Here is a 72,089-nt window from a genome sequence, read left to right on the forward strand (position 1 = left end):
ACCATAGTGACAATATGATAGCGTTATTTCTATGCTTCACTATCCTCGTCACAATTTTAATACTGTCATGCTGTGTCGTCTTGATTATTGCAGCTCACGCTTTGCTATCTAAGATGCAGTAATTTTATTAAAATCATTGTTGAAACATATACTGCCTCTGTTTGTCATTTATATATGAGACTAAGGTAACTGAGAGAAAAGGATGAGACCTGAGTGACCACGGCTTCGTGAGAAACCAATTATATCATGCGCTCGACTGCCCAGTCATCCCTGCCCTTGGGTAGGGATGAGGCACTGCTAGTTGGCCAGAGCAAAACCCGGAATGGAGCGACAGGTGTCACTTGCAGTGGGTCAGACTCAGTCTCCCCCACACCACGGGCGATTCTGCCACCCAAAATCCAGTAGTCTCATTAGAATAATGAGAGCCTACGAGATAGTCTAGCTGAGCTCACCCACTGGTGTGGCTAAAAATCCTTAACACACCCTTCTTCTTCCCTCTCCTACTCCAATCAAGAGGGCACCTGGTTGTCTGCATTTGCAGGAAATGGGGGAGGTCCTGAGCTGTTTCAAATGTTTTTCCCTCCTTTGAAGACCTGTTTGGCTGCTCTCCTCCCATCCTGTTTCACCATCTGTTGAGGCAGATCTCTCACACCTCATCAAGGCAGCCTGGCCAGGCAGCCAGAGGCTGGCCAATCAGAGAAGGGCACCACAGAGCTGAAATTGGCAACTTTCAGGCAGAGTTTTAAAACTCTGCACCTTAACTAGTTATATTAAATCCAACAATGGTACGTTGTGGGATTTATTATAACAATTAATTTGACACCAAACCCAAGATATCTGGGTCTTATGGGGAATGTATTAATTAAAATAAAGTCTCCCCATTTCAGCCTATGGAGGCCATTCACTGCAATGATGGAAACTCATATTTGGCTATTACCTCACCAGGGCTTATTAAAAAAATTCTATACGGTCCCTGCTCATGGTTACATGGCACCCAACACCAGGGACTCTTAGGGCACATCTTAGGGATGACTTATATATACAAATATTTGCATTTAGCTTTAGTTTAAAAGCATCCAGCAAGGCATGCCTGTCTTTTAAATGGCACTGGGTACCTCAGCAGTGCACCCATGGGTGCACTACCTATGCTAGGGTCCCTAAACCAACATGCCCTACCATATACTAGAGACTTATAGGTAGGTTGATATAGCCAATTATAATTAGCCTAATTTGCATACTCATTTTAATCAGATCACAGGGTTAGCAGTACCAAGGACACCATCAGAGTCAGGAAAACACCAGCAAAAAGTGAAAAATGGGGGCAAAAAGTTAGGGGGCCTCTGCAATCGGCCCTGTTTTCTCACAGCCATTATGAAACATCTCGTTGATGTTACCGTGGCAGAAGATGTACGCTTTATGTGCACTTTCTGGAAATTTTCCAAGGACATTGATGAACATTCCATGATGGTCAACTATCACCTGTGCACTTATCGAGTAGTTGTGCTTGTGGTTTCTATAGAGGTGCAATGTCGCTGCAGGGAGCACAAATTGGACATGTGTGCAATCTATGGCACCAAGCACATACAGAAATCCAGCAATGGAGTAGAATCCTGGCTTGGTGTCTGCTTCTTGTTGGATAGTTTGGGGGAAGCTAAGGGACTGGGTGTGAGTTTTATGATGACATCCAAAACAGATGGGAAAAAGGCAGAAAATGCTCCCTGTTAAATGCCACCCAACCTGACTGATGTGATTTGGAAGTATCCTCATGCTAATATGATGAGCACAGCCATCAATTTTACGTGTTCTGGGATGGCATAGGTCTGTGTAGTTGTTGGCATAACACTTGACGTTATCTTCTCCAGCAATTTCATGATGGACTTCCCCTTCAGTCTGTAGAACTGTATGATGGGGCAGACCCCTAGCTTGACAGGGGCCGCAGACAGCAGGCACCAGTATCCCATGAGGCAGGGGAGGCCACCCTTGTCACACTTTCACACCAGAATGTGTTTTAAAATCACTGCACCTACTCCTGCAGCATGGCACAGAACTCTGGCTCGTCAGGGGTCGTGGACAGCAGGCACCAATACTCCTTGTGTGAGGGGGGTCATCCATGTCATGCTTTCGCACTGCAAGGTGCTTTAAAATCCCTGCAACTACTCCTGCAGCATGGGATGTGCCCGGGCAAAGACCAAGCCTACAGAGGGCCTGTATGCGCCTGTCAGAACCCAGAGGAGGCTGGCCTGGGGCACCCTCGTTGGCTCCCGGCTGTTTGATCCAGACCTACTAGAAGTATTGAAAGGTACCATTCTCTGCTGGAATTATAAACCAGGACTCTGCTAATTGTATACAATCTGTGTATGTAGCTGTTAAGACTGTTGATTGATGCTGAACCGGCCAACCTATTAACTAATTTACGGAGGTATTGTGCTGGCCCCCTTCATTCACTATTCTCTTCTTACCTTTCTCTCTTACTTTTTGACTTTTAAATTACTTATTTTTAAGTTTTCTGTCTTGTGATTTTGTGCTTGTTTGGGCCCTGATTCCGCTTATTATGTGAAGTAAACTGTGCCCCCTCCTTCACAGTGAAATTTATAGTCTTAATTTTGCCTTAAATCAAGCATTTTCCCCTGTAATTACGAGGGCGACCTAGCTTTAATGGTCTATAGCTAATCCCACTATGTTTCTTTTAGTTTATTTTATCCTGGTGTCATTGTGTGTGAAGCTTTATATATTTTTTTCTTTGTTCTTTGATTAATGTCAATATAGGTTGATACTGAAGCTGTGCTCTGTAACTGCACCCGTCGCACCCTTTCCACTCCGCCGGCTCCATTCGGAGCCGGCATCCTCGTGGAAGGGGGTTTCCCGCTGGGCGGGCGGCCTTCTGTCGGTCGCCCGCCCGCCCAGCGGGAAACACAGAATTACTGCGGCGGTCTTTTGACCGCGCGGCGGTATTCTGACGGCGGGACTTTGGCGGGCGGAAAGTCAGAATGACCCCCTAAGAGTCTTACTTCAGGGAAAACAATAGAAACTGTGATTTTACACAAAGTACCTGGTTTGCGCAAGAAATAAAGCTGCATGGGTAATCATGCATCAGAAAAGTCAGTGATAGGTTGATTCCTTACTCGCAAGTGAGGCCATGCGTCATGTCTTCTCTAGTTGGGTAGGCAATGCGCTGTTTTTCTCCCTCGTGAGAGAGCGATGCATCGATTTCCGGACAAGGCATCTCAGATCTGTGCTGAGAAATCCGGTTGCATGGTGTTACAAAACCACGCTGCATGGGGGTTGCGTCATTATCATCAGCCATAAGCAGGTGTTGTGCTGTTTCTTCAGCCACGATTTATCGATCTCCCAGCCATGGTGTAGGAGGAGCGTCGATTTTAGCCATTAAGCGGGTGGCGCGTCGTTTATCAAGCACATTGCAGATGGTGCGTCAAAAATTTCCCTGTATGGCGTTCTATGCATGGATTTCAGCTCTTGTTCTGCCAACTTCACCTTTCAAGGGTCCAGGGAGTGAATAGGGCACCACTTGGCAGTGCAAGAGTCTCAGCAGCGAGTCCAGGTGCTGGCAGAGGAAGTCTTTGATGGCCCTGAGACTTCAAAACAGGAGGCAAGCTCAGTTCAAGCCATTGGAGATTCTTCTTTAGGCAGGAATGCACAACAAAGTCCAGTCTTTGTCCCCTTTCACAGGCAGAAGCAGCAACTGCAGGATAGCCCAACAAGGCACAGTCACAAGTAGGGGCAGCACTTCTCCTCAGCTCTTTAGCTCTTCTCTTTGGCGAAGGTTCCTCTTGGATCCACAATTGATCGAAAGTGTAGGTTGGGTCCTCTACTTATACTCCTTTATGCCTTTGATGTAGGCAAACTTCAAAAGAAAGTCTGTGTTGTTCACAAGATCCTGCCTCGCTCAGGCCAGGGCCCAGACACACACCAGTGGGTTGGAGACTGCATTGTGTGATGGCAGGCACAGCCCATTCAGGTGTAAGTGACCATTCTTCCCTCTACTCTTTCTCAGATGGCTCATCAGAATATGCAGGCTACACCCCAGCTCCCTTTGTGTCACTGTCTAGAGGAGATTCACAAACAGCCCAACTGTCAGTCTGACCCAGACAGGGAATCCACAAGCAGGCAGAGTCAAAGAATGGCTTAAGCGAGAAAAACGCCTACTTCCTAAAAGGGGCATTTTCAAACCAAGAATCTAATAACCAACTTCACTAAAAGATGTACTTTTAACTTGTGAGTTCAGAGACACCAAACTCCTAATTTCTATCTGCTCTCAAAGGGAATATACACTTTAAGAGTTTTTAATGGCAGCCCCCATGTTAATCTATGAAAGAGATAGGCCTAGCAGCAGTGAAAACAAATTTGGCAGTATTTCACTCTTAGGACATGTAAAACACATACATAAATGTCCCACCTTTAACATACACTGCACGCTGCCCATAGGGCTACCTGGGGCCTACCTAAGGGGTGCCTTACAAGTATAAAAAGGGAAGGTTTAGGCCTGGCAAAAGGGTACCCTTGCCAGGTCAAATTGACAGTTTAAAACTGCACACACAGACACTGCTGTAGCAGGTCCGAGCCATGTTTACAGGGCTACTAATATGGGTGTCACAACCAGTGCTGCAGGCCCAATAGTAGTATTTGATTTACAGGACCTGGGTACCTCTAGTGCACTTTACTAGGACTTACTAGTAAATCAAACATGCCAATTATGGAGAAGCCAATTACACATACACTTTATACAGGAGCACTTGCACTTTAGCACTGGTCAGCAATGGTGAAGTGCCCAGAGTACCAAACTCAGGGAAATGGACAAAGCCAATCAAGTGCCAATGCTCTTGATTGGCTGACTCATAATTGTGTCTGGGTACAGGGCACTCAATTGCTATTTTAAAGATATCTAAAACGCTTCAGTACATAACATTTCAACATTCAATTTGTCTTAAAACAAACTCCCTGTAATTGTACAAGAGCAGCTCCTTCACACGCTCAGAAATGAAAGGCCCAAACTAGCAGCAGTTATCTAAGTTGGTATCAGGCAGTTAAATTAGGTTCTTTATAGTGTTGACACCGATGCAGCCTCCTATCTGGGCCCCTCAAAATCTGCCTGGAATGATATTGTATGTGGCTCATGAGATTATTTGTGGCTTATACTGGGGCTGGTTCTCACCTCTAATATTGTTGGTGAGCTTCATGACATCAAGGCAGGTGCATATGTGATTGTGGCATGCCCTTGGACGGGCAGAGTCACCACCAACACTACCTGAGAGTGTTGTGGTGACTGCAGGAAATGCTGCAGCCTCCAGAAGACAGTTCTGGAGGGTACCCTTTTGCCAGGCCTAAACCTTCCCTTTTTATACTTGTAAGGCACCCCTTAGGTAGGCCCCAGGTAGCCCTATGGGCAGCGTGCAGTGTATGTTAAAGGTGGGACATTTATGTATGTGTTTTACATGTCCTAAGAGTGAAATACTGCCAAATTTGTTTTCACTGCTGCTAGGCCTTTCTCTTTCATAGATTAACATGGGGGCTGCCATTAAAAACTCTTAAAGTGTATATTCCCTTTGAGAGCAGATAGAAATTAGGAGTTTGGTGTCTCTGAACTCACAAGTTAAAAGTACATCTTTTAGTGAAGTTGGTTATTAGATTCTTGGTTTGAAAATGCCCCTTTTAGGAAGTAGGCGTTTTTCTCGCTTAAGCCATTCTTTGACTCTGCCTGCTTGTGGATTCCCTGTCTGGGTCAGACTGACAGTTGGGCTGTTTGTGAATCTCCTCTAGACAGTGACACAAAGGGAGCTGGGGTGTAGCCTGCATATTCTGATGAGCCATCTGAGAAAGAGTAGAGGGAAGAATGGTCACTTACACCTGAATGGGCTGTGCCTGCCATCACACAATGCAGTCTCCAACCCACTGGTGTGTGTCTGGGCCCTGGCCTGAGCGAGGCAGGATCTTGTGAACAACACAGACTTTCTTTTGAAGTTTGCCTACATCAAAGGCATAAAGGAGTATAAGTAGAGGACCCAACCTACACTTTCGATCAATTGTGGATCCAAGAGGAACCTTCGCCAAAGAGAAGAGCTAAAGAGCTGAGGAGAAGTGCTGCCCCTACTTGTGACTGTGCCTTGTTGGGCTATCCTGCAGTTGCTGCTTCTGCCTGTGAAAGGGGACAAAGACTGGACTTTGTTGTGCATTCCTGCCTAAAGAAGAATCTCCAATGGCTTGAACTGAGCTTGCCTCCTGTTTTGAAGTCTCAGGGCCATCAAAGACTTCCTCTGCCAGCACCTGGACTCGCTGCTGAGACTCTTGCACTGCCAAGTGGTGCCCTATTCACTCCCTGGACCCTTGAAAGGTGAAGTTGGCAGAACAAGAGCTGAAATCCATGCATAGAACGCCATACAGGGAAATTTTTGACGCACCATCTGCAATGTGCTTGATAAACGACGCGCCACCCGCTTAATGGCTAAAATCGACGCTCCTCCTACACCATGGCTGGGAGATTGATAAATCGTGGCTGAAGAAACAGCACAACACCTGCTTATGGCTGATGATAATGACGCAACCCCCATGCAGCGTGGTTTTGTAACACCATGCAACCGGATTTCTCAGCACAGATCTGAGATGCCTTGTCCGGAAATCGATGCATCGCTCTCTCACGAGGGAGAAAAACAGCGCATTGCCTACCCAACTAGAGAAGACATGACGCATGGCCTCACTTGCGAGTAAGGAATCAACCTATCACTGACTTTTCTGATGCATGATTACCCATGCAGCTTTATTTCTTGCGCAAACCAGGTACTTTGTGTAAAATCACAGTTTCTATTGTTTTCCCTGAAGTAAGACTCTTAGGGGGTCATTCTGACTTTCCGCCCGCCAAAGTCCCGCCGTCAGAATACCGCCGCGCGGTCAAAAGACCGCCGCAGTAATTCTGTGTTTCCCGCTGGGCGGGCGGGCGACCGACAGAAGGCCGCCCGCCCAGCGGGAAACCCCCTTCCACGAGGATGCCGGCTCCGAATGGAGCCGGCGGAGTGGAAAGGGTGCGACGGGTGCAGTTGCACCCGTCGAGATTTTCAGTGTCTGCTATGCAGGCACTGAAAATCTTTGTGGGGCCCCCAGGGGCCCCAAGACACCCGTTCCCGCCAGCCAGGTTCTGACGGTCAAAACCGCCAGAACCAGGCTGGCGGGAAGGGGGTCGGAATCCCCATGGCGGCGCTGCCTGAAGCGCCGCCATGGAGGATTCCTCAGGCCAGGGGAAAACCGGCGGGAAACCGCCGGTTTCCCTTTTCTGAACGCGGCTTTACCGCCGCGGTCAGAATTGGCCTGGATGCACCGCCAGCCTGTTGGCAGTGCATCCGCGGTCCCCGGCCCTGGCGGTCCATGACCGCCAGGGTCGGAATGACCCCCTTACTCTTTTGAAAATTCATATCTTGACTTGTGTATGTTGGATTTTTGGTGTTTTGGTATTGTTTGATTTAGATAAATATTACCAATTTTTCTAAACTAGTGTGGTGTTAATTTTGGAGTGTTTTCACGGTACTACTGTGTGTATTGGTACAAATACTTTACACATTGCTGCTGAGATAAGCCTGACTGCTTGTGCCAAGCTGCGAAGGGGGTGAGTGGGAGTTATCTAAGTGTGTTTGTCCATTTCCCTGACTAGAGTGAAGGTCCCTGCTTATATAGAGTGCAAACTGACTGCCAACCCGAGACCCCATTTTTAACAGGAACTAGCCTCAAAATGTTGCCACCTTGTAAATTTGGTGAGGCGATTTTGGCCTCAGTGGGTCACATCAGCATCAATGTTGCACAAGGAGGCACTAGGGGCCCTTAAATCAGCCTCTAAGGGTAAAACGAGCTATGAGGGTATGTTAGACCTGTCAGCCTTTTGACTTCTCACCTAATTGTTTTGTTGTAATTCATTTTTATTGGCTTTACTCATTAAATGCGTGTATAACTCTCTAATAAAGTGGTACTCTATGTACCTAGGACCTGTGAATTAAATGCTACTCATCGAATGGCTGACTGAAGTCTCGCATTCACTACCGCTAAGAAAGACCTCTTTCATGCCATTGAAGCATTTGTACAAGAAGGGAAGCTCCCACACCTCATGGATGTAACTATCTCCCAGCTTTTCATATCTGCCTACCGGAATGTGCTTTAAACAAGAGGTGAATTGTAGTGTGGAAATAGGCAGATTAATAACCCCATTTATTAACCACTCAGCTAATGGTATTTCGGCCACAGTAAAAGGCAACTTTTCTAATTTCTCAATGTTAAGCATGACATAAGTCGCTTCTTTCTTAGCCATTAGTTGTTGTTGTCGAGTTAGATTAAAGGAAGAAAATATCTCCCTTGCACTGACGTGCTGCCATGGAACGCGACCTGCCTTCAATATTTGAAGCGTCCAACCCAACTGCATAATGGACCTGATCTGACTCTGTCCATGATATAAGGAAAACATATCAGATTGTATAATGTCTATAGCAGAAGAGACAATGTTGTTAATTGTATATATTCGGACGGACAAGGTGTTAATCCCATTATAAACAACAGCTAATGCCTTTTTTACATTTTCCTGGTCTATTTGCCTTAACCGGGCAGCAGCATCTTGTTGGGAAAGTTTCCAAATCTCATTATATACTGCCTATAAAAAACGCTTCTTACGAGGTGTTCTAGGGCCTGACAAGAAATCTTGTAAGTCAGTAGAGTTAGACAGGAGATTGAGGTGTTCTCTAACCGCATTCAGTGAGGATGATTTTATCCACGGTTGGCATAATTTTCCTACCCTATATGTTGTAATGATATCTGCATGTTCTGGGGACATATAGCGAGGGTCTGGCCTACTCGTCCTTAAACCCCCAGAGGAGTTAATAAAACGTTGATGACACCCATTAGTATCCATTGCCCACAATAACCACCCACCTGGACGTGTCAGTGAAGCATTAAACGTGCCATTCTGGACCCACTCATTGAGCTCATCTTCAGTTGCATTCGTATATTTTTGCCATTTGTAAAACTTTGCGGAGGCAGCTATACTGGGCATGTTTAATTCCATGAATGTTGCTAAGCCTAAACAACTTGTTTGTTGCACTGTTTCATTTAAAAAGATCATTTGAACAGGAATAAGACATGCTCTAAACAATGTTTCTTTTCCCTTAATTTGCCAATTGTTTGTTCCCCAGACACTTTTCAGATCAATTGATTTGGACCAATAATCATAGCCTTCTATTGATAGCCGGGAAACAAAGTATTCTGAATATATAAATTTCGTATTGGTCAATAACATGTGTATTTTCTTAGTAGGTGGTACCTTAAAATAATATGACTCAGCATTCTTTTGATTATGTCCAGAAAAATATGCAAACTTTTCAGAACATGTTTTAGAACTCCCTTGCGGTGGAGTTGAACAATGTTCCCATTGCGTGTAATTAAATACAGTTTTGGGACTGCTCGCTCTATGTATGAAATGGTGCCCATAGTAATTATAGCAAAACTTATCACCATAATTTTCTTTAAATTGGTAAACATCATCGTTTTCAAAGACAGTATAATATTGCAATTCAGTCATCATAGAATCAACTGTTTTCACATCCCAGTCATCAGATACAATGCCTGGTATCACTATAACATTCATTGATAATTTGAACACATACGGTACATGAATAATTTCCGTGGGACCATATATATCAAACATTACTTTGTCCCAAACAATCCCATCAGGAATTGGTACTGCGGAAATGTTCACAAAGGATAAGTCTCTGCGGACTTTGTGATGAAAAATGTGGTTTCAAAACCTCCTCCACCAGTTCAACTGTTGATCACTCAGGAAGAAAATGACCATGTATTAATAAGAAAAAGGTAATGACAAAACCAATCCAAAGGAGAAAGGCTAGGGCAGTCAAAGAGAGCCATAGATAATTTCATGGAAAAATAAAATATGTTTCTTTAAGCCAGTTTGTTAGCTTACGTGCACTTGACAAATCATCTGTCGAAGAGGTGAATGAGTCTGAGAAATCATTGTTGAAGTCGTCAAAATAACCAGAGGCAGTTTGTGAAAATGGCGGAGCCGTTGTCAGTGGTGGAGTCGGTGTTTCCTGTGGTGGCACACTATAGACAGCACCATCCGTTTGGCTTGAAGTCGAGTTGACTTGGTCAAATGATTCTAAGTTAGTTGAAGTTAGTGGAACTAATGCAAGATCATCTTCCACCCTCCCAAAGCTCGAATAGGCGTCGGTGATGGTGTAAACAACTTGTAGAGGACCTTCTTCGCCAGTAGTGAGAGGGATTTAGGAACTACTGGATGTTCCTCTTTGTCAGCTGTGTAGGAACGGCCACATGGTGTAGTTTGACATTGTCAATAGAGACAAAACAATTTTCTTTGGCACCTGCCAACGGTGGTAGAATAACAGTTCTGGTACTGTGTGTCCCTAGTACAGGGACTGGTGCTCGATAAGAAGGGCCAAATACCGTTTTCACTGCGACTTTTTCACGTACAAGATCCCCAACTCTGGGAATCCAGCCGGTAGATGTTACAGGCACATCCTTAATTCCTGTGGAGGTGGCACTTTTAGAAGAATTATCGTCACAGAACTGTTGCAATTCCTGTAAGACAGTGAAACCTTAATTTATGACAAAAGGTGTTTCTGCTGCCTCCACGCCAGGACCATCAAGATCCAAAACATACATTCGAGTTCCGAACAGGCACTCATATGAAGTATGACCCCCCAGGGACCTTCTAGGCAGGTTATTTAGTGCTCTCTGGACTCCATACAGGTGATTAAGCCAACTACGACCTGTACCTAAGACTCTGGCTGTTAAGGATTGCTTTAAATCGTGGTTTAATCGCTCCATGACACTATTTCCCTCAGGATGAAAAGGAGACGAGTACTGGAGTGGGACCCCCAACGAAGCCATGGTGTCCCTGAATGCCCTTGAGGCGAATAGAGGGCCCTGGTCCGAATGGAAGGCCGCAACTGCATTTGTACCGAGAAAGACTCACAAATCTTTAATAACAGTCCGAGCGTCAGCCGAGCATTGTTTCCACACCCATACAAATCCGGAGCATGGATCAACAGCAACTAATATATATTTGTATGCACTATTAGGTGATAGGGGACCACAGTCGCCCAAATACACACATTGTAATGGTTTGTTTGAAATTAAAAGGGGTGTTTGTGATGGGCGCTTGGCAGTGGAAACTTTGATTTGTTGACAGATGTCACAACAAAGGACATACTGCTTAGTCTCTTTGTAGAGACCTGGCCACCAATAATGGGCCTGCAAGATCGAAATGGTAGCCGCCACACCAGCATGTGCAGATGCCACCCCTTCATGCGCTGCTTTAATCAATTGGGGTCTTATGTCTTTGTTAGGGATGTCTCGTACACCTACAACTGGTATCTTAACTTCAGCGTTCAGCATACTTCCCATATGATAATGATATTTGTTAGGAAATCCTTTAGTATTTTTAATCATATTCAGTGGTTGTAACTGTGCGCACTTTTCTAAGAATTGTGGCGCTAGGCTCTTCCCTTCACTTGACAGCTCATATCCTAGAAAAGGGGACGCTGAGGAAGGCTATTTTTATTTTTCTGAAGTTAAATTTGTAGCCAAATTCGGCAAACCCTACAAAAATGCGGACTACCCGTTTTAAATTTAGTAGTTCATCATCCATGAGATATATATCATCTACATAGGACAATGCTTCGGGGTCGATCTCGTGCAAAATAGCAGTGACACAAGCCGCAAACAGTCCTGGGCTGTTCTTATACCCCTGAGGTCAACAACAGATTTTTTTCTGGGAGCCTAGTGCGCTAAAACTTCTTAAGTCTCTACTCTCAGGTGCTATATTCTGGCAGAAAAACCCATTGGAAATGTCTAGTGTTGTTTTGTATTTTTTACGCACTAAGTTGCTCATTAGTGCTGTGCCATGTGAGTTTTGGATAGCATAGGTACGTGTATGACTATTCAAATGTCTGTAGTCAAAGGCTATTCTGTACGAATGGTCTGGTTTAGCTACGGGGAATAAAGGGTTATTCATTGGTGAGACACAGGGTTCAATCACACCCTGGTACTCTAATTGCGTGAGTATTTCTCTCACTGGTGCTTTTGCTTCATGTTTTATAGGATACTGCGGTTGTGGCTGAGGTTCACTTTTAATGGGAATTACATGGTAAGGGGATTCCTTATCCCATCCTACGTGATTTCTGTATAATGCAGGTGTGCTAGAGCCCATTCAATAGAATAGGATTCAGCTAGTTCCTCTGGAACAAGGGGCGAGAAGGAAGGCTCAATGACATGTTCTCCATATGGGCAGGTACAGACAAAGTCAGGCGGCCAATCTTGTTCGGCCTACAAGACATCATATACTTTTACTATGCAATCCCAAAAGATTGCGTCTCTTGTGCGTTCAATGTCTCCTTCTAACTGTAGCGTTACTTTGTATACCCTATCAGGCTTGAAGACACGCAAGTTTGCTGTTTCTACTTCTATAAAGTCATCAGTTGCTTTCACCTCCAGATGCGTAGAAGATTCCGGTGAAATATTGTGACCTCTGCTGCGCTGTCTAGCAAGGATAGAGCCCAATTCTTGTTCTTCAAGAGGACCCTCTTCCTGTGTAGCATGTCGGACTGCGACCGCTGCCACTTTTTTCTTTTTAAATTGTTGTTTTTGTTGGGCGGGTTTCTCTTCCATTTTAACAGAAACCTCTGAAGTGCGTTGTGATTCCTGTCTCGGTTAAACGTACTCTGTTCTTTGCTCTGATCGCCCACCTCTCTCATTTCTCTTTTCCAATGAGTCCTGAAAGGAACGAGATTGTTGTGTATCAGTATATTGATTAGGCGTTTTGATATTATCTCTATTTCTGAGATTATACCTATTCTGTGGAGTCTCCATACGCGGAGATTCTCCCCTTTCTTTCTTAGGCGTTTGTTGCTTTTTATCCCACCGTTTCTTAATAACATCAGGTGCTTGCTTGGGGGTATCATAATTTGATTTACCCTGAAATTGAGGTTTGTGTGGTATGGCACCTAGGCTATCTCGACCGATACTTGAATAGATCTCCGCTATTATTTTAGGCTGCTCTCGTTCTCGATCTCGTTGTGGAACATCACGAAGCCGCATGTGCACTGCAAGTGCGACTGCTTCCCCTTTAAGGTTACTTAAAATGATTGAGGACACTGTGGCAAAATTGCCCATCAATTGCATCCCCAAATATAGGGCCGGGGCAGCCCCATATTCATCTTGAATTTGTTTCAGCACTTACGGTATATTTGCTAGTGTCGGTGTGCCATGTGCGGTTGTGTAAAGCGCGGCAAATACCGTGCCACATGTATTACAGTTTTCTATTGTAGGGACCATCCCGAAGGGCAAACACATTGTTAATATTCTATGTTTATCCTGAGGTCCCGTATGGGGAAGCCTCCAGCGTATTAATTTTCTGCTCTAACCAAAACGGAGTTTCCTCTCGTTTGGCGGGTACTTTACCCACAATGGAATGTACAGTTGCAGGATTTATACCTGGCGTTACTGCATGTGGATGAGCTGGAGCAGCACGAGCTGGGTTTGTATTTAATGTTTGCATCACGAATTGTACTAATCGTCTATATATTGCTATTAATTCAATATATAAGCAACGAACCTCTGCTACTTCTAAATTTCCAACCGCAGGATGTGGTGTATAGGTGGCAAATAAAGGCCAGGTAGGACCGTCATTACTTAGTTGACCTAAATTTACTGGTAATATTGTATGGGGTAGCGAGCCATCAAGCCAATTATTATGTTCTTGATAAGATAGAGGTATCTCTAAATATGCGTGCGCTCTGTATTGTCCAGGCGCGTTCGCAGGTTTATATTGATGAAATGTATTTGTGTTCCCATCAACTGCTGGAAATATGACCCAAGAGTAAAAACGTTCTGTTCTATAAGCTGCATGGGCGTCCACCACAAATGTGACGCGACCTCCCTGGGCCGTTAGGCCATTTGCTAGTAAGTGTGCTGTGAGAGGTTGTCTCATGTTAACAGCTATTTGTACACGTTGGGGATTCGCCATGATAGTAACACTATGAGTTCATAGAAGGCACACCGAAATGGGGTTCCCTTTTAAAGTTCAAGCTTGAACAACCACCAGTTGTAGTAGGATTACCTACACAGCTGTGGTGGAAATCCTCAGCACCACGGACGTCTCCGCATATGGCATTGAGGTGTCATCATATATAATGAGACTGAGATACTCCGGAGGAGCCGAAAATTAGAGCCTGACCAAACGTTGGCGGCACCATGTCGCATAGGCTCTCATTATTCTAATGAGACTATTGGATTTTGAGCAGCAAGATCGTCCACGGTGTGAGAGACTGAGTCTAACCCACTATGGGTGACACTTGTTGCTCTAAATCCGGGTTTTGCTCCCGCAACTAGCAGTGCCTCATCTCTCCCAAGAGGTAGTTATGATTGGGCAGCCGAGCGCATGACATATTGTACTTCTCAGGGAAGTCGTGGTCACTCAGGTCGCATCCGGTTCTCTCATTCACAATTCGGTCTCATATATAAATGACAATAAAAAGCAGTATACGTTTTAAAGACTGGTTTAATAAAACAACTGCATCATATATATATAGCAAAGCGTGAGCTGCAATAACCAGGACGACACAACATGACAATATTAAAATGGTGACGATGAGAGTGAAGCATAAGAATAACGCAATCATATTGTCACTAGAACCTATGGACTATTTCCTGTCTAAGTCATAATCTGAGCTCAGCATGTTAAGCTCTAGTTCTGCCTTTCAGGTTCCCCCGGGAGGACATCAACCCTCATACCTGAGCAAAGGCCTGAAGCCTGCGTTAGTATCTGCAGCAAAGCATTCAGCGATCAGCATACAGTCGTGGTTCCCTGGCTGGAATCTCCCTCTTAACGTGTAATGGGACTAGGAAGTGTTTTTATAATAACACAGCTGATGTCCCTATGTAAGGATGTGTATTTTCTACCACGTTCAATGGCAATGTACCAAACTGTGACCTTGACTGAAGCATAAAGTGATCAAGAATGTCTTGTTTGAGAACACAGTGCTGGGCTAAGCAAAACAGTTAGATAGATGAAAATAAAACAAGACCGTAAAACTGGTTATTGTAAAAATGACAATGCGAAGCCGAATAAAATATATCAAGGTCAAAGTGCACAGCGGCCTAGTGTGTTAAACTAACGTGCATGGAGCTATAACTAAAATGGCTACACAACAATGTGACCCTCAAACTAGCTCTTCATTACACTCCTGGACCTGCGGAGGACTCCCAGAAGGACTGCCTTGTGTTTCTGAGGACTGCCCTGCTGCCGGAGCCCTGCTTTGTACCTCAGAGAACAGCCTTGCTGCTTGAACCCTGTCTTTTACCTTCAGAGGACTGATTTGCTGCTTGAGGCTTGCCTTGCTGCTTGGTCTCAGGGCTATCAGAGTGACTCCAAGGGCTAGTTGCCTGGCCTCCTGTTCTGAGCTGCAGTGTTACAAAAAGCTCCAACAACGTGAACCCTGCATCTGGAGACTGCCTGAAGTCACACCACCCAGTGGAGTGATGCTAAAAGTGCCCAATCAGCACAAACAGCAAAACTTGGTACTCAGAATATTTTCCACTAAAAAGTGGTGTGATAACTGGCCTGTGATCAGGACCTACCTGCTCGTGGATTCAGAAGGATTGCATCAATAGTAAACCTGACTTTCCGGGAATTCCTGCTATGTTCTTTTCTGCAGCAACAAATCCTGTTCAGTGGTTCCTCTTGGGATGGGTATTCAGTTTCATGGAGTCCTCATCAGCGATAGCCTTAAGCTTAGTCTCACTAGAGATTTTCAACTTCCAAAAAAATGACTTGGCACAGCAGTTTGCCGACGACGCAGCCTCCTCCTCAGACACCGCCACTACCTTGCCAGCTGATTGTTAATTTACTGGAAATTTGTCTTTGGAAATTCTTGTAAGTTCGAACGTAAGCCCAGACTAGGTCCATTCCACCTCATGTGTCTGAACTGCGCTCAATCACGGTCAGCCTTAACTTTTGACTTTGCCCAAGTCTTGTGTGAACTGATACATGTGGTTGGCACTATGTTCTTTTTGGCTCTATTTCTAACTTAAAACTTTAAAAACGCAAAGCTCTGCTTCTACTGATTCAATTTAGTCTTTTTTGGCTTTATTTAATTTATTAATTTTTTTTTATATTTTTCTAAATTGGCTTTTTGATCCGTGTTTTCACTTTGTTACTGGTTGTGTCCTGCATAAATATTTAACACAGTGCCTCTAAGGAAACCCTGACTGATTTTGTGCCAAGCTGCCAGAGGGTTAAGCATAGGTTAATTTACTGACTTTTGTGGTTCCCCCTCACAAAGATTGTGGTTGCTGCTTGAGATCTACCTTTCACTAAACATTTCAGTTACCTGCATTCTTTCTACCTCCTCCCCCTTCCATGGAAGAGGAGACATTGTGCAGTCTTGTTCTTAGATGAAACACAAGTCTTCATGTTAATATGAACTCTAAATTTAGTATCAGTGACAATTTATTTTATTTGATGACCCACATCAGTAGAAAGCAGTGCAAAGGCAGTATGTTCCTAAGCCTCATGTTCAATCTATTTGCTACCTGAGCTACACAGCACTACTTTGCACTGCACTATTATGACATTGAGTATGACAGAGCACAGTCTCAATTCTGCAAAATTATTTTTCATGCTTGCAATAATAAAGCTGGTTTCCTCACCACCCCGCCTTTAGAAGTGCTTTTGAGCATGGTTCAAGCAAAGAATCAACAGTAAAGAATATCCTTTAGTACAACAAGTTATTTTCTTTCGGTAATATTTTCCTTGATTTTCTTGCAGGACCCATAATATATTTGCATCCTTCTTCATGAGGATGTTATTTCTATTTTGTAACATCTCATGGCATGAGCCAGTGTTTTTAGCCTCTGTGGAACACCAGGAAAACATGGTGGTTGTTTATATCACCACCTACAGTAATAACATAAATAGAAGGCTCCAACCAGTCCAAACAGAGAATGACCTATGTATTTTATCACAAACTTGATTATAACAAAACCCACACAAATGCTATGTGTTTCATGCATTTACTCTACAACAGTTCTTGTCAGTTAAAGACCTTGGCCCAGATTTACAAGAAGGTGGCGCATCCGTCCGGATGTGCCACTTTTCTTGAGTCATCCCCGCCCCACCTATGACACCATGGCTGTGCCGTATTTACAATATGGCACACCATGACAGTTGTTTCCTCAATACCATCATAATTCATGACGCTATTGTGGTGCTTTCCTCTATTAGCACCATAAGTTATGGAGCTAGTGCATCAAAGCAAAGATTACTATGGGACCATCACTTTAACGCTTGCCACAAGCAGAAGTTAAAAATGACGGAAAAAAGGTTGCATTATGATCTTGTAGATTTCACTGCACCATTTTTTTAGGCCCTCCCTGTGTGGGAACGCCCTCTTGCATACATTATGCCTGGCACAGACATAAAGTGGCACAAGGGGTTACAAAGTGGTGCAATGCATGCTTTGCACCACTTTGTAAATATGGCACATGGAAAAGGCCTTTTTAACATTAGCGGAAAATTCTAAACAACATATATATATATATATATATATATATATATATATATATATATAAACAACTAATAAACCATTAAAAAAAAGAAAAACTTACCTTAAAATTCGGTGGTCAGGCAATCGTTATTCAGGCAAAATCGTTGTTAAGACAATAGTTGTTTATTACTTCATTGAAGAGACTTTTAGTTGTTTAGCAGTAGTGGTTCAGGCAAGTAGTGGTTTACACCTCGTTGTTCAGGATGTTCCCCATCTATTAAATGTCCTTGCGCCATTTTTTCCGCCCCCCTAACCGGGGAATGCCCCCTTTACATACATTATACCTGGAGCAGGGATAATGTAGCATAAAAGGTTACGAAGTGGCGCAATGCATTCATTGCACCACTTTGCAAATATGGCACGGCGTTTTTGGCCTTCTAACGCCACATTAGCATAAAACAATTACGCTAATGTGGCGTTAGAATGGAGCTAGGGGCACTTAAATATGCTCTTATGTGCGAGTCATCGTCCTGGTGTGACGGTTTATATCTTTGGATTGGTTTTACAGAAACAAAAAATGAAAGAGTTACATAGTATGAATATAAATTTCTGTACAGGGTTGGAATCTACCAGATCTGTCACGTTCCTCTAAAGAAATGTCCCTGAAGTTAAGTGCTTTGTTTTTTTATCAATTTCTTTTTTCATTAGACCCCAAAATAACTTTAACCTAGACTCCTTCCAGTCAGAACTGTGCTACTCTACACTTGGACCATCTGTTGTCTGTGAAACAGTTCAACTTATGGAGCCTTTACAGCAGGTGTCCTCTCAGCCTCACAACACCTCTAAGTCTCCCACAGGGATGGTCAGATTGGATGCAACAATTCAGGAAACAGAAATTACAATTCTTGAAGTACAGTGAAGGAAAATGGAGAATGTCAATGAAAAGAACCAGCAAATACAAAAAGTATTTGAACACATCACCTATAAATCTAAAATATCTAATTAAACTCACAATATCTCAGAAGCAACATGCCATTTCTAACGGTTTCTTGGGATTTCCTCTTGGCATGCCACATGTATACAGTAGATGAGGGTAATCTTGGGAACATCCTAACATTCAGGAATGGAAAAACAGGGATACTGCCAGAATAAACTGGAGGGTCTCAGAGCCACCACACCATCATCTTCCCTCACTGGCTGGACATTCCATAATCAGGCAACATGCACACTAGCTTATTTTTGTGTGATCAGTGTGTGATTTGCTAGTAGTGGGGGTGGAGTTACCACATCTCAACCTCCACTGTAAACTACAAGCCATATGCACTGCAGGATCATAATATTCTGTTTTAGATTAAGCCAGGTCCTAAATGTATGGACAGTGGGAATCAAACATTTTGATAGTGACCTAACAAAATAGTTTGAAAGTACATTAAAGAATTTGAAATGAATTTTGCAGGACTCTTTCAAAACATATCAATTGTTTAACTTATGGGGCTCGTAACATTCAGTCTGTATATAAACTCATACATTGTTGTACATAGTATTTTAAAGAGCTAAGAACACTTCTTTGAAACTATGTTTCTGGCTATACATTGCTCCTATCCACTAGAGATTCTTGTTTTTAAATTGGGCCTGAGCAGAATGATGTAGCACTTGGGAATGAATATACAGCCAAGCAAACCAGCACCAGAAGCCAACATAGCAAAGATCTCCACGGCCACCATATTCCTGCCTCTGGTGCTGAGGTAGGCTGGGATGAAGAACACCCAGACAGCGCAGAACACTAGCATGCTGAATGTGATGAGTTTGGCCTCGTTGAATCTATCAGGCAGGTTCCTGGCTAGGAAGGCAACAGTGAAGCTTATAAAGGCCAACAGGGCCATGTAACCAATCATACTGTAGAAGGCAGCGGTAGAACCCTGGGCACACAGCAGGATCACCTTGCCAGTTTCAGACTGTGTGTCAGTGTCTGGATAAGGTGGAGAGGTGAGCAGCCAAGTGGCACAAATTAGTACTTCACCCATTGTGCACAAGATGACCACAGAGGCAGATACCCGAGTACCCAGCCATCTGCCTAACCTGCTTCCTGGCTTTGTGGCATTGAAGGCAATGACAACAGTGATGGTTTTTGCCAGTATACAAGAGACAGCAACAGTAAAAATAATCCCAAATGCACCTTGTTGGGTCAAACAGTTCAATGGCGTAGGGCGTCCAGTGAAAAGGAGGGAGCAGAGAAAGGCTAACATTAGAGATACAAGGAGGGTGTAGCTGAGATCTCGGTTATTAGCTTTGACTATTGGCGTGTCCCGGTATCTTCGAAAGATTCCCAACACTCCAGCTGTGATTATGGAACAACAAATTGATATGGAGACTAAACTCACACCAAGGCTATCATTATAGGAAAGATAAACCACTTCCTTCTGGATGCAGCCGTCCTTCCTCTTATTGGGCTGCTGGTCATCTGAGCATTTCAGGCAGTTTTCCATGTCTAAAAGAAAAAACATTTGTCTCATTTATGATTGAAATGGTAATAGTATCATAACATTGTCACTGCCTGCTCTATAACAATAGTTTCTTATTAAAGGACAAAGTGATATATAATGGTAAATAATTGTAATATCTCCAGGAACTCCCAGGCGTGGAAAAGTCTTTGAGTGTGCACATGATATTCACATAAACTAAAGTTACTTTTGCCACTGTTAATGGAATCAATAAAAAAATAAGGTGTGACTGAGGGTGCGTGGAAAAAATAACATGCATTAAGCAAAAGCTGCACATCCTCTGGCACAAGTGCCATTTGAGTTTGCATAAAACGTTTACAGAAACATTTACTTTTTAGGATCAGGCTCACAACAGGTGTTTGCTCACTTAACTGTTCAAAAATACTGTTAGTGATAAATAAGTCTACATCCTAATGATAAGATCTACATTAGCTGTGTGCACGTACACATGTCAATTGTCGTGAAGAAGCTTGCAGAGGTGTTTCCATGCAGAAAGACCGCAAACAAGGCTTGCTAGCTGCAAGGGTCACAGTTAGGGTTTTTGGATGCTGCTGTGGCCCAGAAGGGACCAGGATATCGCCAATTGCGTGAGGAGACAGAGGGGGTGCCCAGCAAGACAAGGAGCCCACTCACAAGCAAGCAGCACCCGCAGAAGTGCCGGAACAGGCACTACGAAGAAGAGTGAACCGGAGCTCACACGAAGTCACAAAAGAAGGTCCCACGACGCCGGAGGACAACTCAGGAGGTCGTGCACTGCAGGTTAGAGTGTGGAGGACCCAGGCTTGGCTGTGCACAAAGGAAATCCTGGAAGAGTGCACAGGAGGCGGAGCAGCTGCAAATCACGCGGTACCCAGCAATGCAGTCTAGCATGGGGAGGCAAGGAATTACCTCCACCAAACTTGGACTGAAGAGTCACTGGACTGTGGAAGTCACTTGGACAGAGTTGCTGAGTTCAAGGGACCACGCTCGTTGTGCTGAGAGGGGACCCAGAGGACCGGTGATGCAGTCTTTTGGTGCCTGCGGTTGCAGGGGGAAGATTCCGTCGAGCCACGGGAGATTTCTTCGGAGCTTCTAGTGCAGAGAGGAGGCAGACTACTCCCACAGCATGCACCACCAGGAAAACAGTCGAGAAGGCCGCAGGATCAGCGATACAAGGTTGCAGTAGTCGTCTTTGCTACTTTGTTGCGGTTTTGCAGGCGTCCAGAGCAGTCAGCGGTCGATTCCTTGGCAGAAGGTGAAGAGAGAGATGCAGAGGAACTCTGATGAGCTCTTGCATTCCTTATCTAAAGAATTCCTCAAAGCAGAGACCCTAAATAGCCAGAAAAGGAGGTTTGGCTACTTAGGAAGTGTGAGAAAGTAGGATGGCAAGAAGAAAGATGGTGAAAAATCTCAAGATAAGCATGGGGATAGGGGTAAAACCAAAGATCCTTCTTCAAATCTTAAACACTCTTCAGGGGGTGGGGATAAAACAAATTCTTCCTCTTCTTCACAACCTACACAATTTAAAAAGCCTTGGTGCTTTGTGTGTAAAAACAGAGGCCATAGGCCAGGGGATAAGTCCTGTCCAGGTAAACCCCCTGAGCCTACCACCACTAATACATCAAGCTCTAATGCCCCTAGCAGTAGTGGTACTAGTGGTGGGACTGCTGGCAACAGTCAAGCAAAGGGTGTAGTTGGGTTCACTTATGGGTCCATCATAGAAACTGGGGTAATCAGTCCCAAGACAGTTTCTGTCACACCTAGTGGCATTGGCATTGCCACACTGGCTGCTTGTCCCCTTACAATGGATAAGTACAGGCAGACAGTTTCAATAAATGGTGTTGAGGCCTTGGCCTACAGGGACACAGGTGCCAGTATCACTTTGGTGACTGAAAACCTAGTGCCTCCTGAACAACACATCATTGGACAACAGTATAAAATTATTGATGTCCATAACTCCACTAAGTTTCTTCCCTTAGCTATAATTCAGTTTAGTTGGGGTGGAGTTACTGGCCCTAAGCAGGTGGTAGTATCACCTAGCTTACCGGTAGACTGTCTCTTAGGTAATGACCTAGAGGCCTCAGGTTGGGCTGATGTAGAGTTTTATGCCCATGCAGCCATGCTGGGCATCCCAGAGGAATTGTTCCCTCTCATTTCTACTGAAATGAAAAAGCAAAGGAGAGAAGGCCTGAAAACTCAGAATCCCTCTCCAACAACAGGTAAAAAGGGAATCACAGTATCCCCTAACCACTCTGCCATTCAGGATACCATTCCTGTGGTGGGAGAAACCTCTCATAGGGTGGCACCTGTTCCAAGGGAATCATCAGCTGGCATAGCTGTACTCCCTGAGGTGGAAGTACCAATAACATTGGTGAGAAAAAGAGCACCATTTTAGTTAACATGGAGCATCCCTCCAACCCTCCCAAAGAAACTTTAGTGCAGAAACTCTGCACTGCCTCACAACACTTAGGACAGCATCCCTGCCCTAGTGTGGAGCTCATAGGACAGCATCCCTGCCCTGCTCCAACTCAAGAGAAACAGCATCCCTGTTCTCTCTTCCAGCCATATGGACAAAGTTTTTGCCCAGCTATGGCTTTTCTGAGACAGCATCCCTGTCTGGCATTCTCAACACTAGAAATAGGTTCAGTAGATAATTCCCACTGCTCTAAACTAAAACCTACTGATAGAAACTTTGAAAAATACATCTTCACATTGTTGCTTAGCTAAAAAACTTCAAACAGGGTGGTTTACATCCCCACAGGGAGGTAACCATATAGTGGATGATAAAGGGAGTAACCAGTCTATTGCAGAGCTACTCTATACTTATCACCACTTAGACAATAAAGTCTCAACTGGCCAAGGTTAGCCTTATTGTCCTTCGTTTGAGGGGGGGGGTTGTGTGAGAAAGTAGCCTCTTTCTAGCCTTGTTACCCCCACTTTTGGCCTGTTTGTGAGTGTATGTCAGGGTGTTTTCACTGTCTCACTGGGATCCTGCCAGCCAGGGCCCAGTGCTCATAGTGAAAACCCTATGTTTTCAGTATGTTTGTTATGTGTCACTGGGACCCTGCTAGCCAGGACCACAGTGCTCATAAGTTTGTGACCTATAGGTATGTGTTCCCTGTGTGATGCCTAACTGTCTCACTGAGGGTCTGCTAACCAGAACCTCAGTGGTTATGCTCTCTCTTTACAAATTGTCACTAACAGGCTAGTGACCAATTTCACCAATTCAGATTGGCATACTGGAACACCCTTATAATTCCCTAGTATATGGTACTGAGGTACCCAGGGTATTGGGGTTCCAGGAGATCCCTATGGGCTGCAGTATTTCTTGTGCCACCCATAGGGAGATCTGACAATTCTTACACAGGCCTGACAGTGCAGCCTGAGTAAAATAACGTCCACGTTATTTCACAGCCATTTACCACTGCACTTAAGTAACTTATAAATCACCTATATGTCTAACCTTTACCTGGTAAAGGTAGTGTGCTAAGTTACTTAGTGTGTGGACACCCTGGCACTAGCCAAGGTCCTCCCACATTGTTCAGGGAAAATTCCCCGGACTTTGTGAGTTCGGGGACACCATTACACGCGTGCACTATACATATGTCACGACATATGTATAGCGTCACAATGGTAACTCCGAACATGGCCATGTAACATGTCTAGGATCATGGAATTGTCACCCCAATGCCATTCTGGCATTGGGGAGACAATTCCATGATCCCCCGAGTCTCTAGCTCAGACCCGGGTACTGCCAAACTACCTTTCCCGGGGTTTCACTGCAGCTGCTGCTGCTGCCAACCCCTCAGACAGGTTTCTGCCCTCCTGGGGTCCAGCCAGGCATGGCCCAGGAAGGCAGAACAAAGGACTTCCTCAGAGAGAGGGTGTTACACCCTCTCCCTTTGGAAAAAGGTGTCAGGGCTGGAGAGGAGTAGCCTCCCCCACCCTCTGGAAATGCTTTGATGCGCACAGATGGTGCCCATCTCTGCATAAGCCAGTCTGCATCGGTTCAGGGATCCCTCAGCCCTGCTCTGTTGTGAAACTGGACAAAGGAAAGGGGAGTGACCACTCCCCTGACCTGCACCTCCCCTGGGAGCAGGCCACCTAGCAGGGCTGGTACTGATGTGAGTTCTCATCACAGTAGTGAGATTACTCCTTTAGGCCAGGATGTTAGAGTGCCATCTGTGAGAAAGTAGCCTCTTTCTAGCCTTGTTACCCCCACTTTTGGCCTGTTTGTGAGTGTATGTCAGGGTGTTTTCACTGTCTCACTGGGATCCTGCTAGCCAGGGCCCAGTGCTCATAGTGAAAACCCTATGTTTTCAGTATGTTTGTTATGTGTCACTGGGACCCTGCTAGTCAGGACCCCAGTACTCATACGTTTGTGGCCTATAGGTATGTGTTCCCTGTGTGGTGCCTAACTGTCTCACTGAGGCTCTGCTAACCAGAACCTCAGTGGTTATGCTCTCTCTGTACAAATTGTCACTAACAGGCTAGTGACCAATTTCACCAATTTAAATTGGCATACTGGAACACCCTTATAATTCCCTAGTATATGGTACTGAGGTACCCAGGGTATTGGGGTTCCAGGAGATCCCTATGGGCTGCAGCATTTCTTTTGCCACCCATAGGGAGCTCTGACAATTCTTACACAGGCCTGCCACTGCAGCCTGAGTGAAATAATGCACACATTATTTCACAGCCATTTTCACTGCACTTAAGTAACTTATAAGTCACCTATATGTCTAACCTTTACCTGGTAAAGGTTAGGTGCAAAGTTAATTAGTGTGAGGGCACCCTGGCACTAGCCAAGGTGCCCCCACATTGTTCAGGGCCAATTCCCCGGACTTTGTGAGTGCGGGGACACCATTACACGCGTGCACTACATATAGGTCACTACCTATATGTAGCTTCACAATGGTAACTCCGAATATGGCCATGTAACATGTCTATGATCATGGAATTGCCCCCTCTATGCCATCCTGGCATAGTTGGCACAATCCCATGATCCCAGTGGTCTGTAGCACAGACCCTGGTACTGCCAAACTGCCTTTCCTGGGGTTTCACTGCAGCTGCTGCTGCTGCCAACCCCTCAGACAGGTTTCTGCCCCCCTGGGGTCAAGCCAGGCTTGTCCCAGGATGGCAGAACAAAGGACTTCCTCTGAGAGAGGGTGTTACACCCTCTCCCTTTGGAAAATGGTGTGAAGGCAGGGGAGGAGTAGCCTTCCCCAGCCTCTGGAAATGTTTTCATGGGCACATTTGGTGCCCATTTCTGCATAAGCCAGTCTACACCGGTTCAGGGACCCCTTAGCCCTGCTCTGGCGCGAAACTGGACAAAGGAAAGGGGAGTGACCACTCCCCTGACCTGCACCTCCCCTGGGAGGTGTCCAGAGCTCCTCCAGTGTGCTCCAGACCTCTGCCATCTTGGAAACAGAGGGGCTGCTGGCACACTGGACTGCTCTGAGTGGCCAGTGCCACTAGGTGACGTCAGAGACTCCTTCTGATAGGCTCCTTCAGGTGTTGCTAGCCTATCCTCTCTCCTATGTAGCCAAACCCTCTTTTCTGGCTATTTAGGGTCTCTGTCTCTGGGGAAACTTTAGATAACGAATGCAAGAGCTCATCAGAGTTCCTCTGCATCTCTCTCTTCACCTTCTGCCAAGGAATCGACTGCTGACCGCGCTGGAAGCCTGCAAAACTGCAACATAGTAGCAAAGACGACTACTGCAACTCTGTAACGCTGATCCTGCCGCCTTCTCGACTGTTTTCCTGGTGGTGCATGCTGTGGGGGTAGTCTGCCTCCTCTCTGCACTAGAAGCTCCGAAGAAATCTCCCGTGGGTCGACGGAATCTTCCCCATGCAACCGCAGGCACCAAAAAGCTGCATTACCGGTCCCTTGGGTCTCCTCTCAGCACAACGAGCGAGGTCCCTTGAATCCAGCAACTCTGTCCAAGTGACTCCCACAGTCCAGTGACTCTTCAGTCCAAGTTTGGTGGAGGTAAGTCCTTGCCTCCCCACGCCAGACTGCATTGTTGGTAACCGTGACTTTTGCAACTTCTCCGGCCCCTGTGCACTTCTGGCGGAAATCCTTTGTGCACAGCCAAGCCTGGGTCCACGGCACTCTAACCTGCATTGCACGACTTTCTAAGTTGGTCTCTGGTGAAGTGGGACTCCTTTGTGTAACTTCGGTGAGCACCGTTTCACGCATCCTCGTAGTGCCTGTTTCTGGCACTTCTGCGGGAGCTACCTGCTGCTAAGAGGGCTCCTTGTCTTGCTCGACGTCTCCTCTACCTCCTTGTCCAATTTGCAACCTCCTGGTCCCTCCTGGGCCACAGCAGCGTCCAAAAACGCCAACCATACGATTTGCAGCTAGCAAGGCTTGTTGGCGTTCTTTTGGCGGGAAAACACTTCTGTATGACGTTCCACGGCGAGAGGAATTTGTCCACTAAAGGGGAAATCTCTAGCCCTTTTCGTTCCTGCAGAAACCTCAGCTTCTTCTGTCCAGTAGAAGCTTCTTTGCACCCACAGCTGGCATTTCCTGGGCATCTGCCCATCTCCGACTTGCTTGTGACTTTTAGACTTGGTCCCCTTGTTCCACAGGTACCCTAGATTGGAAATCCATCATTGTTGCATTGTTGGTTTGTGTCTTTCCTGCATTATTCCTCTATCACGACTTCTATGTCCTTGGGGGAACTTTAGTGCACTTTGCACTCACTTTTCAGGGTCTTGGGATGGGCTATTTTTCTAACCCTCACTATTTTCTAATAGTCCCAGCGACCCTCTACAAGGTCACATAGGTTTGGGGTCCATTCGTGGTTCGCATTCCACTTTTGGAGTATATGGTTTGTGTTGCCCCTACCCCTATGTGTCCCCATTGCATCCTATTGCAACTATACAATGTTTGCACTGTTTTCTAAGACTATACTGCATATTTTTAGTACTGTGTACATATAACTTGTGTATATTTGCTATCCTCACTCTGAGGGTACACTCTGAGATACTTTGGCATATTGTCATAAAAATAAAGTACCTTTATTTTTAGTACAACTGTGTATTGTGTTTTCTTATGATATTGTGCAAGTGACACTTGTGGTACTGTACTAGCTTCACACGTCTCCTAGTTCAGCCTAAGCTGCTCTGCCAAGCTACCATTATCTATCAGCCTAAGCTGCTAGACACCCTATACACTAATAAGGGATACCTGGGCCTGGTGCAAGGTGTAAGTACCCCTTGGTACTCACTACAAGCCAGTCCAGCCTCTACACCATCTGTTGCGGACAGGTCTCCCTCTGTCCATTCACACCATTCTTCTGTGTCTAAGCATGCCCAACCCACCCACCCTGATGACAGAGTGTTAGAAAGGGAACTCAATAGATTGAGAGTGGAAGAGTCCAGGCTGAAGCTTAAAAAGCAACAGCTGGATCTAGACAGGGAAGAATTTGACTTACAAAAAGAAAGGCAGAGGTTGGGGTTTGGACCCCATGGTGGCAGCAGCAGTATTACAGATAGTAATCCTGTAAAAGAGCATGATTCTACGAATCTGCACAAGATAGTTCCCCTTTACAAGGAGGGGGATGACATTAACAAGTGGTTTGCTGCACTTGAGAGGGCCTGTGTTGTACAGGGGGTCCCTCAAAGGCAGTGGGCTGCTATCCTATGGCTATCTTTCAGTGGAAAGGGTAGGGATAGGCTCCTTACTGTGAAGGAAAGTGATGCCAATAATTTTACAGTTCTTAAGAATGCATTCCTAGATGGTTATGGCTTAACCACTGAACAGTACAGGATCAACTTCAGAGAAACCAAAAAGGAGTCTTCACAAGACTGGGTAGACGTTGTTGACCATTCAGTGAAGGCCTTGGAGGGGTGGTTACATGGCAGTAAAGTTTCTGACTATGAAAGCCTGTATAACTTAATCCTGAGAGAGCATATTCTTAATAACTGTGTGTCTGAATTGTTGCACCAATATCTAGTGGACTCAGATCTGACCTCTCCCCAAGAATTGGGAAAGAAGGCAGACACATGGGTCAGAACAAGAGTGAACAGAAAAGTTAATACAGGTGGTGACAAGGACGGCAAGAAGAAGGATGGTAAGTCTTCAGACAAGGGTGGGGACAAATCTAAAAATGAGTCTTCATCAGGCCCACAAAAACACTCTGGTGGGGGTGGTGGGTCCAAATCCTCTTCTAATCAAGTAAAGAAACCATGGTGCTATTTATGTAAAGTAAAAGGCCATTGGACAACTGATGCCAGTTGTCCAAAGAAAAGCACCAAGCCTCCCACTAGCACAACCCCTACTGCTACACTTGGTGCCCCTAGTAATAGCAGTGGTGGTGGGAGCAAACCTACTAATAGCCAATCCAAGGGAGTAGCTGGGCTCACTTTTGGCAATTTAGTTGGGGTTGGTCTTGTTAGGGAGACCACAGAGGCTGTTTTAGTCTCTGAAGGTGCCATTGATTTGGCCACCTTGGTTGCTTGTCCCCTTAATATGGATAAGTGCAAGCAGCTTCCCCTAATAAATGGTGTTGAGGTTCAGGCCTACAGGGACACAGGTGCCAGTGTTACCATGGTAATAGAGAAACTGGTCCACCCTGAACAACACCTACTTTGTCACCAGTACCAAGTAACTGATGCTCATAACAACACTCGTAGCCACCTCATGGCTGTTGTGAATCTCAAATTGGGGGGGGGGGTTACTGGTCCAAAGAAAGTTGTGGTTGCCTCAGATTTACCTGTAGACTGTCTACTAGGGAACGATTTAGAGACATCAGCTTGGGCAGAAGTGGAGTTGAAGGCTCATGCAGCAATGCTGGGCATTCCTGGGCATATTTTTGCTTTGACAAGGGCTCAGGCCAAAAAGCAAAAATGACAGGGTGACTTGGATCCTGGAACAATGGACCAAGTGCTCCCTAAAGTTAGGGTTAGTAAAGGTAAATCACTACCTACTATCCCTCCCTCTACAGTGGATTCAACTTCTGAGGAAGAAGAATTTCCACCCTGTGCAGAACCTTCACCAGAGGAGCTGGAAGCAGACACTGCTGAGCTTTTGGGTGGGGGGGGCTGCCAGGGAGGAGCTGAGTGTGGCACATCAGACCTGTCCCACACTAGAGGGTCAAAGACAGCAAGCTGTCAAACAGCAAAATGGGGATGTCAGTGACTCTCACAGAGTGTACTGGGAGGACAACCTCTTGTATACTGAGACAAGGGACACTAAACCTGGAGCAGCCAGGAGAGTGGTCATTCCCTTGCAATACAGAGAGTTCCTCCTAACTCTAGCCCACAACATTCCTTTGGCTGGACATTTGGGACAAATTAAAACTTGGGACAGGCTTGTTCCCTTGTTTCATTGGCCTAGAATGTGAGAGGACACAAAGGAATTTTGTAAATCCTGTGTCACCTGTCAAGCCTGTGGCAAAACAGATGGCACCCCAAAGGCACCCCTTATTCCACTGCCTGTGGTTGGGGTTCCCTTTGAAAGGGTAGGGGTTGACATAGTTGGCCCCCTTGACCCTCCTATTGCTTCAGGCAATAGGTTTATTTTGATGGTAGTGGACCATGCCACCAGATATCCTGAAGCAATTCCTCTAAGGACCACTACAGCTCCTGCAGTGGCAAAAGCCCTCCTGGGAATCTTTTCCAGGGTGGGCTTCCCAAAAGAGGTGGTATCAGACAGAGGTGGCAACTGTATGTCTGCTTACTTAAAGGCCATGTGGAAGGAATGTGGTGTAACATACAAATTCACCACACCTTATCATCCACAAACAAATGGACCGGTTGAGAGGTTTAACAAAACTCTCAAAGGAATGATAATGGGACTCCCTGAAAAACTCCGGAGGAGATGGGATGTCCTATTACCTTGCCTCCTTTTTGCTTACAGGGAGGTACCCCAAAAAGGAGTGGGCTTCAGCCCCTTTGAACTTCTATTTGGACACCCTGTAAGAGGTCCTCTAACACTTGTAAAGGAGGGTTGGGAACAACCTTTAAAAGCTCCTAAGCAAGACATAGTGGACTATGTACTTGGCCTAAGATCCAGAATGGCTGAGTACATGAAAAAGGCCAGTAAAAACATTCAGGCCAGCCAAGAGCTCCAAAAGCAATGGCATGACCAGAAGGCTGTTCTGATTCAGTACCAACCAGGGCAGAAAGTGTGGGTCTTGGAGCCTGTGGCCCCAAGAGCACTTCAAGACAAATGGAGTGGTCCCCACATTCTTGTTGAGAAAAAGGGAGAAGTCACCTACTTGGTTGACTTGGGCACTGCCAGGAGTCCCCTTAGGGTGCTCCATGTCAATCACCTGAAACCCTACTATGACAGGGCTGATCTCACCCTGCTCATGGCAACAGATGAAGGAAAAGGAAGAAGAGAGTGACCCTCTCCCTGATCTCTTCTCTTCCACAGAACAAGATGCTCTAGTGGAAGGTGTAGTTTTGGTAGATTGTCTTACTGCTGAGCAGAAAGACCACTGCATAAATCTCCTGGGTCAGTTTTCTGAACTCTTTTCTACTGTGCCAGGCACCACTTTTTGGTGTGAGCACACTATAGATACTGGAGACAGCTTGCCTGTCAAAAGTAAGATCTATAGGCAGCCTGACCATGTCAGGGACTGCATAAAACAAGAAGTTCAGAAAATGCTTGAACTGGGAGTGGTTGAGCACTCTGAAAGTCCATGGGCCTCTCCTGTGGTACTTGTACCAAAGCCTCATTCCAAAGATGGGAAAAGGGAAATTAGATTTTGTGTAGACTACAGAGGTCTCAACCAGGTAACCAAAACTGATGCTCACCCTATACCCAGGGCAGATGAGCTAATAGATACACTGGCATCTACCAAGTATCTAAGCACCTTTGATTTGACTGCAGGGTATTGGCAGATCAAGTTATCAGAGGATGCTAAAGCAAAAACTGCATTTTCAACCATTGGAGGGCACTACCAATTCACAGTAATGCCTTTTGGTTTGAAAAATGCACCTGCCACTTTTCAGAGGTTGGTGAATACAGTCCTGCAAGGGTTGGAGGCTTTTAGTGCAGCATATCTAGATGATATAGCTGTCTTTAGCTACACCTGGGATGATCACCTGGTCCACCTGTGGAAAGTTTTGGAGGCCCTGGAAAAGGCAGGCCTCACTATCAAGGCTTCAAAGTGCCAGATAGGGCAGGGGAAAGTGGTTTATCTGGGACACCTGGTAGGTGGAGAACAGATTGCACCACTTCAGGGGAAAATCCAAACTATCATAGATTGGGTTCCCCCTACAACTCAGACTCAGGTGAGAGCCTTTTTAGGACTCACTGGGTACTACATGAGGTTCATAAAGAACTATGGCTCCATAGCAGCCCCTCTTAATGACCTCACTTCAAAGAAAATGCCTAAAAAGGTATTGTGGACAGCTAATTGTCAAAAAGCTTTTGAGGAGCTGAAGCAGGCCATGTGCTCTGCACCTGTCCTGAAAAGCCCCAGTTACTCCAAAAAATTAATTGTCCAAACTGATGCATCTGAATTAGGGGTAGGGGCAGTCTTATCACAACTTAATTCTGAGGGCCAGGATCAACCTGTTGCTTTTATCAGCAGGAGGTTGATCCCTATAGAAAAGCGTTGGTCTGCCCTAGAGAGGGAGGCCCTTGCTGTGGTCTGGGCACTGAAGAAGTTGAGGCCATACCTGTTTGGCACTCACTTCATTGTTCAGACAGACCACAAACATCTACCTTGGCTAAAACAAATGAAAGGTGAAAACCCTAAATTGTTGAGGTGGTCCATATCTCTACAGGGAATGGACTATACAGTGTAACATAGACCTGGGAGTACCCAATCCAATGCAGATGGACTCTCCAGATATTTCCACACAGACAATGAAGACCCATCAGGTAATGACTAGTCTTATTGTCCTTCGTTTGGGGGGGGGGGTTGTGTAGGAAAGTACCATCTTGCCTGGCATGTTACCCCCATTTTTCACTGTATATATGTTGTTTTAGTTGTATGTGTCACTGGGACCCTGCCAGCCAGGGCCCCAGTGCTCATAAGTGTGCCCTGAATGTGTTACCTGTGTTATGACTAACTGTCTCACTGAGGCTCTGCTATCCAGAACCTCAGTGGTTATGCTCTCTCATTTCTTTCCAAATTGTCACTAACAGGCTAGTGACCAATTTCACCAATTCACATTGGCATACTGGAACACCCTTATAATTCCCTAGTATATGGTACTGAGGTACCCAGGGTATTGGGGTTCCAGGAGATCCCTATGGGCTGTAGCATTTCTTTTGCCACCCATAGGGAGCTCTGACAATTCTTACACAGGTCTGCCACTGCAGCCTGAGTGAAATAACGTCCATGTTATTTCACAGCAATTTACCACTGCACTTAAGCAACTCATAAGTCACCTATATGTCTAGGGAGATTTCTTCAGAGTTTCTAGTGCAGAGAGGAGGCAGACTACCCCCACAGCATGCACCACCAGGAAAATAGTTGAGAAGGCCGCAGGATCAGCGATACAAGGCTGCAGTAGTTGTCTTTGCTACTTTGTTGCAGTTTTGCAGGCGTCCAGAGCAGTCAGCGGTCGATTCCTTGGCAGAAGTTGAAGAGAGAGATGCAGATGAGCTCTTGCATTCTTTATCTAGAGAATTCCCCAAAGCAGAGACCGTAAATAGCCAGAAAAGGAGGTTTGGCTACTTAGGAAGGAGGATAGGTCAGCAACACAGGTAAGAGCCTATCAGAAGGAGTCTCTGACGTCACCTGCTGGCCCTGGCCACTCAGAGTAGTCCAGTGTGCCAGTCAGCACCTCTGTTTCCAAGTTGGCAGACGTCTGGAGTACACTGGAGAAGGACTGGGCACCTCCCAGGGGAGGTGCAGGTCAGGGGAGTGGTCACTCCCCTTTCCTTTGTCCAGTTTCGCGCCAGAGCAGGGCTGGGGGATTCCTGAACCGGTGTAGACTGGCTTATGCATAGATGGGCACCATCTGTGCCCATCAAAGCATTTCCAGAGGCTGGGGGAGGCTACTCCTCCCCAGCCCTGACACGCTTTTCCAAAGGGAGAGGGTGTAACACCCTCTCTCTGAGGAAGTCCTTTGTTCTGCCTTCCTGGACCAAGCCTGACTGGACCCCAGGAGGGCAGAAACCTGTCTGAGGGGTTGGCAGCAGCTGCAGTGAAACCCCGGGAAAGGTAGTTTGGCAGTACCCGGGTCTGTGCTTGAGACTCGGGGGATCATGGAATTGTCTCCCCAATGCCAGAATGGCATTGGGGTGACAATTCCATGATCTTAGACATATTACATGGCCATGTTCGGAGTTACCATTGTGACGCTATACATATGTAGTGACATATGTATAGTGCACGCGTGTAATGGTGTCCCGCACTCACAAAGTCTGGGGAATTTGCCCTGAACAATGTGGGGGCACCTTGGCTAGTGCCAGGGTGTCCACACACTAAGTAACTTAGCACCCAACCTTTACCAGGTAAAGGTTAGACATATAGGTGACTTATAAGTTACTTAAGTGCAGTGGTAAATGGCTGTGAAATAACGTAGACATTATTTCACTCAGGCTGCAGTGGCAGGCCTGTGTAAGAATTGTCAGAGCTCCCTATGGGTGGCAAAAGAAATGCTGCAGCCCATAGGGATCTCCTGGAACCCCAATACCCTGGGTACCTCAGTACCATGTACTAGGGAATTATAAGGGTGTTCCAGTATGCCAATGTGAATTGGTGAAATTGGTCACTAGCCTGTTAGTGACAATTTGGAAAGCAAAGAGAGAGCATAACCACTGAGGTTCTGGTTAGCAGAGGCTCAGTGAGACAGTTAGTCATCACACAGGTAACACATACAGGGCACACTTATGAGCACTGGGGCCCTGGCTGACAGGGTCCCAGTGACACATACAACTAAAACAACATATATACAGTGAAATATGGAGGTAACATGCCAGGCAAGATGGTACTTTCCTACACCGGACAGAAGCGGTTGGTGCCTGCAGATGCAGGGTGAGGGCTCCTGCTCCCCAAGGGAGATGCTAGCTGGCTGGTGAAGAGGTGGCCGGTTCTCCAAGGATTTGGGAGGATGCACAGCTTTTAGACAAGTTGGGTCAGTGCAATTGTCGAGGTTCCAGCAGCAAGGCATGGTTTGGCACCAAGTCCATTGCAGGTCTTCAGTTTTCATGGTGACCACACTTCTTTGTCCTTCTTTTGTTTCCAGATTGATTAATTTGATTCGCTGGTGTCAGGGGGACCCTAAATACCAATTATAAGGGCATTTAGGGGAGTGAATGGTAGGAGCAATTAGGCTACTTGCTCCATGGAATGACTGTACCCCCTATGGGTCCTGGGCATAAATCTGATCCAGTTTTCCCAGTTTCACCAAAAAAAAGATGTTGAAACCCTTTCTCGACTATCCACTTCAGGTGGTCAACCTTAGGTGTCAATCAATCAATCATTGCTTGTAAAGTGCAGCTACTCACCAAGTAAGGTCTCAAGGTGCTTGGGGAGGGAGTGTAGCGTATTCCGGTGAGGTGGTTTAAAAAAGCCATGTCTTCAGTTGAAGCCTCTGGCACAGAAATGCTATATTTCTTGCCACCATGCTGGAAGAGGTGATAACACCTTCTGCAGAGCAGGCATTGTTTCTGGCCTCTAAAAGTGTTGACAGTCCCATGCTGGAGGTCAGAAAGCTGCCTGTGGTGGCAGGCAGGATTATACCAGTCACCCAGCACACTACAGGACTTTGTTTTGAGGGGTACCTCTAAGGTTTCCTCTGGATACATGTCACAATAAACCTGATACTGGCATCAGTATGGATTTATTAAGCCGAGATGTTTCATAACAAACACCAGAATCTTCAGTGAACCCATCATGTAGCTGGGTATCTCATAATGACAAGTGCCCAGTACATGGTCTCAACATGGCTTCCTGAACACTTGCAATGCGTATCAATGGAACAAGGCATTGCAGGAGTGTATCTGCTCATGCAATTGTGCCCTCACAGGTGCTATGATTCACACTGCCTTAGGACTCTAAGGCTTGCTATAGGGGTGGCTCACAGATAGAACATGAAGGGGGTCATTACGACCCTGGCGGTCGGAGACCGCCAGGGGTAATGTTGCGTCCGTACCGCCAACAGGCTGGCGGTACGGAGATCCTTATTACGACCGCAGCGGTAGCGCGGCGGTCGCACTGCTGGGGCCGGCGGTTTTCCGCCGTTTTAGCCCCGGCGGTTATAATCCGCCAGGGCAGCGCTGCAAGCAGCGCTGCCCAGGGGATTATGACCCCCCTACCGCCAGCCTGTTTCTGGCGGTTTGCACCGCCAGGAAGAGGCTGGCGGTAAAGGGTGTCCTGGGGCCACTGGGGGTCCCTCCACTGCCCATGCCACTGGCATGGGCAGTGCAGGGGCCCCCTAACAGGGCCCCAGGCAGCTTTTCACTGTCTGCATAGCAGACAGTGAAAAGCGCGACGGGTGCAACTGCACCCGTCGCACGGCCGCAACACCGCCGGCTCCATTAGGAGCCGGCTCCTATGTTGCAGCCTCATCCCCGCTGGGCCGGCGGGCTTAAACTTGATTTGCGCCTGCTGTCCCAGCGGGGATGTCGTAATGGGGTCCGCGGGAGTGCGGTCACATTGGCGGCCGCACGGTGGCTACCGCCTGGCGGCTAATGACCCCCGAAGTGTTTACTAGGGAGGTACAGGGGAGCTAATGTCCTTGCCAATTAGTTTACAATTGAGATTTGCCTTGTTTTTAGGAACGAGCACTGGCACTGGGGCCTGGTAATCAGAGACCCATTACACTACCAATTGACTATCAGTGAAGAAAAAGTGGGGGTTACCATGTCAAAAAGTTCCTACAGGAACCTTCCCATTTTCAAGTGAATGAGGAAAAACATAAATTAACATAAACATAAAAAATAAATTAAATGTAAAATGTTCAATGTTAAAAGTGAAAAGTAACATGCACATTCTTACCTTATTTATTCATACAGCTTTTCCACTCTGTGTTTGTTGAAGATGGGTAAATTTCACACTGAAATGTACTCCTGAAAATCTAAGAGTAGCACAATGAAGTAGAGTTTTTAAAGCCCTTCTTTGTGGACAAGACCCTTTTAGTTCCATTAACTTACACAATATGCCAGTTTTGGCAAATCTATAGTCCTCAGCTCCACTCATTTCCCTTACAGTTCATCATCAATAAAAAAGATAGTGTCTAATGACAGATAAGGACACCTGTATCTCGGATCTTTCTGTATAGAGGTATGTGGATTTAGAGGCCCAGTATATTGAATTAACTTATATATGCACTGCTGTGGTGCCTACTGTCATTTTAAAAGCCAGCCCTGCCTTGCAAGCTGCTTTTAAAATAAAAATGTGTCCAAATTCAACTTTGGAATTTAAACTACTTCCAAAGTTACGTATGTCAACCCTAAGGTCTACCTAAGTGCCCCAAGTGTAGGGTGCATTGTGATTATAAGCAGGGACATTATAAGAGATGTTTTATTTGCCCTTTTGAGGGAAAAACTGCCAATTTCATTTTTTACCATTGTAGCACTGCTAGCTCCATAGTCTAACATGTTAACGCATTATTAAACTTTATCAAAGTCTATCTTTTCTTTTGAATAGAATAAACTAGGGCAGTGATTCAAAGTGTCAGAATAATAGTTAAAAGAACTACAAAACTTGCTAAGGTTGGTTTCATTAAACTATTACATGGAAAGAGTTTGAGAACACTTTCCTAAAATTACCTAAAATAAGCCCTGCAGCAGCCTCATCTGATTGGTCAGCCCTGGATAGGCTGAGCTGTTTAGTTGAGGTGTGAATTTGCCTTGGCTGAGACAACATCTGGTAGGAAGAGACTTACTGCCTGCAGATGCAAGGACAGGAAGGGTAGCCAAACTGGTCTTCAAAGGGAGAACGACAGTTAGGACAGAAACCAAATCCATCCTTGATGTCCTGCACCTCCAGGCAGGTGGGAGCCCCTGTAATTCAATTAGGAGAGGGTCTGAAAGGGGAGTGAAGGGAAAGTTAGCCATTCGTGTGGGTGAGCCTAGCCAGACCTGAACCTCCAGGAGAGATTTTCTCCATTTTGAATTTGTGTGAAACAGTGCTTTCTGGAACAAAAATGTGCCACACTTCTAAGAAAGTGGTCATCGCACAATGTGACAGCTCAATCAGTGGTGCCCCTGCCTGCCAGCCCAGAAACCTGGAAAAATATGTGAGAGCTTCCCGCAACTCAGATCCTTTCCTGGAAATACCAAGAGAAGAAGGACTGCCCTACTGAACTCTTAGTCTGCACCTGAAGGAGACTGCGCTCATGAGGACTGCACCTGCTACACAATTTGGGCTTCATAAAAGAGGACTTTGCCTGGCTTCAAAGGGATTAAGGAGTGGACTTCCTGAGACCAATATGTATAAAAGAGCTTCAATAAATCACCAGCTTCAACTCTATCAAGACAAGTCCAGCTGACCAGCTCCACCCTGACTTTAAAAGATTTGACCAGGTGCATATTAGGAATTATAGTCCAAAACACCAAGATGAAAATCAGAGCTTCTGAACCCTTGACTGTTGTTATAGATCGTCAAAAACCCAAATGAAACATCTGTAGAAGGATTGTCCTGCTGGACCCTTGGACTGCACAAAAATGGATTGCACTCAAAATTACCAAACCTGCTGCACTCACAAGGCTTCACAACAAAAGGACTTTGCCTGTCTTAAGGAATAAGGAGTGATTTCCCTGATCAAAAATAGGTAGAACCATTTCAGAAGGGCTACCTGCAACATCAACAACAAGGACAACTTCAGCTAACAAGCTTCACCTGGATTTTACTTGGATTGACCAGGTCCATTGTGGCAATTGCAGTCCCAGATCCCAAAAGGCAAACCAGAGCTTCTGAACCCTTGACTGGTGCTCTGGACAACTTTCCTACATTAAGGAATACTTCTGGAAGTAAGTGTAAAAGTGCTACATCATGCGTGGCCTGAACTCTGAACTTTGTCCCTGTACGGTGCAACCTTTTTTTAACCCTTTGAGTTCTATTTGCTTCTGAGTGCTAGTTTTATTTTTAATCTTTAGAAATTCATATCTCCAGTTCCCTACATTGGATTTTCGTAGTTTTGGTGTCATTTCAATCATACAACTATTCCCTATTGTTAAACATTGGTGTTTTATTGTGAGTTTTTTCTTACCTATTTACTATACGAGTGTTTTTAAATGCTTTACATGTCAGTATTCTAAGTTAAGCCTGTATGCTCACAGCCAAGCTACGAAGGAATGAGCATGGATTAATTTATTGAGAACTTATCTGGACCTTACTCACAGGAACACATACATTGCATGAGGGTTGCAAAGATATTTAAAAGACGGGACCAGACCCATAACCATAACCTGCATAAAATGTGCACTTCTTCAGTATGTGAAGGCTGCTGCGGTCAATCGTTCACTTTTCGCCTCAAGGCTTGCTGCACCATCTAGTCCTCTCCGGGTGATTCATAAACACACACACACACACACACACACACACACACCCCTGATGCTTCAACTTGCTTTGACATGCAGTTTCCAGAAGGGAATTTCATGCCATGCAAGTATGTATGATGGAGCCTTTTTAGATCCTGAAGGACTCCTTAGCACAATGTTGAAAGTGTTGGAACGTGGTGTCGTGAAAGCATGTTTAGAATGTTGAGCTTGCTGTTTCACGCTGAAAAATAAAGACATGTAATACACAGCTCTGTGTATGGGTATTAATAAGCAGGTACCCAGGCTGGGGAGGACGTTACAACTGACCATAAGACAAGGGATACCTAACATGAAGATCAACAGTGCTCTCCTGGAGAGTTTGCTGTGGCCAAAGCAGGCTGCTCGTGCGTGCCACATGTGGCTTCATCAAGGGCCAAACTGATGGTTGAGAAGTCTAGGCATCAGTGGCCAAGAAACTACAAGCAAGGTTATACAGAAAGGTACTGTGCTACAACACAATATAAAGCTACAAGTGCATGGAGTGATACCACTGAAGGCAGTCACAAACTGATACAGAAAAGAGTGCTAGCTGACAGAACAATTGATAATGAAGCATATTGTAGTTATATTTACCTAAGCCTCGAAAAGAAGAGCTTTACGAACTCAGGGGCGAGCAAGGTGGCCCAAGAAAAAGCACAGGGTTGTGCTTATGGAGTTGCCGCACACTTGAAGCAGCACATTTCCAAAGCTGCTAGATGGCAATTTAGCACAACTACAGAAGTCTCCAGAAAGTGAAGAGATCCAATGGAGACCAAGAAAGAGGCTACAGTTCCACAGACTGTCAAAGACAATCCAGAGGCCAGCACATCATGGGGCCTCAGAGATTGTATGCATGAACCAATTCACCAAGACCAACAAGTGCAGCCCTTCAGATCGCCAGTTGCAGAGTCAGCCAATCCTGTGAACAGTTACAATGCTGCCGCCTTACTGAAACTATCACACCTTTCGATACCACCAAAAAGAAAAGAGACATTTGATGATTTAATTGATGCACTAGAAGAAACAGATAACAAAAAGATTATCAAGTACCTCATACATCTTGATGGTGATGGTGTAAAAGGAATCAGAAAGAAAATGCCCAAAGCTGAAACAGGTATGTACTGTCAAACCAAAGAAGCCTTGAATCTCAGATTCAATCCAGTGCAGAATGTAGATTGCAAGAGGTCAGTCAAGAACAGCAAAGGGTTGGTGAAACCATAGATACATTTGTTGAGAAACTAGATACACTTATAAAACACTGCAGTTATAATGAATTTAATGATGAAGAAGCAATGTGTTTCAGAGTTATTGATGGATGCCTGTCACATTCATTGAGACAGCAAATGCTGAGGGAAACTCTTAGCCTGAAGTGAGTTCTCAAGGGTGCCCGAGCAGGAGAGCATGGTGATCAACAAGATGCTGTCATGGAGGCCTGAGGTACCCAAAGTGATTCAGTCAAGAACATGAAAAGATAGCAAAAACTCAAAGCTGAAGGACACAAGGTGATGTCTCCATGGAAAAAGAAATTGCCTCAGATGTAGATTGCTGTTTCCACACGAAAGTAAATTTCCCACCATCGGACAGATATGCAAAAGTTGTGGTTAATAGAACCATTTTGTGACAGTTTGCAAGGCGAAGGAAAAAGTAAGTGCTTCACGGTGACAAGACAAAATGGCCGACCAAACATTCTAGAATCGACATTCAGCATGCACCCACAAGGCCAAGCGACCACACCAGTTGAGACAAATCAACACCAAACTAAGTTGATCAGTATCTAAATCATCGTCAAATGTTTGTCACTATCATGTAGAAGTGAAGAACATGATTGTGCAATGTCAATGTTTACCTCTTAGAAACATGCACATGTTGGTCTAGCTGCATGCGAAGAGAAATACCAATAAAAGAAGAGTCGACATGAGAAAGCACCCAAGTCATTCAAACATTGTCCAAAGATTAGACTGAAAATAAATAGTTGTGCATTACCTATTATCGTTAACATTGGTGAATCACCAAATATTATGCCTGAGGAGAAATATAATGAACTATCGCGATTACCATATGACACCACTGAAAACAAAAGTGTACACATGGGCTGCATCAACGCCTCTAAAACGTAAAGATTCTTTCATAGCGACTGTGAAACACAAAAAACACAAACATGCTCATTCACATACTTGATGGTACAGTAACAAATGCCTGTCTACTCAGTTTAGGCATGGCTACTGGCATGTGTCTGATATTGGTGAAATACATTATGAGTGCTCATCACAAAATGGTGAGTCAGTTCCCTTCATTATTTCATGAGTTAGGAAACCTTAAGACTGTGAACAAATGCATATCAATGAAGATGTTGGACCTGTTGCTCAGAGACACAGAAGAATTGCATTTAATTTACAAGAAGCTGTTAAATAGAACCCAAACAATTATAGAAGCATGATACTATTGAGTGTTCTACTTGCCCGACGTCATACGTTTCTCCCATAGTGGAGGTGCCTAAAAAGGACAGTGAGGGAGCTGTACGCATCTCCGTGGATATACGTCAAACGAACAAGGCAATTGAAAAAGAACTACATCCTGGTCCATAGATTGCTGATATAATAACCCAATTGAAAGGTGCAAATGTCTTCTCTCGCCTTGACTTAAAGTGGATAATCATTTGAAACTCAAAGAGAATTGCAGGTACATTACAACCTTTTCTGAACACATTGCTCTGTTTCAATACTATAGACTAAGGGCCAGATGTACGACCCCGAGTTTTGCAACTAATTTGTGAGTCGCAAATTGCGAGCCCCAAAACTATATTGTTAGAAATGGGTTCTTTGGTTTGTAGTTAGGTTACCCCCTGTCCAAGCAAGGACCCTCACTCTAGTCAGGGTAAGTCACACACAATCCAAATTATCCTGTGCCCACCCTCTGGTAACTTGACACTGAGCACTCAGGCTTAACTTAGAAGGCAATGTGTAAAGTATTTGTGGAATAAGTCATGCACAGTATAACACCAAAAAAATACACCACACAGTGTTCAGAAAAATATATAATATTTATCTGATAAGATGCAGGTCAAAACAATCAAGATGCAATAATTATACGTTGAAATATCACTGTAAACATTATATAAAGTGTCTTTGGTCTCTTAAAAAGCAACAAGTGTCTCTTGCAAGCACAAAGTATCTGGTTTGCATTCAAATTCCCTGCAAGGGACCGCAGAGGAGGGGATGTGTGGATAACGGGGAGGTGTGCTTCGATTTCTCGGGCCGCACAAAGATGATGCTTCGTTTATTTTTCATGCAGTGAAGACTTTGTGTTGATTTTCAGCATGCAGAGTTGGATCCTTTTCGGGTTGCAGGGTTTTCGGACGCCCCTGGGACGATGCATTCAAATCCAGCACTTGCAGGACGAAGTCACAGGGGCTGCGTTGATCCTGTGGGCAATGTGTGGACATTTTTGCAGCACGGCATGCATTGCATTGATTCCTCTCAGGAAGTCAGGCTGCATCGTTCCGGCTCGGCTTTGTGTCGATCCAGTGGGCCGTGCATCGAATTTTCGGTCGCAACACTGCCGTTGCGTCAATCTTCTCGGCAAAGTCGGGCTGCATTGTTCCGGTTCAGCGTGCAGTAAATTTTTCAGCGCAGTGCAGGCTGTGCGTCGCTTCTTGCAGGCTGTGCGTCAGGTGAGACTTCAGGGAACAGGAGTCAAGCTCTATCCAAACCCTTGGAGAGCACTTCTCAGGATAGGCAGGGCAGCAGTCATTTGCAGAAAAGCAGTCAGGTGAGTCCTTTTGGCAGCCAGGCAGATCCTCTGGGCAGGTTGCAGGTTTTGGTTCAGGATTTCTAATTCAGTGGTATCTTGTCCAGAAGTGTCTGAGTTGGTAGGGTCGGAGACCCTGCTTAAATACCCAAATGTGCCTTTGAAGTGGGGGGCGACCTCAAAGAATGGCTTAGAAATGCACAAGGTCCCCTTTCAGTTCCACCCTGTCTGCCAGGGTCCCAGTTGTGGGTATGACAGTCCTTTGTGAAGGGCAGGCTACTGTCCTTTGACATATAAGTGTCAGGCCCTCCACCCTCCCAGCCCAGGAAGACCCATTCAATATGCAGTTGTGTGCAAGTGTGACTGAGCATCCTGCGTTTGAGGTTTTTCTGAGTGGAATGCACAAGGGAGCTGTCAACTAACCATCCAGACGTGGATTATAAGGCTCAATCAATCAATCAGGAATTTGTAAAGTACACTACTTGCCCATGAGGGTCTCAAGGTGCTGAGGAGGGGTGGGAGAAGGGGGGAGGTGCTGCTACTGCTTGATCAGCCAGATCTTGTAAAGTTTCCTGAAGGCAAGCAGGTCTTTGGTCTGGCTCAGGTGGGTGGGAAGAGTGTTTCACGTTATGGCAGTGAGATGAAAGAATGATCTACCTCCAGTTGTAGTTCTGCAGACTCGTGGGACAGTTGCGAGGGCAAGGTCGGCGGAATGGAGATGCCGGGTCAGGGTGTAGAAGGAGAGCCATCTATTTAGGTATTCTTGTCCAGTGCAGTTTGTTTAGAAATTCTGGTCCGGTGTTGTGCAGTGCTTTATGATCATGGGTGAGGAGTTTGAAGGTGATTCTCTTGTTGACTGGGAGCCAGCGCAGGTTTCTCAGGTGGTCTGTGATGTGGCAGTGGCAGGGGATGTCCAGGATGAGGCATGAGGAGGCGTTCTGGATGCATTTCAGCCTCTTCTGGAATTTGTCCGTGGTACCTGCGTACAGGTCATTGCCGTGGTCCAGTTTGCTGCTTATGAGGGCTTGGGTGTCTGTTCTTCTGGTTTTGGTGGGTATTCATTTGTAGATCTTTCAGAGCATGCGGAGGGTGTTGAAGCAGGAGGAGGAGATGACATTCACTTGCTGGGTCATGGATAATGAGGAGTCCAAGATGAACCTAGGTTGTGTGCATGGTCGGTGAGAGTCAGAGTGGCTCCGAGAGTGGGAGGCCACCAGGAGTCATCCCATGCGGAGGCGGTGGAGCCGAAGATGAGGACTTCCGTCTTGTTGGAATTGAGTTTTAGGAAGCTGCTCTTCATCCATTCGGCGATGGCCTTCATTCCTTCGTGGAGGTAGGTCTTGGCGGAGTCCTTGGTGAGGGAGAGGATCAGCTGGGTGTCATCGGTGTATGAGATGATGTTGAGGTTGTGGGATCGGGCGATGTTAGCGAGTGGGGCCATGTAAACGTTGAAGAGGGTCGGGCTGAGGGACGAATCCTGGAGTACGCCGCAGATGTTTTCGGTGGCCTCAGAGCAGAATGGGGGGAGGCGGACTCTCTGGGTTCTGCTGGTGAGAAAGGAGGTGACCCAGTCCAGGGCTCTTTTGCGGATTCCTGCATTGCTGAGGTGTGAGCATAGGGTGTGGTGGCAGACGGTGTCTAACACGGCCGAGAGGTCCAGGAAGATGAGGTCCGCGGTTTTGCTATTGTCCAGTATGGTTCTGATGTCGTCGGTGGTGGCGCTGAGGGCGGTTTCGGTACTGTGGTTGCTGAGGAATCCGGATTGGTAAGGGTCCAGGGTGCAGTTTTCCTCGAGGAAGCAGGTTACTTGTCTGTTGACAGCCTTCTCAATGACTTTTGCCGGGAAGGGGAGCAGGGAGAGAGGCCGGAAGTTCTTGAGGTCCTTTGGGTCCGCCTTGGGTTTTTTGAGGAGGGTGTTGATCTTGATGTGTTTTCAGCTCTCCGGGAATGTGGCAGACTCGAAGGAGCTGATGATCTTCTGTAGTTGGAGTGTGATGACAGAGCGTGCTTTTTTGAGGATGTGGTGAGGGCAGGGGTCAGATGGAGAGCCAGAGTGGATGGTGTTCATGATTTCGATGGTGTCGTTGTTGTTGGCGGGGGTCTAGGAGAGCATGAGGTTGGTTGGGGGTGAATCAGTGGTGTTGGTGGTTGCCGGGGGAGTCTGAGTGTTGAAGCTGTCGTTGATGTCTGAAATCTTGCGGTGGAAGTAGGAGGCTAGGGAGTCGCAGAGGTCTTGGGATGGCGGGATGTTGTTGACGTTGGAGATGGGGCTGAGAGTTCCTTCACGACGTTGAAGAGCTCCTTGTGGCTGTGTGTGCTGTTGTTGATTCGGTCTTTGAAGACGGTTCTCTTGGTGGCTCGGGTGAGTTGGTGGTGTCTGCGGATGGCGTTTTTGAAGGCTGTGTGGTTGTCCAGAGTCTGATCTTGGCCCCACTTTCTTTCGAGTATTCAACAGGATTGCTTAGATTTGTGGAGGTCGGCGGTAAACCAGAAGGCCTTTCTGTCGGTGCATCTGTTGGAAGGATTCTTGATTGGGGCGAGAGTATTGGCACAGGTGTCGACCCATTGCCTGAAGTTTCAGGCAGCTGCATCAGTGTCGGTGGTGTCGATGGGTGGGTTCTGGGAAAGGGTCACGATAATTTGGTCTTCGGTGACCTTGTTCCAAATGTGGTGGGGGATCCGTTGTGGGTGGTAGTGTGTTGTGGGTGTCTTGAAGGAGAAATGGATGCAGCGGTGATCTGTCCAGTTGAGTTCGGTGGTGTGGCTGAAGGAGACGTGATTGCTGGTGGAGAAAATAGGGTTGAGTGTGTGTCCTGAGGAGTGGGTCAGTGTTGTGACAAACTGTTTAAGGCCGAGGTTGGAGAGGTTGTCGAGCAGGGTGGCAGTGTTGTTGTTGGTGTTCTCAAAGTGGAAGTATAAGTCCCAGAGGAGTATGTAGTCAATGGATGCGCGAGCCTGCATGCTGATGATGTCGGTGATGGAGTCGCTGAATTGTTGTTGGGGGCGTTCAGGAGGCGGTACAAACCGATGCAAACCCTGGTTGTTATAATAACAGTAGAGAACAACCTACTGGAACTCACATCTGCTCAGACTCTGAATCCCAACATAATTATTTCCTTATTAGTGAAGTGCACATCCTCTCTAAAACATAGCCTAGTCAGAAGACTCATTTTGGCCCAAATCATTTAGGACATGATGTGAACATATGTACTAAATCTGCTGCTGGGAATCCACATTTAGAGCATTTAGGGGGTCATTACAACCCTGGCGGACGGTGTTAAAGGTGCGGTAATACCGCAAACAAGCCGGCGGACAAAAAAAGGGAATTATGACCCTGGCGGAAACCGCCAACAAAGACAGCCACTTTAACACACCGCCCACCACGGCGGTACAGACAAGCAGCGCAGCGCTCACCGCCAACAGACAGGCGGAAGACAATGTACCGCCCATAGTATCACAACCTGCTTATCCGCCCCTTTTCCGGGGCGGATTCACCGTAGATAAAAACACGGCGGAAACAGTTACTGCAATGGGAAAACGCTCACCTGAACACATCCCACGAGGAAGGAGGACTCCATGGAGCCGGAACTCCAAATCCTACCGGCCCTTGTATTCCTACTCATCTACGAAGAGCAACGCCTGCGCCAGTGACGACAACGTTGAGTACTGCACCTATGACATAGGGGAGGGGGGAGGCAAAAGTTAGGGGGACACACACTCAACACCCCCACCCCCACCCCACCCTCGCATATTACAACACACACACCAATGCATTCACAAAAATCACAGTAACAACCCACAACCCCCCGGAAGAATGCAAAGACAAAACGAAATCAGTCCAAACATTGTAATGTATCAATGTACATGTCTCAAAAATATACAGATATATTAGAAAATCATACAAAAGTATATACATTCTGAGAAGTAGTGCAGATATGCACATATAAATGACCGTGCACCACTAGTCTAAAAATGCATGGGCGAGGCCCACAAAAGATACCTGTCCACACACGGAGAGAACACTGCCGGGGCATCAGATAAAAATACTACAGGCACCTCAGGGGGAAGGGAAGGGGGAGCACCTCAGCCGGAGGAGTGCAAAGCCAGATCCACGACGGGGCTCCATGCCCATTGATGTATCCTGGGGAGTGCAAAGCCACAGTCTCTCAAGTCTCTACAGTGGGTGTCTTGCCCACTGTACCATCCTGGGGAGTGCAAAGCCACAGTCTCTCAAGTCTATACAGTGGGTGGGTTGCCCACTGTACCATCCTGGGGAGTGCAAAGCCACAGTCTCTCAAGTCTCTACAGTGGGTGGGTTGCCCACTGAACCATCCTGGGGAGTGCAAAGCCACAGTCTCTCAAGTCTCTACAGTGGGTGGGTTGCCCACTGTACCATCCTGGGGAGTGCAAAGCCACAGTCTTTCAAGTCTAACAAGTGGGTGGCTTGCCCACTGTTCCATCCTGGGGAGTGCAAAGCCACAGTCTCTCAAGTCTCTACAGTGGGTGGTTTGCCCACTATTTCATGCAAAGTCACAGTTTCCAAAGTAGATAACAGCCTCCACTGGTTCTGGAGGGGGACTGGTGCCCAGACTGGATTAGTTTCCCCGTGGAAGTTCCTGTCCCGTCACTGTCCCACCTGCACATGGGATAACGATGCTTGATGTGGCGGACTTTTCATTCTTCTCCGGTGCATGCCCTGTTCAGCGGTGCTTTGCCATGGCGGTTCTGGACTGTTCAGCGGTGCTTTGCCATGGCGGTTCTGGACTGTTCAGCGGTGCTTTGCCATGGCGGTTCTGGACTATTCAGCGGTGCTTTGCCATGGCGGTTCTGGACTGTTCAGCGGTGCTTTATCATGCCGGTTCTGGACTGGGCATTGGTGTGTGGCATGACGTTCTCTGGACTGGGCATTGGTGTGTGGCATGACGTTCTCTGGACTGTGCATTGGTGTGTGGCATGACGTTCCCTCATTGCCCAGCGGGGCTGTGGCAGCCGGGGCCCTCCTGGGCACTGACTCCGGCGGTGGTCTCCTGACCAGTGATGATAATTGGGCCCTCCTGGGGAATGACTCTGGCGGTGGTCTCCTGACCAGTGGCGATACCTGGGCCCTCCTGGGCAATGACTCCGGCGGTGGCTGTGGTCTCCTGACCAGTGACGATACTTGGGCCCTCCTGGGCAATGACTCCGGCAGTGGTCTCCTGACCAGTGACGATACTTGGGCCCTCCTGGGCAATGACTCCGGCGGTGGCGGTGGTCTCCTGACCAGTGACGATACTTGGGCCCTCCTGGGCACTGACTCCGGTGGTGGTCTCCTGACCAGTGACGATACTTGGGCCCTCCTGGGCAATGACTCACGCGGTGGCGGTGGTCTCCTGACCAGTGACGATACTTGGGCCCTCCTGGGCACTGACTCCGGCGGTGGTCTCCTGACCAGTGACGATACTTGCACCCTCCTGGGCACTGACTCCGGCGGTGTTCTCCTGACCAGTGACGACACTTGGGCCCTCCTGGGCACTGACTCCGGCGGTGGCGGTGGTCTCCTGACCAGTGACAATACTTGGGCCCTCCAGTGACGACAGTGCTGGCGGTGGCGTCCCGACCGCCGGGAAGGATGCCGCCCTTCTCCGCCGTGCTGCTCACACTAGGCTGTGCCGACTTCCTCTGGCCCTTCCCCACCTTTGGTGGAGTCACTGCTGACTCTGCAATCCCCCTGGAACCCGTGTGAGTTGTTTTGCCTCCAGGAGTCTTCACAGGGTCCCGTCGGCCACTTTCCAATTTCAGAGCCTTTACAGGGGGTGGGCTGCCAGTGCCTTGGCTCCGGGTCACACTGCCTGCCCTGGTGGCCGGTGCACTCCACACACCTTGAACAGGCACCACTGGTATTGTAGGCTTTTTGGCTGAGGCGCTACGACGGGACTGATGAATTGGAGGGGGGGGGGGCAAAAAGGTCAACTTTACACAGGGACAGTTTCTGACGAACACTGGGATGGGTAGTTGGAGGGGGTCTGGGCGTGGAGGAAGAGGAGGTGGTTGTAGGAGGTGTCACTTTAGGTGTTTTGGGTGCAGGTGCAGGTACTGGAGGCTGTCGTGAGGTGGATGGATGTTGGGTGTGTGGGTGCCCGCGTTTGTGTACTTTGGGAGGGGGCGTCACAGACACACTGGGAGAGGACACAGGGGACGTGTAAATGGGAGTGGAGGTGGTGAGTGCAGGTGAGCGGGGTGTGGTGCTGGGTGTTCTGCTGCAAGTCCTAGTGCCTGTAGATGTAGTGCATGCAGGTGAGAGTCTAGACGACACTGGGAGGGAGGAGGGAGACGACGAGGAGGGGGACACAGTGGAGGCAGTGGATGTTGCTGTGTCTGCAAGTGGGTGATGCTTGCGTGTGTGCCTGTGGGTTGTGTGGTGCCTATGTTTGCCTGAGCTACTTTTGTGTGTTGAGGTGTGTGCATGCTGGTCTGATGGTGTGTTTGGGATAGGCTGGGGTACAGGGGAATGGGTCTGGGTGGAGGAGGTTGGAGGGGGGAGGCTAGACACAGGGACAATGGCTGCCATCAGTGCTGAGGCCAGAGATTGCAGGGTTCACTGAAGGACAGCCTGACCAGAATGAATGCCCTCCAGGAATGCATTACCATGTTGCAACTCCCTTTCCACACCCTGGATGGCATTCACAATGGTAGACTGCCCAACAGTGAGTGACCTGAGGAGGTCAATGGCCTCCTCACTGAGGGCAGCAGGGGTGACTGGGGCAGGGCCTGAGGTGCCTGGGGCGAAGGTGATGCCCACCCTCCTGTGTGACCGGGCACGGGGCGAACGCTGAGGGGCTGCTGGGAGGGCAGTGCTGGTAGGGGAGGTGGCGGCTGTACCTGTAGAAGTGAGGCGCACAGATGGTGCCGCCACCACAAGGGAGCTCCCATCGGCGGACGAGTCCGTGTCGCTGGTTGGTGATCCAGTGGCCGACATGAAGCTCCCCTCCATCCCACTGGTGCATTCAGAGTCCGTGGTGTTGCCCTCCATGGCCATGTGGGATGCAGCTCCCTCGTTCTCCAGTGCCACTGTACCTCCGCTTGATGATGCTGATGCACAAAAGAACAGGGAGAGCACAAAAAGGGAGGGGGGAAACAGAAGAAAGACAGGTTGAGTGCATGGCATACCGCGTCCGTTGGCGGACACTACAGACACAGCAGCCCCCTGCACTACGCCGTGCTTCTGGCCTCTACAGATGCAATTCCTGTGATCTGGCCTACATGGCTATGGTGGACATCTGCACACATGGATTCCACAGGGGCATCTATACCTGTACTTGGCACTCTACTGCTGTGGAGTAGGGTGCCACATGGCCTGCATTACAGAGGGGCCTAGTCTACCTATTTCTGCCTGGCCTAGGTACACCCACAGGCCTCCTCCCCCACCCAGACCCCTCCACTACGCGCAAAGTCCGCAGAATGATGTTGTACTCACCCCCTTGTGTCTGCTGTGATGCCCTCAAGCGCCCATCCACCTCAGGGTAGGCCAGCGCCAGGATCCTGAACATCATGGGGGTCATGGGGCGACGGGCACCCCTCCCACGTTGGGAGGCCATCCCCAGCTGAGCCTCCGCCGTCTTCTTGCTCCAGCGGCGAATGTCCTCCCATCTTTTCCGGCAGTGGGTGCCCCGTCTCTGGTGGACCCCCAGGGTCCGGACGTCCTTGGCGATGGTACGCCAAATGTCCTTCTTCTGGTGGGCGCTGACCTACATGACATGCACAAGGGAAGAAGAGAAGTCATTAGCAACCGCAACGTCAATGTGCGTGGCCCCCCTCCCTATCCTAGCCATGTGGCACATTCATTCACATGCTTTCATGTTCCCTGAACTCTGCCCCCTTCCCTCTTCCAACCAGCCGTCTCCACCCAGGCCTAGCCCATACAACGTGCTCCCAGTGTACTTACCTGTTGGTCTGGAGGACCGTAGAGTAGCGTGTACTGGGGGGGGACCCCGTCTACCAGTTTCTCCAACTCCTGAGCAGTGAAGGCAGGGGCCCTTTCCCCAGACGCAGCAGCCATCGTCGCTTCCAGACCGAGGTCACAGCAACACTTGCAGTGTAGGTCCTCTCCTGTCGAAGATCAGGTATCTAGTTATTGAACTGATAGAAAATGGCGGTGACGTCCGCGGCGGTGCGTATCATCACCGCCGGCGCACTTCCTCATTGGCTCCTGGGACCCATAGGGTCCAATGTTAACCAATGCAGCATTGTGCCGCGGTCTACGACCGCCTACAGCGACGGTGTGCAACGGCAACGCAGTTACCCCACAATCCCATTGTCCCAGTTTAGAGGTCAGGCAGCCGCCATTTCAGGGGCCCACATGGCTCCATTTACTTCTGCGTCACACATAGCTAGGCCTACACTTAACACACATACAGGAAGGGTTTTGTGTTTGGTGTTGTGTTCTGTGTAACTGTGGGTACATACCTGGGAAAAAGTTGACTCAATCCTCGCTGTTGTCCTTCCTAGGCGCCGTCAGCTGGGACAATTGAGAAGATGGCGGAATCCTTTGGTGTACCGACTGCTGGTGGACCTGTTGACAATGGAGGAGCGCCAATTGATCATCACTGGCACTATGTACCCAGTTGGAGCCAGACCTGATGTCACCAATCCGCCATCCCACTGGAATCCCCCCTGACGTGAAGGTGCTGTCAGTGCTCCATTTCCTTGCTAGTGGGCTTTTCAGACAACAGTGGCCATGGCATCAGGGATGTCCCAGCCTATGTTTTCCAACGTGCTGTCCAGAGTGTTGTCTGCCCTGCTGAAACACGTAAGGAGATACATCATTTTCCCTGAGGTGGAAGATTTGGCTACAGTGAAAGGTGACTTCTGTGCCCTTGAACATATAGTAGGAAAGTACCATCTTGCCTGGCATGTTACCCCCATATTTCACTGTATATATGTTGTTTTAGTTGTATGTGTCACTGGGACCCTGCCAGCCAGGGCCCCAGTGCTCATAAGTGTTCCCTGTATGTGTTCCCTGTGTGATGACTAACTGTCTCACTGAGGCTCTGCTAACCAGAACCTCAGTGGTTATGCTCTCTCTTTGCTTTCCAAATTGTCACTAACAGGCTTGACCAATTTCACCAATTCACATTGGCATACTCGAACACCCTTATAATTCCCTAGTATATGGTACTGAGGTGCCCCAGGTACTGGGGTTCCAGGAGATCCCTATGGGCTGCAGCATTTCTTTTGCCACCCATAGGGAGCTCTGACAATTCTTACACAGGCCTGCCACTGCAGCCTGAGTGAAATAACATCCACGTTATTTCACAGCCATTTACCACTGCACTTAAGTAACTTATAAGTCACCTATATGTCTAACCTTTACCTGGTAAAGGTTGGGTGCTAAGTTACTTAGTGTGTGGGCACCCTGGCACTAGCCAAGGTGCCCCCACATCCTTCAGGGCAAATTCCTCGGACTTTGTAAGTGCGGGGACACCATTACACGCGTGCACTATACATAGGTCACTACCTATGTATAGCGTCACAATGGTAACTCCGAACATGGCCATGTAACATGTCTAAGATCATGGAATTGACAATTCCATGATCCCCTGAATCTCTAGCACAGACCCGGGTACTGCGAAACTACCTTTCCCGGGGTTTCACTGCAGCTGCCAACCCCTCAGACAGGTTTCTGCCCTCCTGGGGTCCAGCCAGGCTTGGCCCAGGAAGGCAGAACAAAGGACTTCCTCAGAGAGAGGGTGTTACACCCTCTCCCTTTGGAAAAAGGTGTCAGGGCTGGGGAGGAGTAGCTTCCCCCAGCCTCTGGAAATGCTTTGATGGGCACAGATGGTGCCCATCTCTGCATATGCCAGTCTACACCGGTTCAGGGATCCCCCAGCCCTGCTCTGGCGTGAAACTGGACAAAGGAAAGGGGAGTGACCACTCCCCTGACCTGCACCTCCCAGGGGAGGTGCCCAGAGCTCCTCCAGTGTGCTCCAGACCTCTGCCATCTTAGAAACAGAGGTGCTGCTGGCACACTGGACTGCTCTGAGTGGCCAGTGCCAGCAGGTGACATAAGAGACCCCTTCTGATAGTGAAGTGAATCCTAGTTTGTTTTAGCGGGATAACAGGGGTTAGCTTAGCCGTAGGCTTGTAAACTCATGCCCCCGTCACCTAGTGACTTTTAACCTACTTAGCTTGCTCTGTCTTAGTCCATTTAATTATTTATTTCCTTTAAGATGGCGGCCTTGTTTATAGTTAGGCCACTTGTTATGAGTCTTATTATCAGTGTCACTGTGCCAAGGCGTCAAGATCAAGCACGAAAGACAAACAAACAGTAGATGTTCACACTTAGGGATTTTCCCTCTCTATACTTTCGAGGGATTGTTGTTATTAATTGCCGTCCCAAGCATGCCTGTTATCTATTGTTTTGAATTACACCTATGTCAGGGGACCTTGTAGATCTGTATAAATACATCACACTTTAGACAGATAATCAGAGGGAGTCTGACCAGAGGGCATCGCCACCATCGCTGATACCGATGCTGCAGTCATCTTGACGCTGGCCCAGTCTTCGTGTCCCTACGGAGTCTGAGATAGAGACCTCATTCCAAGGTAACAAGGGTTGGGGGCTCCTCTCACGGACCTTGCTTTGGCAGATTAGGTTTAGTAAACCCAGCTCTCCTTTAGGAAGGAGGTTAGGCCTATTCTCATTAGGGTATTAGGGCATATTCCATCTCGTACATATATATATATATATATATTTCTTTCATGTATTGCAAAAATGGTGGGGGTCTTTATAACCATGACTCTCTTCTTCACAATACTGTTGCTTGGTATATTCATTATCCTAATCATTGCAGTTCTTGCAACATATCGCAAATGGCAGTTATGTTAAATAAAAACTATTATAACTTCACTGCATCTGTGTTATTGCCTTTGTTTGTATGAGACATAACACATGTGTGAGAAAAGGGTAATTTCCGTTTAACCACGACAACCCTGAGATATCTTACTTTGAGTCCATGCGTAAGCGACTGCTACAAATCACCTTTTACTATTGTGTTTCTGGTGAGGTACTGCTAGTGAGCCAGTAAGGTTTGGACAACAGTTACAACTAGTTGTAGGAAGAGACTTAGGTGGTCATTCCAACCTTGGCGGTAAAAGCCGCTTACCGCTGTCAGAAGACCACCAACATACCGCCGCGGCCGCGGTAAACCACCACGGTCATTCTGACCCACAACAGGCAAACCGCCAAAATACAGACATCCACAAAAGCCCGCCACACCAAAGGGCAGCGAGAAACTGGCGATGACCAAACCTCCACCGTCACGCCAACAGAAATACGCCCACACTATCACGACACACGAATCCACGCGGTGGTCTTTCAACCGCGGTATTCTATTGGCAGTACACACCGCAGCGCTCAAAATACAAACACATTTACAAAATACAGCCACATTGGACAATTCAAAATACACACACCTGATACACATACAAACACCACTCCCACACACCCAATACAATATAAAACACACACTCACATCACCCACAACCCCCCACTCCTACAGAATCGGGACCACGCACAGAGAAAAAGAGAACGAGTACCCAGATGCGCATTTTACTTTCACCCAGCAATATTACCACGCACTTTACACAACACACCAATACACATCACCACACAATCCACCCAACACATCACCCACACCACCCCATGGCACCGCAAAGACACCCCAGGTTCTCGGAGGATGATGGTGGAGAAAATTGTACGGGTAGAGCCACAACTCTTCGGGACACAGGTGCAGCACACCACCATTGCCAGGAAGATGTAGCTATGGAGCAGAATAGTAGATAGGGTCAACGCTGTGGGACAGCACCCAAGAAATAGGGACGACATCAGGAAGCGGTTGAACGACCTATGGGGGAAGGTGCGTTCAATGATATCCAGGCACAACATCGCGGTGCAGCGGACTGGCGGCGGACCCCCACCTCCTCCCCCAGAATTTACAACATGGGAGGAGCAAGTCTTGCCGATCCTGCATCCTGAGGGCCTCGCAGGAGTATCTGGAGGAATGGACTTTGGTAAGTCAAATCTTCACTACTTCATCCCCCCGACCCCACCAGCATGCCAACTCATACCCCCACCCTCACCCTCACCCTCACCCCCATCACATCCTACTCCTTGCAAATGTCTCACCATCACACCCCACCCATCCCAACCCCAAGCCCTGCATGCGACCACAAAGCATGGACACCCATCACCAAAGCATGCCCACTGCACATACCCATCCCCCCCAAACCACCGTCACAAAAGCCCCCACACGGGAATGCCAGCACTGGGGTACACGGGCACCCACCCATTACACGCTATGGCACACACAGATGCAATAACCATACTTTTATACCCCTGCAGGACCCGAACGCCACGTCACCGCGCAGGAGGGTCCACAAATGTCCACTCCACCCACAGAAGAGGCCCACAGTGAGGACAGCACCTCTGTCGACCTGGATCTAGATGACCAGCCCGGCCCATCGGGGACCTCGGGACAGTCGGTTCCCCTCAGACAGCCACAGCCCATAGAAGACCTTCCCCCCTCTGGGAACACCAGCACAGCACCCACCCAGCGGGCCCTTCCCTCTGTCCCCAGGACACGTCAATCAGCGGTGTGTCCACCACTACAGGGCACCCAGGTTAACCCACCACCCCAACAACAACAGGGACCTGGGGGCAGTGGTAGTGGGCACACGGTCCAGGGGACAGAGGCCCAGGGAAACAGGGGAACTGGGAGGGCTGCTGTGCGACGGGGGGGACAGGCCCAGGGAACCCACTCTCCACGAGGCCCTCTCCTCCATCATGGGAGGCAACCACCACTCCCAGGAGACTATGGCGACGGTCCTGGCCAAGTTTCAGGAGATCCAGCTTCTGCAGGAGGAACAGTATTTGGGGTTCAGAGAGGAACTACGAAACATCAGTTCCGCCCTGGCCACCATTGTAGGGGCTCTGAATCAGGTAGTCACCACATTGCGGGACACTGTGGCACCACAAAGGGCCCCTGACACTAGCATGGACAAAGAACTGCCTACCACCTCTGCCGGCGCTAGTGGACAGGAGGCCCTGCCACAGGACCAACAGGCCACCAGCACCCCACCCCCTGCAGAAGGAGAACCACCCCGCAAGCGGGCCTTGAGATCCAGGAAGAAGACAGAGTAAGATGCCAAGACCCCCGCCAGGAAAGGATACCTCCCTGATTGTCATCCCACTGTCCCACATTGACACCCTGTCCATCCTTATACTGCCCATGCTCCACTTTCCACAGGCATTTGGACAATGCACCTGTGATACTAATAGTCTGGACTCTGCCATGGACAATCCTTCACCATCACCCCTCACCGATTTGCAACCACCCACCAATATAGAGCACTGAAATAAACACAGTTATTGTACAAAACAATCAGGAGTCTGGCTGTGAGTTTGTACAAATGTATTAGACATTACCGTGCCAAAAATGCATATTTACATTGTGATGCCAACATACCACTGTCACACAGCTGTAGTCCATGGGGAAACAAAGCAGATGTCACGCAGTGGGGCCCACATCTCTGAAATCAGAAGGGAAAGTCACAACTCAGTTACCATACACTGGGGGAAAAGGTAAGACAGGAGAGAGGTAGTAGTGGTTAAGTATATGTAATATGCCGGGTTGTAATCTTACCTGTGTGTCATTGAAAATACTGCTGTATTACTGTGTTCCTGTTGTCTATGTCGTCCTCTTCGGCTTCCTCGTCTTCACTCTCCACAGGCTCCACAGCTGCTACAACACCACCATCTGGACCATCCTCCTGCAGAAAAGGCACCTGGCGTCGCAAAGCCAGGTTGTGAAGCATACAGCAGGCCACGATGATCTGGCACACCTTCTTTGGTGAGTACAATAGGGATCCACCTGTCATATGGAGGCAGCGGAACCTGGCCTTCAGGAGGCTGAAGGTTCGCTCGATCCCCCTCCTAGTTCGCCCATGGGCCTCATTGTAGCGTTCCTCTGCCCTTGTCCTGGGATTCCTCACCGGGGTCAGTAGCCATGACAGGTTGGGGTAACCAGAGTCACCAATTAGCCACACACGGTGCCTCTGGAGTTGACCCATCACGTAAGGGATGCTGCTATTCCGCATGATGTACGTGTCATGCACTGAGCCAGGGAACTTGGCATTAACATGGGAGATGTACTGGTCTGCCAAACACACCATCTGTACATTCATCGAATGATAACTCTTCCTGTTTCTGTACACCTGTTCACTCCTGCTGGGGGGTACTAAAGCCACATGGGTCCAATCAATGGCACCTATGATGTTGGGGATATGTCCAAGGGCATTGAAATCACCCTTCACTGTAGGCAAATGCTCCACCTCAGTAGCATGTGTTTCAGCAGGGCAGACAACACTCTGGACAACACCTTGGAAAACATAGGCTGGGACATCCCTGATGATATGGCCACTGTTGTTTGAAATGACCCACTTGCAAAGGAATGGAGTACTGACAGCACCTGCACTAGAGGGGGGATCCCTGTGGGTTGGCGGATTGATGACATCAGGTCTGGCTCCAGCTGGGCACACTGTTCATGAATAGTGGCTCGGTCAAGCCTGTATGTCAGTATGACATGTCTTTCCTCCATTGTCGACAGGTCCACCAGCGGTCTGTACACGGGAAGATTCCTCCATCTCCTCGCATGTCCCAGCGGACGGTGCCTATGAAGGACAACAGCGAGCACAGAGTCAATCAACCCACAGGTACGTAACCACAGCTTGCACATAACACGATTCTCAATCCATTGAATGGCTTGTATGAGTGTTGATGCAAGGCCTAGGTATGTGTGACGCAGTAGAAAGAAAGCCATGTGGGCCCCTGAAATGGCGGCTGCCTGACCTGTGAAGTGTGACAATGGGATGTGAAGTAACTGCGCTGGCATGGCACACCGTGGCGGTAGGCGGTCGAAGACCGCGGCGCTAAGCAGCATTGGTTAACATTGAACTCTATGGGTCTCAGGAGCCAATGACGATGTGCGCCGGCGGTTGCGGTACGCACCGCCGCGGTACGCACCGCCACGGGCGTGACCGCCATTTTCTATCTGCTTAATCACTCGATAGCTGATCTTCGACAGGAGAGGACCTACACTGCAAGTGCTGCTGTGACCTCGGTCTGGAAGAGACAATGGCTCATGCGACTGGGGAAAGGGCCCCTGCCTTCACTGCTCAGGAATTGGAGAAACTTGTGGATGGGGTCCTCCCCCAGTATGCGCTACTCTACGGTCCTCCAGACCAACAGGTAAGTACACTGGGACCATGCTTTGTGGCCAATGCCTGTGTTGAGTGGGGTGGATGAAAGATGGTGGCGAGGGAAGCGATTGAAGCATGCATCAAACGACGGATGAGAGCATGTGCCACATGGCAAGGGTAGGGATGGTGGGCCACTCACATTGAGGGTGCAGAAGGTGATGACTCTTTTTCTCCCCCTGTACATTTCACATAGGTCAACGGCAACCAGAAGATCGATATTTGGCGTGCCATCGCCAAGGACGTCCGGACCCTGGGGGTCCACCACAGACGGGGCATCCACTGCCGGAAGAGATGGGAGGACATCCGACGCTGGAGCAGGAAGACGGCGGAGGCTCAGCTGGGGATGGGCTCCCAACGTGGGATGGGTGCCAGTCGGACTTTGACCCCCCTGATGTCCCGGATCCTGGCGGTGGCCTACCCCGATTTGGATGGGCGCGTGAGGACATCACAGCAGACACAAGCGGGTGAGTACACTCTCATTCTGGTGACTTTGCGCGCAGTGGAGGTGTCTGGGTGGGGGAGGAGGGCTGTGGGTATCTCTAGGCCAGGGCGATTTCTGTAGGCTAGGCCCCTCCGTAAGGCATGGCCCTGTGCCGCCGCCCCCCACCTCTGTAGGGTGCCAAGTACAGCTATTCATGGCCCTGTGTCATCTATGTGTGCAGATGTCGTCCATAGGCTTGTAGGCCATGTCCCACGGATTGAGTAGTCGACCCCAAGTGCGCGGCGTAGTGCAGGGGGCTTCTGTGTCTGTCCTGTCCGCCAACGGTGTCTCCAATGCATGCACTCAACATGTCTTTATTTTCTCCCCCCCACCCTTTTTTTGTGGTCTTCCTGTTCATGTGTGCATTAGCATCATCAGGCGGAGGAGAAGTGGCATCGGAGCACGAGGGAGCTGCATCCCACATGGCCATGGAGGGCCATGCAATGGGCTCAGAATTCACCAGTGGGACGGAGGGCGAGGGGAGCTCCACAGCAGGGACTCGGGCAGACATAAGTGACACGGACTCGTCCTCTGAAGGGAGCGCCCTTGTGGTGGCGGCAACATCTGTGCCCCCCGCAACAACAGGTACAGCCGCCACCCAGCGCACCAGCACCGCCCTCCCAGCAGCCCCTCAGCGTTTGCCCCGTGCCCGCTCACCCAGGAAGGTGGGCATCTCCTTCGCCCCAGGCACCTCAGGCCCTGCCCCAGTCACCCCTGCTGCCCTCAGTGAGGAGGTCATTGACCTCCTGAGGACGCTCACTGTTGGGCAGTCTACCATTTTGAATCCCATCCAGGGTGTCGAAAGAGAGGTGCACCAGAGTAATGCATACCTGGAGGGCATTCATTCTGGTCAGACTGCCCTTCAGCGATCGTTCAACACTCTGGCCTCAGCACTGATGGCAGCCATTGTCCCTGTCTCTAGCCTCCCCCCTTCAACTTCCTCCACCCATATCCTATCATCTGTACCTCTGCCTATCCCAGACACACCATCAGACCAGCCTGCCCACACCTCAACACCCAAGGGAAGCTCAGCCAGACATAAGCACCACACATCACACAGGCATTCACACAAGCAACATCCACATACAGACATACCAACACCCACTGCCTCCACTGTGTCCCCCTCCTGCTCGTCTCTCTCCTCCCTCCCAGTCACGTCTCCACTCACACCTGCATGCACAACATCTTCAGCCACTACGTCCATCACCAGCACACACACCAGAACCCCCCGCACACGTGCAGTCACCACCTCCACTGCCATTTACCCGTCCCATGTGTTCTCTCCCAGTGTGTCTGTGACCCCCTCTTCCAAGATACACAAACGCAGGCAGCCACCCACCCAACAGCCATCCACCTCACAACAGCCTCCAGCCCAAGCACCTGCACCCAAAGACACCAGACTTCAAACTCCTACAACCACATCCTCTTCCTCCTCTCCCATACCCACTACACCTACCCGTCCCACTGCTCCTAAAAAGCTTTTCCTGTCCAAACTTAACCTCTTTCCACCAACTCCCCCACCCCGTCCATGTCATAGGACTCCAGTCAGCACCTCAGCCACGACAAAACCGGGCCCTGTCATGACAGTCTGCCATGGACTATGGAGTCCCCCACCCTCCAGGGCACCCAGTTCAGTACGGAGCCAAGGCACGGGCAGCCCACCCCGGAGAAACAATCAAAGATAGGCCGAGGCTGGCGCGAGAGGGTGAAAACACCAGGCACAAAAACCCCTACCATGGCTCCGGCAGGAAGTGTGGAGACAGCTGGCACACCGCCCAAGGTGGGGAAGGGCCACAGGCGATCAGGGAAGGCTGGGAAGGGCAGCACGCCCGACAACACCGCCATAAGCCCAGCTGGCCAGGAGGGCCCCGCCAGCCCCATCCCAGGTGGGCAGGAGGCCACCAACAGGCCCAGCACTGCAGCCCAGGAGGGCTCCGCCAGCCACAGGACAGATGGGCAGGAAGGCTCCGCCAGCCACAGGACAGGTGGGCAGGAAGGCTCCCCAGCCACAGGACAGGTGGCAAATGAGCTCCACGCCATGGCCAGATCCGCTGAACTGGGCACCGCCGTCTCAAGCACCGCTGAACTGGGCACCGCCGTCTCAAGCACCTCTGAACTGGGCCCTTCATCTCAAGCACCGCTGAACTGGGCACCGCCGTCTCAAGCACCGCTAGACAGGGCACCGCCGTCTCAAGCACTGCTCCACTGGGCCCTTCATGTCAAGCACCGCTGAACTGGGCACCGCCGTCTCAAGCACCGCTGCACTGGGCACCGCCGTCTCAAGCACCGCTGCACTGGGCCCTTCATCTCAAGCACCGCTGAACTGGGCACCGCCGTCTCAAGCACCGCTGAACTGGGCCCTTCATCTCAAGCACTGCTGAACTGGGCACCGCCGTCTCAAGCACCGCTGAACTGGGCACCGCTGTCTCAAGCACCGCTGAACTGGGCACCGCCGTCTCACGCACCGCTGAACTGGGCACCGCCGTCTCAAGCACCGCTGAACTGGGCACCGCCGTCTCAAGCACCGCTGAACCATGAGCGGCAGGGGCTGTCCCGCATCTTAGTCGGGCAGGGCTGCACGAAGCAGTCTGGGCACCAGGCCCCCTCCAGAACCAGTGGAGACTGTTATCCACTTGTGAGACTGTGGCTTTGCACTCCCCAGGATTGACCAGTGGGAAACCCACCCACTGGATAGACTTGAGAGACTGTGGCGTTGCACTCTCAGGATTGAACAGTGGGCAAACCACCCACTGTATAGACTTGAGAGACTGTGGCTTTGCACTCCCCAGGATTGAACAGTGGGCAAACCACCCACTGGAGAGACTTGAGAGACTGTGGCTTTGCACTCCCCAGGATTGAACAATGGCCATGGAGGCCCCTCGTGGATCTGGCGTCGTGCACTCATCTGGCTGAGGTGCCCCCCCTTCCCTTCCCCCTGAGGTGCCTGTAGTTTTGCTATCTGATGCCCCTGCAGTGTTCTCTCCATTGGAGTCAGGTATCTTGTGTGGGATTTGCCCATGTGATTTGGGCCCAGTGGTCCACGGACAATACATGCTACAATGCTCAGACTTGTACATTTATGTATATAACAGTTTTTGATGTGTATTTATATTTTTTGCCAGTAATACAGTATATTCCAATCTTCATAATCATTTTCTTTTGTGTTTGCATTCTTCAGGGGGGTTTGGGGGGTGTCACTCTAATGTGTTGCTACGCATTGATGTGTGTGTTGTATGGGTGAGGGTGGGTGTGTCGCGTATGTGTGTACCCGTAATATTTTCTCCTCCCCTGTGTCGTAGGTGCAGTACTCACCGTTGTCTTCTGCGCCGGCGTTCGTGCTCCTGGTAGAGGACTAGGAACACAATCGCTGGGAGTATGTGGAGTTCGGGTTCCATGCTGTCCTGATTCCTCGTGGGCTGTATGGAGGTGAGCGTTTTCCCTTCAAAATGGCTGTTTCCGCCGTGTTTTTATCGGCGGGGCTACCGACCCAGAAAAGGTGGCGGATTGGTAGGTTGTGATACAGTGGGCGGTACATTGTCTCCCGCCTGTCTGTTGGCGGTGACCGCCGCGCTGTTTGTTTGTGCCGCCGTGGCGGGCAGTGTGGTAATGTGGCGGTCTCTGTTGGCGGTTTCCGACAGGGTCGGAATTCCATTTTTTTCCCCGCCAGCCTGTTTGCGGTTTGGCCGCAGGTTTAACACCGACCGCCAGGGTTGGAATGACCCCCTTAGTCACCTACAAACGAAAGTACTGTCATCCTGAGACCAGCAGTCTTGCTCAGAGCAAGAGTCCAAACTACGACATGGCGCCACCAACTATGGTGTTTAGGCACTAATTTTACGGATACCCTGACTATCACTGTCTCACAGACAACAGGTACCCTAAGTACCATTATACGGAGACGTCCGTGGTCTTTGGGAGAATTCTTCTCAGCTGAACAGGTAACACCTAATTAAGATGTAGGTTGTTCGAGCTCGAACTCATAAAAAGGAAAAAATTCCCATGTTTTTGGTGTTCCGTTTCTCTAAACAGCTATGGCTGATTCCATAGACATTCCTGCAAATGCTAGACATGCACTTACACAACATTTATTAGCGCATGGCCTTACGGAAGAGGGCGGGGATGTTACTATGATTATAGAAGCGACTGAAGCATACCAAACAGAGACTTTTTACAGTTGGGTCACCTTTCCTGAGGCTGACCAAAGAACGCACACATTTCACACAAATGAAATTGCGGACGTGCCAAACCTAAAAAATTGGTACTACCCATAAGGAAGGTACAAAGCAGGCACAAGAGGGCTCTAAAAAGCGCTGGGACAAACAAAAATATTTTAAAGACAGGAGAAATAAAAGAGCTTATTCTCCACATCCGGAGTACTCCGAAAGGAGATATAGGGGGTCATTCTGACCCTGGCGGCCGGTGACCGCCAGGGTCACCGACCACGGGAGCACCGCCAACAGGCTGGCGGTGCTCCCAAGGGCATTCTGACCGCGGCGGTTCAGCCGCGGTCAGAAAGGGTAAACCGGCGGTCTCCCGCCGGTTTACCGCTGCCCCATTGAATCCTCCATGGCGGCGGAGCGCGCTCCGCCGCCATGGGGATTCAGACACCCCCTACCGCCATCCTGTTCATGGCGGGAAACCCGCCATGAACAGGATGGCGGTAGGGGGTGCCGGGGGCCCCTGGGGGCCCCTGCAGTGCCCATGCCAATGGCATGGGCACTGCAGGGGCCCCCGTAAGAGGGCCCCACAAAGTATTTCAGTGTCTGCTTTGCAGACACTGAAATATGCGATGGGTGCAACTGCACCCGTCGCACCCCTGCAACTACGCCGGCTCAATTCTGAGCCGGCGTCCACGTTGCAGGGGCATTTCCGCTGGGCCGGCGGGCGCTCTTTTGGAGAGCGCCCGCCGGCCCAGCGGAAATGTTTGAATGGCCGCCGCGGTCTTTTGACCGCGGTGCGGTCATTTGTCGGCGGTACCTTGGCGGACGGCCTCCGCCGTCCGCCAAGGTCTGAATGACCCCCATAATCTCAGAAATAGGGATACCATGAGAACTCCAGACAGATATACTGATTCACATCCTTCTCGTTCCTTTCAGGACGCACCGGATAAACGTAGCAAGAGAGGGGGCCGTCAAGATCGACGTCCGGAATGCGTGAAAGAGAAAAAAGACTCGCCACAGTCTACCATTGAAACAGAAGAAAAGACTTCTCAGCAAAAACCACAATTTAAAAAGAAGAAAGTGGCAGCAATGACTGTTAAAAATGCCAGTAGTATTGAGAACACAGTTGAGGAACATGAAGTGGGCCGTGACTCTGTTGGACAGTGCGGCAGAGGTCACGATATGTCGCCAGAGTCTGAAAGATCATCTGGATGCGACAGCAACTAGCGATTACATCGCGGTTGAGACAGCGGATGGCCGCGTTCTCCCACCTGTAAGAGGCTGGACTGGCTTGTAGTGAGTACCAAGGGGTACTTACACCTTGCACCAGGTCCAGGTATCCCTTATTAGTGTAGAGGGGTGTCTAGCAGCTTAGGCTGATAGAAAAGGTAGCTTTGCAGAGCAGCTTAGGCTGAACTAGGAGACAAGTGAAGCTCCTACAGTACCACTAGTGTCATATGCACAATATCATAAGAAAACACAATACACAGATATACTAAAAATAAAGGTACTTTATGTTTATGACAATATGCCAAAAGTATCTCAGTGAGTACCCTCAGTATGAGGATAGCAAATATACACAAGATATATGTACACAATACCAAAATATGCAGTAATAGCAATAGAAAACAGTGCAAACAATGTATAGTCACAATAGAATGCAATGGGGGCACATAGGGAGAGGGGCAACACAAACCATATACTCTAGAAGTGGAATGCGAACCACAAATGGACCCCAAACCTATGTGACCTTGTAGAGGGTTGCTGGGACTGTAAGGAAACAGTGAGGGTTAGAAAAATTGCCCACCCCAAGACCCTGAAAAGTGGGTGCAAAGTGCACCTAAGTTCCCCAATGAGCACAGAAGTCGTGATAGGGGAATTCTGCAGGAAAGACCAACACCAGCAATGCAACAATGATGGATTTCCAGATGAGGGTACCTGTGGAACAAGGGGACCAAGTCCAAAAGTCACGATCAAGTCAGGAGTGGGCAGATGCCCAGGAAATGCCAGCTGTGGGTGCAAAAATGCTGCCACCGGATGGTAGAAGCTGAGGATTCTGCAAGAACGACAAGGGCTAGAAACTTTCCCTTTGGAGGATGGATGTCCCACGTCGTGAAGAGTCGTGCAGAAGTGGTTTCTTGCAGAAAGACCGCAAACAAGCCTTGCTAGTTGCAAAGCTCGCGGTTAGGGTTTTTGGATGCTGCTGTGGCCCAGGAGGGACCAGGATGTCGCCAATTCCGTGAGGAGACAGAGGGGGTGCCCAGCAAGACAAAGAGTGCACTCTGAAGCAAGTAGCACCCGCAGAAGTGCCAGAAAAGGCACTACAAAGTGGAGTGAATCGGTGCTCACCTGAAGTTGCACAAGAGAGTCCCACGACGCCGGAGGACAACTCAGGAGGTTGTGCAATGCAGCTTAGAGTGCCGGGGACCCAGGCTTGGTTGTGCACAAAGGAAATCCTCGGAGAGTGCACAGGAGCCGGAGTAGCTGCAAAACACGCAGTTCCCAGCAATGCAGTCTAGCGTGGGGAGGCAAGGACTTACCTCCACCAAACTTGGACTGAAGAGTCACTGGACTGTGGGAGTCACTGGGACAGAGTTGCTGAGTTCAAGGGACCTCGCTTGTCATGCTGAGAGCAGACCCAGAGGACCGGTGATGCAGTTCTTTGGTGCTTGCGGTTGCAGGGGGAAGATTTCGTCGACCCACGGGAGATTTCTTCGGAGCTTCTAGTGCAGAGAGGAGGCAGACTACCCCCACAGCATGCATCACCAGGAAAACAGTCGAGAAGGTGGCAGGATCAGCGTTACAAGGTCGCAGTGGTCGTCTTTGCTACTTTGTTGCAGTTTTGCAGGCTTCCAGCGCGGTCAGCAGTCGATTCCTTGACAGAAGGTGAAGAGAGAGATGCAGAGGAACTCAGATGAGCTCTTGCATTCGTTATCCAAGGAATTCCCCAAAGCAGAGACCCTAAATAGCCAGAAAAGGAGGTTTGGCTACCTAGGAGAGAGGATAGGCTAGCAACAGCTAAAGGAGCCTATCAGAAGGAGTCTCTGACGTCACCTGCTGGCACTGGCCACTCAGAGCAGTCCAGTGTACCAGCAGCACCTCTGTTTCCAAGATGACAGAGGTCTGGAGCACACTGGAGGAGCTCTGGGCACCTCCCAGGGGAGGTGCAGGTCAGGGGAGTAGTCACTCCCCTTTCCTTTGTCCAGTTTCGCGCCAGAGCAGGGCTGAGGGATCCCTGAACCGGTGCAGACTGGCTTATGCAGAGATGGGCACCATCTGTGCCCATCAAAGCATTTCCAGAGGCTGGGGGAGGCTACTCCTCCCCAGCCCTGACACCTTTTTCCAAAGGTAGAGGGTGTAACACCCTCTCTCTGAGGAAGTCCTTTGTTCTGCCTTCCTGGGCCATGCCTGGCTGGACCCCAGGAGGGCAGAAACCTGTCTGAGGGGTTGGCAGCAGCTGCAGTGAAACCCCGGGAAAGGTAGTTTGGCAGTATCCGGGTCTGAGCTAGAGACTCGGGGGATCATGGAATTGTCTCCCCAATGCCAGAATGGCATTGGGGTGACAATTCCATGATCCTAGACATGTTACATGGCCATGTTCGGAGTTACCATTGTGACGCTATACATATGTTGTGACATATGTATAGTGCACACGTGTAATGGTGTCCCCGCACTCACAAAGTCCGGGGAATTTGCCCTGAACAATGTGGGAGCACCTTGGCTAGTGCCAGGGTGCCCACACACTAAATAACTTAGCACCCAACCTTTACCAGGTAAAGGTTAGACATATAGGTGACTTATAAGTTACTTAAGTGCAGTGCTAAATGGCTGTGAAATAACGTGGACGTTATTTCACTCAGGCTGCACTGGCAGGCCTGTGTAAGAATTGTCAGATCTCCCTATGGGTGGCACAAGAAATGCTGCAGCCCATAGGGATCTCCTGGAACCCCAATACCCTGGGTACCTCAGTACCATATACTAGGGAATTATAAGGATGTTCCAGTATGCCAATGTAAATTGGTGAAATTGGTCACTAGCCTGTTAGTGACAATTTGGAAAGAAATGGGAGAGCATAACCACTGAGGTTCTGAATAGCAGAGCCTCAGTGAGACAGTTAGTCATAACACAGGTAACACATACAGGGCACACTTATGAGCACTGGGGCCCTGGCTGACAGGGTCCCAGTGACACATACAACTAAAACAACATATATACAGTGAAATATGGGGGTAACATGGCAGGAAAGATGGTGCTTTCCTACACCACCCGATCGGGTTTATGATTTAACAATTCAGATAGAGGGAGACGTGGAACGCATTATTAGTGTGATATTTTGGGATGAACTTACTAGTGATATCCTGTTGGCCGAGGGAGACTGGCCACCTGAACATGTCCGCAAGCTCCCACATGGGGAAGATGTCATTTTGCCTTCTTTTTCCGATCTTGTTCCGGAGGCAGTCAAAAAAGCCTATGCTCTTGAATGGGCTTTAGCGCAGGCACCTGCATTATACCGTAATCATGTAGGTTGGGACAAGGACTCACCGTGTCATGTTATTCCAGTTAGGTCTACGCCCCACCCGCAACCACAATACCCTGTTAAACATGAAGCAAAAGCTCCGGTGACGGAGATACTGTCACAACTTGAGTACCAGGGAGTGATTGAGCCCTGTACATCGGCAATGAATAATCCATTATTTCCCGTTGCGAAACCAGATCATTCATATAGAATAGTGGTTCATTATAGACACTTAAATAGTCATACTCGCACATATGCTATACAAAATTCACACAGCACAGCACTGATAAACAATATAGTGCGTAAAAAATATAAAACTACATTGGATATATCTAATGGGTTTTTCTGCCAGAATTTAGCACATGAAAGTCGGGACCTAAGTGCATTTTCATTTGGCTTACAGAAACGCTTTTGTCGTTTACCCCAAGGCTATAAAATAGCCCAGGACTGTTTTCAGCCCATGTGACATCGATTTTGCACGAGCTTGATTCCGATGCATTGTCCTATGTAGATGATATCTATCTCACTGATGACGCCCTCGACATTCATCTTGCGAGGGTCCATCGGATCATTTTGGGTATGGCAGAATTTGGTTATAAATTTAATTTTAAAAAAAGCAAGATAGCCTTTCTTAGTGTTTTGTTCCTGGGATATGAGCTATCAAACGAGGGGAAGAGCCTAGCCCCGCACTTCCTAGAAAAGTGTGCTCAGCTACAGCCACCAAACACACTTAAGAAATTACAGTCATTACTGGGTTTTTCTAATTTTGGCAGAACATACATTCCAGATTATGCAGAACGCATCAAGCCACTTTATGACTTAATTCAGCCCAACTTTTCTAGCAGACGATGGACGATTGAACACACACACATTCTTAGGGACATATAACGGGACATGCTAGAAGCTAGACACTTATATACACGTGACAATAAAGCAAATTTGGTCATCACAATTATTGCTGGTGCCCTTGGGTTTACTTACGTCACCTTTAATGAGGGTGACACAGTGCCGATAGCATACAAATCACACTTACACTCCAATGCTGAAAAATGTTTTGCACCTACAGAAAAGATTCTGACAGCAGTTCAGATGGCCGTCATAAAGGAGAGGCTACTTGCCCAGGGGAAACGCATTATTGTTGTCTCCCCGGTGCCGGCCCTAGTGGCTGTCACTAAAGGGAGCGTTCCAAACGCTAAGGCATTACATCCACGTTGGATTCAATGGGCAACGTCTCTGACCGCCACTGATGTTGATTATGTGTTTGACCCAAGACTTCAGTGTAGGAAAGTACCATCTTGCCTGGCATGTTACCCCCATATTTCACTGTATATATGTTGTTTTAGTTGTATGTGTCACTGGGACCCTGCCAGCCAGGGCCCCAGTGCTCATAAGTGTGCCCTGTATGTGTTACCTGTGTTATGACTAACTGTCTCACTGAGGCTCTGCTATCCAGAACCTCAGTGGTTATGCTCTCTCATTTCTTTCCAAATTGTCACTAACAGGCTAGTGACCTATTTCACCAATTTACATTAGCATACTGGAACACCCTTATAATTCCCTAGTATGTGGTACTGAGGTACCCAGGGTATTGGGGTTCCAGGAGATCCCTATGGGCTGCAGCATTTTTTTTGCCACCCATAGGGAGCTATTATAATTCTTACATAGGCCTGCCATTGCAGCCTGAGTGAAATAACATCCACGTTATTTCACAGCCATTTACCACTGCACTTAAGTAACTTATAAGTCACCTATATGTCTAACCTTTACCTGGTAAAGGTTGGGTGCTAAGTTACTTAGTGTGTGGGCACCCTGGCACTAGCCAAGGTGCCCCCACATTGTTCAGAGCCAATTCCCTGAACTTTGTGAGTGCGGGGACACCATTACACGTGTGCACTATACATATGTCACAACATATGTATAGCGTCACAATGGTAACTCCGAACATGGCCATGTAACATGTCTAAGATCATGGAATTGTCACCCCAATGCCATTCTGGCATTGGGGAGACAATTCCATGATCCCCCAGTCTCTAGCACAGACCAGGGTACTGCCAAACTACCTTTCCCGGGGTTTCACTGAAGCTGCTGCTGCTGCCAACCCCTCAGACAGGTTTCTGCCCTCCTGGGGTCCAGCCAGGCTTGGCCCAGGAAGGCAGAACAAAGGACTTCCTCAGAGAGAGGGTGTTACACCCTCTCCCTTTGGAAAAAGGTGTCAGGGCTGGGGAGGAGTAGCCTCCCCAAGCCTCTGGAAATGCTTTGATGGGCACACATGGTGCCCATCTCTGCATAAGCCAGTCTACACCAGTTCAGGGATCCCCCAGCCCTGCTCTGGCGCGAAACTGGACAAAGGAAAGGGGAGTGACCACTCCCCTGACCTGCACCTCCCAGGGGAGGTGCCCAGAGCTCCTCCAGTGTGCTCCAGACCTCTGCCATCTTGGAAACAGAGGTGCTGCTGGCACACTGGACTGCTCTGAGTGGCCAGGGCCAGCAGGTGACGTCAGAGACTCCTTCTGATAGGCTCCTCCAGGTGTTGCTAGACTATCATCTCTCCTAAGTAGCCAAACCTCCTTTTCTGGCTATTTAGGGTCTCTGCTTTGGGGAATTCTTTAGATAATGAATGCAAGAGCTCATCAGAGTTCCTCTGCATCTCTCTCTTCACCTTCTGCCAAGGAATCGACTGCTGACTGCTCTGGAAGCCTGCAAAACTGCAACAAAGTAGCAAAGACGACTACTGCGACCTTGTAACGCTGATCCAGCCGCCTTCTCGACTATTTTCCTGGTGGTGCATGCTGTGGTGGTAGTCTGGCTCCTCTCTGCACTAGATGCTCTGAAGAAATCCCCCGTGGGTCAACGGAATCTTCCCCCTGCAACCGCAGGCACCAAAAGACTGCATTACCGGTCCTCTGGGTCTCCTCTCAGCACGACGAGCGAGGTCCCTGGAACTCAGCAACTCTGTCCAAGTGACTCCCACAGTCCAGTGACTCTCCAGTCCAAGTTTGGTGGGGGTAAGTCCTTGCCTCCCCACGCTAGACTGCATTGCTGGGTACCGCGTGATTTGCAGCTGCTCCGGCTCCTGTGCACTCTTCCAGGATTTCCTTTGTGCACAGCCAAGCCTGGGTCCCCGACACTCTAACCTGCAGTGCATCACCTCCTGAGTTGTCCTCCGGCGTCATGGGACCTTCCTTTGTGACTTCGGGTGAGCTCCGGTTCACTCCACTTCACGGTGCCTGTTCTGGCACTTCTTCGGGTACTGCTTGCTTCTGAGTGGGCTCTTTGTCTTGCTGGACGCCCCCTCTGTCTCCTCACGCAATTGGCGACATCCTGGTCCCTCCTGGGCCACAGCAGCATCCAGAAACCCTAACCACAACCCTTGCAGCTAGCAAGGCTTGTTTGTGGCCTTTCTGTACGGAAATACCTCTGCAAGCTTCTTCACAACGTGCAACATCTGTCCTCCAAATGGGAAGTTTCTAGCCCTTTTCGTTCTTGCAGAATCCACAGCTTCTACCCCCTGGTGGCAGCTTCTTTGCACCCACAGCTGGCATTTCCTGGGCATCTGCCCACTCCCGACGTGATCGTGACTTTTGGACTTGGTCCCCTTGTTCCACAGGTACTCTCGTCTGGAAATCCATCGTTGTTGCATTGCTGGTGTTGGTCTTCCTTGCAGAATTCCCCTATCACAACTTCTGTGCTCTCTGGGGAACTTAGGTGCACTTTGCACCCACTTTTCAGGGTCTTGGGGTGGGCTATTTTTCTAACCCTCACTGTTTTCTTACAGTCCCAGCGACCCTCTACAAGGTCACATAGGTTTGGGGTCCATTCGTGGTTCGCATTCCACTTTTAGAGTATATGGTCTGTGTTGCCCCTATCCCTATGTGCCCTCATTGCAATCTATTGTGACTGTACATTGCTTGCATTGCTTTCTATTGATATTACTGCATATTTTTGGTGCTGTGTACATATATCATGTGTATATTTGCTATCCTCATACTGAGGGTACTCACTGAGATACTTTTGGCATATTGTCATAAAAATAAAGTACCTTTATTTTTAGTATATCTGTGTATTGTGTTTTCTTATCATATTGTGCATATGACACCAGTGGTATAGTAGGAGCTTCACACGTCTCCTAGTTCAGCCTAAGCTGCTCTGCTAAGCTACCTTTTCTATCAGCCTAAGCTCTAGACACCTCTTCTACACTAATAAGGGATACCTGGACCTGGTGCAGAGTGTAAGTACCCCTTGGTACCCACTACAAACCAGGCCAGCCTCCTACATTCAGACACAAGACTTTCTCCAGTATCAATAGGAGTACCCCGCTCCTCTACATATCTTGCCAATAGATAGTTATAATACCATCATTTATACTGACGGGTCGGCACAACCGGCTGTAGGTACTAAACATCAATACTCGGCGGCTTGCGCAGCCGTGTGTGGGGTGATGGAAGACGGAGTTTTACATCCTCACAATACCTACACGCAGACCTTAGGGGACTGCACAGCCCAGTTGGCCGAACTTAAGGTTCTTCTTCTAGCGCTCGAACATACTGAGCCAGGAACCCAGACTTTGATAGTCTGTGATTCATATTACTGCGTCCAGTCATACAATGATTATCTCAATCATTGGAAACTGAACGGGTTTAGAGATTCTAAAGGGAACACCATTAAACACAAAATGTTGTGGGGAAGGGTGGCTGATCTTCAGGAGAAGCTACCATGTGTCCATGTAGTTCATACATTAGGACACCAACGTGTAGGAATACACGTTGCCGGCAATACCTTGGCTGATGAAGCAGCCAAAGCATCAGTAGCTACAGCTTCTGTGGCTTCAGTGACTCGTTCTCGGTCGAGGTTGGATAATGAAATACTGATTGCCGTTAAAGCTTCGGCTGCAGGCAAGACCCTTCCGAAAGAATACCCTACGAACTATGCTTACCATATCAGTGCACAGAATGTTGGTTATGCAACGATTCCTGGGGTAGGTGATCGAGTAATCCCCAATGAAGACCAGAGATTAGAGCTGATTACAGCCGCACACGAGGGTGTCGCTTCTGCACATGCTGGTATACAGGCCACTATAACAATTCCACAACAACGATACTGGTGGCCTGGTCCATGCAGACGGACTAAACAGTATGTCCTTTGCTGTGACATTTGTCAGCAGATTAAGGGCTCAAATGTCAAACGCCCTCCGCAGACATCCCTCTTAGTGTCAGACAAACCACTCCAATGTGTGTACCTGGACCATTGTGGTCCCTTACAGCCTGATGGTGCATACAAATACATTTTAGTGGCTGTGGATTCCTGTTCTAGATTCCTGTGGGTATGGCCACAGCGGTCGGCTGACGCCCGGACTGTTATAAAAGATTTGCTGATCTTTATCGGTACATATGTGGTTGCAGCATTCC

Source organism: Pleurodeles waltl, chromosome 1_2 (assembly GCF_031143425.1).
Source record: "Pleurodeles waltl isolate 20211129_DDA chromosome 1_2, aPleWal1.hap1.20221129, whole genome shotgun sequence".
Classification (NCBI taxonomy): Eukaryota; Metazoa; Chordata; class Amphibia; order Caudata; family Salamandridae; genus Pleurodeles; species Pleurodeles waltl.